Source organism: Syngnathoides biaculeatus, chromosome 2 (assembly GCF_019802595.1).
Source record: "Syngnathoides biaculeatus isolate LvHL_M chromosome 2, ASM1980259v1, whole genome shotgun sequence".
Classification (NCBI taxonomy): Eukaryota; Metazoa; Chordata; class Actinopteri; order Syngnathiformes; family Syngnathidae; genus Syngnathoides; species Syngnathoides biaculeatus.
In genome coordinates this window covers 19,302,066-19,367,147 of record NC_084641.1, presented here as the reverse complement: position 1 = coordinate 19,367,147, position 65,082 = coordinate 19,302,066, and the positions used below count along the sequence as shown (strand labels likewise).

General features: G+C 42.0%; 3 protein-coding genes and 1 long non-coding RNA gene across 10 annotated transcripts in view; 2 read left to right on the top strand and 2 right to left on the bottom strand.

The window, feature by feature from the left end:
- LOC133511095 (uncharacterized) overlaps positions 1-1,179 on the bottom strand; it is a 23,560-nt gene extending 22,381 nt beyond the window's left edge. For both annotated transcript variants that reach the window (XR_009797793.1, XR_009797791.1), the window contains exon 1: positions 1,043-1,179. This is a non-coding gene — a long non-coding RNA (uncharacterized LOC133511095). The remainder of the gene's footprint in view (positions 1-1,042) is intronic.
- LOC133511071 (transmembrane and death domain protein 1-like) lies at positions 770-7,553 on the top strand. Of its 5 annotated transcripts, none has more exons than XM_061839682.1 (6): positions 770-1,138; positions 2,206-2,283; positions 2,469-2,615; positions 4,461-4,580; positions 5,886-6,020; positions 6,964-7,551. In XM_061839682.1, the coding sequence occupies exons 1-6, from the start codon at positions 1,114-1,116 to the stop codon at positions 7,206-7,208; spliced, it is 750 nt and encodes a 249-aa protein (XP_061695666.1). In that variant the 5' UTR covers positions 770-1,113; the 3' UTR covers positions 7,209-7,551. The 5 variants fall into 5 exon arrangements, with proteins under 5 accessions (XP_061695666.1, XP_061695656.1, XP_061695650.1 ...); XM_061839672.1 differs by having other exon boundaries at positions 2,203-2,283; positions 6,964-7,316; XM_061839666.1 differs by lacking the exon at positions 770-1,138 and adding an exon at positions 1,146-1,345 and having other exon boundaries at positions 2,203-2,283; positions 6,964-7,553.
- A 10,588-nt stretch (positions 7,554-18,141) lies between these two features.
- slc48a1a (solute carrier family 48 member 1a) lies at positions 18,142-25,040 on the bottom strand. Its single transcript, XM_061839643.1, has 3 exons — positions 24,552-25,040; positions 19,783-19,950; positions 18,142-19,717 (listed from the first exon to the last, which is right to left on the bottom strand). The coding sequence occupies exons 1-3, from the start codon at positions 24,679-24,681 to the stop codon at positions 19,581-19,583; spliced, it is 435 nt and encodes a 144-aa protein (XP_061695627.1). The 5' UTR covers positions 24,682-25,040; the 3' UTR covers positions 18,142-19,580.
- Positions 25,041-32,076: 7,036 nt separating this feature from the next.
- rapgef3 (Rap guanine nucleotide exchange factor (GEF) 3) lies at positions 32,077-64,820 on the top strand. 2 transcript variants are annotated; one of them, XM_061839637.1, is made up of 28 exons: positions 32,078-32,288; positions 32,365-32,434; positions 38,271-38,315; positions 44,414-44,520; positions 48,515-48,636; positions 50,144-50,315; positions 51,476-51,560; positions 51,972-52,032; positions 52,299-52,375; positions 54,799-54,945; positions 55,022-55,110; positions 55,918-56,006; positions 56,103-56,181; positions 57,209-57,359; positions 57,613-57,695; positions 57,777-57,807; positions 58,163-58,238; positions 58,381-58,518; positions 58,614-58,711; positions 59,821-59,946; positions 61,730-61,911; positions 62,007-62,097; positions 62,203-62,253; positions 62,820-62,907; positions 62,992-63,056; positions 63,152-63,206; positions 64,344-64,415; positions 64,680-64,820. In XM_061839637.1, exons 3-28 carry the CDS (start codon positions 38,307-38,309, stop codon positions 64,796-64,798), a joined length of 2,463 nt encoding a protein of 820 aa, XP_061695621.1. In that variant the 5' UTR covers positions 32,078-32,288; positions 32,365-32,434; positions 38,271-38,306; the 3' UTR covers positions 64,799-64,820. The 2 variants fall into 2 exon arrangements, with proteins under 2 accessions (XP_061695614.1, XP_061695621.1); XM_061839630.1 differs by having other exon boundaries at positions 32,077-32,434.
- The last annotated feature ends 262 nt before the right edge of the window (positions 64,821-65,082 follow it).

The following is a 65,082-nucleotide window of genomic DNA, read 5'->3' as shown; positions in this document are numbered from 1 at the left end:
AGCAAGAGAGAAAGGAAGAGATCCCAGGCCAGTGTGGGGTTTGTGGGCAAATTCTTTAATGTCTTAAAACAAGGCATATTGCAGTTTTTGCAAAAACATGATGAGCTGAAGTCATTGCACCAATACTAGTGCACCATTCACGCCTATGGTGGGCGAAGCCGCTTGCTTCATATTTTTTTTCTTCCAATATTGAAGTGCATTGTTAATGTTCAAATCGTGCATATTGTTAATGGGACGTAAACTTTCAAATTTTAACTTTTTATGTACAGTACGTTTTACGGTGGTTTACTTGCATCTTAAAAACGTTTTTAATGTATTTGAGTGCGTAGGTTTCCAATACATTTTAATTAAAATATTAACTACCCATACAGTTAATTTCATATACATATATCCTGTTACTTTCATATTCGGTATATGAAAGTTAATTGCACTGGTAGTTAAAATGTTTTTATTAAAATCTATTACAAATCTTTATTAAATGCAAATAAACCACACCTAAATTATAGTGTTCGTAAAAAAGTAACAATTTTAGACATTTTAACCCCCACAACATTGCATCTGTGCAGCTTAAGCACAGTGGTAATGTTGAAAGCGTGCATAATACAGTGGCACTCAATAAATCTACCTATTAGGAGGAATAAAACCTCTGCCTTGTTTTTTTTATGAATTCTGAAGTCTACTACACTAAAGAATGTATTTTAACGCATTCGGAGAGCTAATGTTTTGGGGTGGCTTGTATTTGACGTAACAAACTTGAAAAATACTCCAATCCACCATTTTAAATTACAGTAGGTAATGGAGTGTTTCTCGTGCCGAGACATATTTTGTTTTACCAGGATCATATTAATTTCGTTAAACAACATATTATGCCCGATATAATACTCTGATGACTGTCATTAGTAAGGATTGCTACTGACTTATGCTGACCACCTGTAACGGTATTACGAGCGCCTCAAACACAAAACTTCGACACAAAGATAACCCAACAGATCACCCCCTTAATGACGACTCGGTGGTGATGCGGCGTAAAGGCAATGCTTACCAGTTCGACGTTGTAAACGATCTTCGTACAATTCACAACAACTCTTCGTCACAAACGGAGCTCCAAGGGACATGGCGACTATCCGCGGTTACAGCGGTAAGACGTTTCGGTCTGCGTAAAAAGTCTTGGGAATGCTTATAGCCGTGTTCGATTGTAGCTTCGTGCTAATTGTAGCGTAAGATTTCGAAAAGTACCGTGATATGAACAACCAACAATTGGCAGCAAATGAGTTTAAAGTTGCAGAGACGAGGACAACAAATACTAAGTTAAAATTCAAAGTAATGGTTGGGTTGGGATTGACGGGTAAAAGCAACGCCCTAAATTTAAATGAAATTAAATTAAGTGATACAATATTGATAATCATCGTATTGATATTCTCTTATCCAAACTAGTATTCGTAGATTAAATTTTTCCATTTAAAACAGTATTAGATTTAATTATGGAAGCACGGTGACGTGCTGGTTGGAGCATCTGGCTCACAGTTCTGAGGAACGGTGTTCAAATCCCGCCCAGCCTGTGCGGAGTTTCCATGTTTGAGTTTTCTCCGGGAACTGTAATTGGCTCGCAATCAGTTCAGGGCGTCCTCCTCTCTAAAGATCGCTGGGATATGCTCCAGCACTGCTGCGACCCTTCTAAGGATAAGTGGCTCAGATAATGGATGGATTCATCAGTGATGACCTCTGAACTATGGCCTTGCTACCCTTGGGGTCACAGTACTAAATCAAAAATTGCTACCATTCTTTTCATAGAAATGTAGTGTTCATTCAGTCTCCACGGATGATCTTGAAAAAGAGTAAAAGAACAAAAACAAACAGCTATGAAGATTTTCATATCCATTCATTCTCTTAATCACTGAGCAAAATATTGCAAAGATCCAGAATGAAATGTAACTGTTGAAAAATATGCTAATATAGCATACTGTAAAGAAAATTAGGGCCAATAACAATATTGATTTTAAATGAATTTTGACTCGTTCACTTTCTCGATGAGTAATGGAAGAATCTTAACAGCCTTCAGCCCTTTACAGAGAAGAGTTTGATTTTGCAGCCATCCACATTAGAATTCTTGAATTGGTTGAAGGTTTTTGGTGCCATTCTATTTTATGCATAAATCGCTGATACTTTTTAACAAATAACTATTACGTCTGATTGTTCTTTCAGCAGCCATGCATGTCTGCAGATTGGGTTTCCTCTTAGTTCTTTTTGCTCTAGGCTCAGCACTTGAGGAGGATGAGGACACAGGTGAGCGTATAAGAACCTGGGCCGCTCACATGCTAACAAGTGTTTGAAAATGGGAAAATGTGCACTGTGCAAAGTTGATAATTGCTCTGAGAACTGTTGTTAAAGCATCATGCCAACAAGCACACTTGAGATGGTGATAAACTGGATCTATGATTGTCAAATAAGTGCGCATCACGGCTGTTTAGTGGCCGAAGAGCTCGGCGCCCATCAACTGGAGCGATTGGTGGAGCTGCTGACGCCATCTGAGTGCGAGGACCTCCTCGATGCCCTCTCTCAGCCAGAAGAAAAAAACTTGGAGCGTATTGTCAGAAGAGCCACCTCTTCACTCGAAGGTCAGCACTCATGTGTCATATACCTCACCTCATTTGAACATTAACTACGTGGACTAATGGAGAAAATACCTCAGAATTTGAAGACAGATTTTCAATTAGTTCCAATTTGGAAACAATGTTTCCATGTTTCCCAGAGGATGGCACCACAGTCTAGTGGTCGAGTTTGAATATCAGCTCAGGCAGTCCTGTGTGGCGTTTCTGTTTTGCCTGCACTTGTGTGGGTATTTTGTGTACTGCGACTTCCCTCCACATTCCAAAATGATATGTTAGGTTTATTGAGAATATAAGTGTGAATGTATGTGTGGATGGTTTCCGGTCGATATAATGTACTTCTGTTCCAAGGTCAAAGTATTGCAAATCATTAAATTTTCATTGACTATAATTTAACATTAAAAAAAAAAAAAACAGTTAAAGCTGCTAACTGCAGTGCAAGGCTTAAAATAAGTTAGATTCCGAATCCTCTTGTATGTCAAAAACAGAAAGAGTTTGTCTCGGGTAATTGGACCCGCACTAGTATGACAGAAGCCATCTTGACAATAAATACTTTTGAAACATCCCTACCGCTTAATCCTCATGAGGGTCGCGGGTGTGCTGAAGCCCATCCCAGCTATCTCTGGGCAAAAGGCGAGGTACACCCTCAACTGAACTGATGCGCCTCACTCCATCTAATATTGTGTAAGAAGTAAGCCGCAGGTACACATTAACTATATGACAATCAACTTTATCCTGGAGAGCAACATCGGACTGTGAAGTCTTATTGCTTCATGTGGCTTACTTCAAGCAATTGCTCTGTTCATTCTCCCCCACTCCCTCTTTGTCAAGGATACTCATTGTTTTGGAATAAGGGTTGCTAAAGAAAAAGCAAAACACACAAGGTTGCAGAACGGGGGCTGTTGTTGCTAGCACACTGATGTGTTGTGTACTGTATTGTATGTACTGTATGATGGTTTTTGACCTTTTGGAATACTGTACGTGCTGCAATAAAACAGCCAGGGGAAAAAAAATGGGGCTGGTGAGACTGAACCTTTCCGACCTGTCAATCACTCGGAGAATAAAAGCCAATCAGACAGCCGCATTGTCTGAACCCATGGCTTGACACGCCCCTCTTGTCGTCATGTCCCACCATCAATGCTGGTTATCGGTCGCATGCGCTTTGAAAAGTTAATGATACGAACAAAATGGTCCTCAGATGTGCTTGGGGAACGTGCAATTCTGATGAAAGATATCCTGCTAGGTTACAAGGGCGCCGGTTGATTCATTTTCCAAAGCCTAAAACACAGTTGACGAAGCGTCTACAATGGATTAAGGCTCGCGGAAGACCGCATGTACAACTAAATGTAGACAATATCAACAAACACAAGGCTGTATGTTCAAAGGTAAGTGAGGGAGAATTATCTTCTCTGAGTTTGATTTCATTATTATCAGTGCTTTATACAGTGCAGGAGAACAACTTTCACTTTGTTAGCGCATCACTGACCTGCTGAATGAAGTGTGTCATGTTTTATGCCGCAGAGTCAGTTTAGTGATACATAAAATAGAAACATGTTCTGTTCAATCGCCATTTTGGAAGCTTGTGGGACATGGCGAAGGGGGCGGAGCTTAAGATTGCCAGTCGGAAAGGTCCATTGCTGAGATCTTGTGTGACATGTTGCATGACAGTGGTTCAGGCAGGGAGGGGGTTTTTTGAAGGCGGCGATATTAAGGTCTGCACCGCTACTAGAGGTGTATTTCTCTGAAATTTTAAACTGTCCAACTTCAAGTGTATTTGACTTTAGAGGTTCCACTGTATTGCAGTTCGTCCAGTGTACTCTGTGAATAAGCCCCAGATGTTTTGTGTTCTACCAGAAAGTGAGGCTAAGTGTCGGAAGGATCTGAGAGACCAGCTGCAGAAATACGGTGGGGAGATCTACTTCGACCGACTCACTCGGGCCTTGCACCACATCGACAGAACAGACATCGCCGTTGGTAAGATTTTACAAAGTCCAATGTAAATATATCTGAAATAATGATTTATTCCCGCGACCCTCGTGAGGATAACTGGCTCACCGGTGGTTCACCTGAATATGATCAGAATTCTGCTAGTTTCCCATCACTTCATGGTGTAGGAGCCTCAGTTTGTCATGAGGTAATCTGTTCAACTTCTATATTTGGAGACATGGCATTATCGTGGGAAATCCAGTTGGCGTTTTGCTGAGACCTTGGTTGCATTTGTTACCTGGCCTTTGTGTGCCTCATCTTATACCTTCCTCCTCACCTTTTGGCCCTGACCAGTCTGAATCTTGTCTTCCAGGAAGTTAGAAAATGAGACTCTTGCTGGCTTGGGGGAAGAGAATCACGTGTGGAGTCAAATGGGAGTTTATTGGCATTGTTTTACCACCATGACAGTTGGTTTTGAATTTAATCTTCACCCCTCAAATGGACTAGAAAACATCACTTCACAGCAGATGATTGGCTGCTTAAGGAAAGATAGAGGACCCAAGTTGTAAAATTATTGCCTTCAGGCCTGCACATTCTGTTTTTCACGAGCGGTTTGCCTCTGTAACGTTTTGATAATTTTGCCTTGGAATACTTTTATGAGGGCCTACTGATGTAATAAGCTTCAAATAAAAAGGCCTGCCTTTGTTTGTACAATGTACAATTGATAACAACCCTCACGGGGGGGAATCACAGAATGTCCCTCTGCAAAAGCAAATCGCAACAAAGCCTCATCTGGCTGCTCGGCGGTTGTATTTTTACAAGCGCTTCTTGATTCCGGTCAAGAACGCCTCCTTGAAGACGTGAAACAGTGGCATATAATTGCTTCATTACGCTGTGATCGGTTTTAATTGGAGCTTCAAAAGCGGCATATTTTTGCACGCCGCCAGTTTCTGGCATGTGTTGTTGTCCAACGTGGCCGAGACGATGGTGTTAATGATCTGACGGAGGACTCAGTGGAGTTGACACAAGCCACCGAGGAAACCATCTGCTCCTTTCATCAGCAAAAGCGAGGTGATGACAAGGCAAGGATGACGAGAGACACGAGGGAGATGGTGGCATCTTTGATGGAAAGCCCCGTGTGAAGGCAGAACGCACCAATTATGAAACATCATCGATTTCTGGCCTAAAGAGAGCCTCTCATATTGACATTTTTGTACACCGGCTAGACACCTGCTAGAATCTGCTATTATTCTGGAAAGAAAAATAACACTTAAAATTAATACTCCAAATTACATTCATTACTTTTAGGGTGCACTTTTGGTCGGCATTTCAATCCCCCTTTTTCTTCCACAGAGCTGGGAAAGAACATCAACCAGGATACAATTTTAAACCTGAAACGCTACGCCGAGGCATATCATGAGTTTTTCAAGTCCGTGAACACCCAAGAGGCAGAAGGGGAAACCAGTGAAAAGAAAAGACGGAAAAGAGGTGAGCGATCGTGCAATAAGGGTAATTGGAACGCAACGTCGCCTGTAGATGATCCTGTCGGGTGTTGCTTAACAATAATCCGCATAAAAAGAGTGCAACCTCTGAGCTTGAACGCAATCCACGTCGGAATGCTGGTTGGCCTCTCTTTTGTTCAAATGAACTGTACAGGCAATATTTTCTGTAATGTCATAACATTCCCAGAAGTTACACAAATGTAAAAAATAAAGTAATGATTCCAAATTGGGAATCCACACAAAATGTAACAGTCACATGTACAGAATTCCAAACGAAAGCAGACCCAGTCCAAATTTGAACAAATAAATAACTAATGGTGATGCAGTGCAGGGGTGCGCAGATGGCTGCGTCCATCCACCAGACTTGGGGGGGGGGCTGGAAAAACGCAGTCAGCAAAAGAAGCACACGATCATGACAAACCTCGTCCGTTTTGTGTCATGACAGTCATTTCAACTGTGTTGTGTTATGTAACACAGGAGGCATATTACATGTGCAAAAAATGTTGGTCAATTATTGAATTGTTTGAACTTTAGGGGTTGCACTGTAAACTACTCTCCATCATGCTCAAGATCTTACTCATGCAGGGACTTTGTTAGTAATCCTCCTTTCTTAAATGACAAATGGAAGAATGTTGCACTTAACTCCGAATTTTATAGTGTTTCGGTGAGATGCCGGATTAGATTTGGTGGATGTGTGTAAAAACAACTCATTACTTCACTCTTCACTACAGATGACTTACTTTCCAGGAATGAAAGAATTTAATCATCACCTATCTATTCTTTAAATTCCCCGCAAAAACAATTCAAACTCGTTTATCTAAAAATGCTCCTCCAAACGTCTCAATGCCGACGTGCTTTGCCATTGATATTGTTTGTGTGTGTGTGTGTGTGTGTGTGCGTGTGTGTGTGTGTGTGTGTGTGTGTGTTAGCGTCTGACCTGACGTGGCGCGACCTCGATCTTATTGTGGAGCGCCCCTCAGTCCCTGCGTACTCCAAGGGCCCTTTGGACGTGGCGCTCCCCATCCTGTATGGGATCCTGCTCGGCTTCGGGGGAACCTTGCTCGCGGCCGTCTCCACGCTCTACGCCGTCTTGCGCATCTCACGTCGGAGCCAGCAGAGACGTCAACCCAGGGTGACTTGGTACCCCGGTTATGAGGTGATGATTGAAAATTAGTCAAGGATATTTTTGTCGCTGGACACAAATGTAGGTGGTATGTTCAAAAACACATGACAGAACAATTAAAGGCGCTCCAACAGGAATAATTGGGTTCAGCAGTGGGTTTTTTTGTAAACTGTTGCAAGACTGCAAAGCGTTTTGGCTCGCTTGGAGGTTGGTGACTCGGGGCTGACAGATGCACTGGAGCCATGCCCTGGCGCCAAAGGTTGTTCCGGTGTTACATTGAGGAGGATGCCGACTTGTGACCGTCTGGCATGGAAGAGCAACTAATTATGTAGCTGTGCCGCTTGCTTTGTGCCAAGCCTGTCGATTGTCACACGGTCCTTTGAATTGTTAGGAAGAGGAAAGAACTTGACGCATGAGCTGTGGAAACTGGATTATAAGTGATTTATGGGGTTGTACAATTTTGTCTCTGGTGTCTTTGGACAGCTCTTTGGTCTTGGCTATATTACAAGTTCGAATCTTATTGATTGTATAGGGTGGACAGGTGTCTTTATGCAACTAAGGACCTCACACAGGTGCATGGAGTGGAGGTGGATTTTTAAAGGCGGACTAACAGGTCTTTGAGGGTCAGAATTCTAGCTGATAGACAGGTGTTCAAATACTTATTTGCGGCTGTATCACACAAATAAATTGTTAAGAAATCATACATTTGTGATTTCTCGATTTTTCTTTTTAGATTATCTCTCTCACAGAGGACATGCACCTACGATGACCATTTCAAACCCCACCATGATTTGACTAAGTACACGATTACGCTGTACATCTCGTGTTCGATCTAAAGTACATCACTTTAAATTAGCTTGTGTTAGTGGCATTGTTTTTGAGGAAAGGCAAAGCTGGATATGGTCAGGCAAGCTTAACTTTCAAAGAAAAAAATGTTTATATTCAAGGGAGGGCATGAGATGAAATGGAAAAAAAAGGAGTTTTTGGCTTCAAAGGGAGAGGTTGGGTGTTTGATGTAAAAGCACTCAAGTTCGTATGTGGAGAGTAAAGTGAGGTGACTGGTTCGCTTCTCCTTTTATTTACCGCATCTCCACAAAGCCGTCTTTTCCAAAATTGATGTCACTGACACACTTCCCAAACCCCGCCTTGGAAGGACAGCAACAAGGTTTTTCTTTCGTTTTATTTTTTTGAATAGTCTGGTTGTGGTAAGTGGATGGAGGGATGGGATGAATGGATAAAGGATAAAGTATGGACGAGTGAAGGAAGAAGAAAATAGATAGTGGTTGTGGAGGAAAGTTGCCCATTTTGGGTTTTAAACTATTCTCAGGTGTACGTTGAAGGAAGTTGAAATGTGCATCTGCATGTGTCTGTACACATCATCCCACATTTCAGTTACATGAAACAATATACAAGTAAAGCTACAAGGTACCAAAAATGTGCACAAAAACAAACATCCTTGTCACTCTTCCTCGTAAACTAACAGTCCAAATGATGAGACACAAATAGAGCATTGAAGAACAAGAACGCTATTTTAGAGGACTTTGCCTCATTCCCACTTGAAATATTGCTTAATCGCTACAGGTGATTTTCAAGCAACAGGTTCACTCTGTGTAACATGATGACAGGCGTGCAAATGAGGAAATCAAGTCTTTAAAACTGCTTTGACACACCGAGTTATGTTTCAGAATAATATTGAGGCAAAATATCTGGAGATTGCCTAGCAGCACATAATTCATTGCTTCCCTTTAGACATTTTTGCAACACACTTCTTTATTGTGTCCCGTGACCGCAAGATGTGAGTGGCTCATTGTACGAAAAGAAGCGCCGGGCTCAATAATGCCATCCACGCTCCAAGGACTCGCAGGTGTCGTGCTAGACCAGAATCCATCCATCCATCCATTATATACCCCCCCCCCGAAACCCCCACAAATGTACTTCAGTGGGCAAAAAAAAAACATTAAATCCAAAATTCTGGTTGGTGTAAATTCTGATTAGCAAGTTACAATGGGAAACCAGTAGCCACGATGGTGGTCAACTCTGTCATGAGTCTCCCAGGCTAATTAATTACAGTTTGGAAATGTATAAAATAATGCCAAATATCACCACTAGTAGCAACTAGCTGCTAGGCGAGTGTCGAGTAATGTCTCGAGACTGCCGTTGGATGACTTTTGGCAGTTAATGGGTCAAAAAGGAAACTGTACCCTTTCTGCCTCATAAAGTTGGAGCTCCGACCAATTGATTTTTAACAGACGCTGGTGCACTCAGATGTGCTGTTTTTGCAGGCTAGAGTGCTTCTGTGGGTGTGAAAGAAAAATAAAAAAATAACTAACTAAAATCCATCATACTTACCAGAGATGTTTATTATTTATAGACAAACTCAATCCTCTTATTAGCTTTGCTGGGAGTCAAAGCTAGTTACGGAGTTGCGGCTCTGGAAGTGGCCAATAAATCCATTACCGAGTTGAAAGAACCCACCCAACTTCAAACATTGTCAGACTTATCTTCACAATGTCCCTTTTTTCCCCCCTCCCTCTTTAAATTCCACTCGACTCCGTCACGTGCATCATCTTGTTTAGCCACCAACTTCACGGCAGGGGAATTCAATCAAGTAAGCCCAATCAACAGACGGAAAAATACTGACATCACTGTTAACCTACTGGGTGATTGTATTGATTGCGTTAGAACTCTTCAAAGTGCTCAAAAGAGAACCAGCCTTTTCTATTTCTATTTGCCATCCATCTGAGCTCGGGTTTCAGAAGGTAGTGGAAAGATTCAATGATGAAATCTGATTTTATTTAATGACCCCCAAATGACTGACAGCGGCACAACAAAGACCCGAAATTCAAACAAAAAAGTGTTGCAAATAATGTCCTACAATTTGACGTAAGGTGTAAATGCTGAGCATGCAATGCAGTGCTTTTGATAATATTTAAGCCAGCAAGCCTCTGAAGGCCCCCACTGCATGCCACTGCTGAGGTCCCAGCAGGAAGCTGCTCTTGAATGATAATGAAAATGAAAATATCTGACTTCAGAAACACAACAGTGGGCATTTTCGCACACAAGTGGCTGCCACGCCGTCCATTCGCATGGCTCATTAAGGGAGGCCGAGCGCCGCAAGAGGCAGAACCATTGTCATGCAAAGATGAAGCAGTTGCCGATGTCATGCATGATCAGAGAGAGAACCTGACAGCGAATTGACATTTGCACTGGCAGACGGCGTGCGTGCCTCTAAGCCCCCGTCTATTTCATGTGAAGCACTTTTTCGATTTGTGTTGTTTTTTTTTATGGGGGTGGGGGGTATTTAACAGTTGGTGCAGCAGCTGCAACTTATTAGAGTGGACTGCGGAGGCCACATCTACCCCTCGTCACCCAAGGAGTCAGGTATCTTGATTAAACTATAGAAAGGTGGAGGCGCAGAGGTTGAGCGCTCCTCGGCGAATCCTCGAGGGGTGTTTCGAAGCACCGAAGGCTTTCATTTCATCTGCATCCTGCGCCACTGAGGCGCCACAGTCTCTGCTCAGCAATCACACTTCCTTTGCGCGCGACATATGGATCACAGGAAAATAGATCACAACACTTTGAGAATGACTCTTTCTTTTCAAATAGCCTCAGGTGCAGCTTTAACTTTTGTCTTTCATGATTTCTTTGAGGGGAAATCAATGTTGTTTTTTTAAGAACTGTTAAGATGTTACAATAAAACCACAGTGACCTCCTGTGGTTATGGTTGATCACGACAATAATGGGATGTTTCAGAGGACAAAATCAATATTGTGACCTACTGAATGGATTAAACTGCTGTGTTTGTAATATTAAACATTATCAATATGAATAATGCTGGTAGTCCTCTTTCCCTTTCGGCTTGTCCCATTAGGGGTCGCCACAACGTGTGATCCTTTTTCATCTAAGCCCATCTCGTGCAACAAATAAAAACCAAATTTGATGAGCGCTAGTAGAAATGTAGGTATCCATCGATTTTCGGGGCCATTTATCCTCACAAGGGTTGCGGGAGTGCTGGAGGGAGGGTATACCGCGAACTGGTTGCCAGTCACTCAATGGAGGCGGACAACAGTCGCACTCACAATCACACCTACGGGCAATTTAGAGTTTCCAATGAATGCACGTTTTTAGGATGTGGGAGGATACCGGAGTGCCTGGAGAAAACCCATGCAGGCATGGGTAGAACATGCAAACTGGGCGAGGATTTGAACCCCGGTCCTCAGAACTAACTCTGAGGTCAACGCTAACCAGTTGCTCCACTGTGCTGCCAAATGTATGTGTAAAATCAGCCCCAAAACCACCTTCATCAACCTAGAAACTTGGTAGGCGTGTCTGTCATAACAATAGAGACATCCAAATAAATTCAAGAACCCAAACTCTGAAGCAATTTGGGTTTCTTCCATCCATCCATTTATTTTCCTGTACTGTACTTTTCGTTGTGCAGTGATCCAATCTGATCAGGTTGGATAGGATTAGAAATGAGCTCATTAGAGGGACAGCCAAAGTTGGATGTTTTGGAGACAGTTTTAGAGAGAGCAGACTTTGATGGTTTGGACATGTTCAGAGGTGAGAGAGTGAGTATATTGGTAGAAGGGTGCTGAGGATGGAGCTGCCAGGCAAAAGAGCAAGAGGAAGACCAAAGAAAAGCTTGATGGATGTTGTGAGGGAGGACATGAGGACAGTGGGTGTTAGAGAAGAAGATGCACGAGATAGGCTTAGATGGAAAAAGATGACGCGCTGTGGCGACCCCTAATGGGACAAGCCGAAAGGAAAAGAAGAGGAGGAGGAGGAGTGTTGAGTTGTGGTCCTCCATCCATTTTCTTCCTCCTATTCAGGTTCAATCCAAAGATGTTCCAGGCCAGTCTGGGAACGTAGTTTTTCCAATGTGCGCTGGGTTTTCCCAGGGGCCTCCTCTAGGTGGGTTGTGCATGGAACCCCTCACCTGGAAGAGGTCCAAAAGGCATCTTAACCAGATCCCTTATCCGGCTCCTTTAAGGCCATCCCGCAAGACCGGTCTTCTCACCCTGTCTCGAAGAGAGCACCCGGAACTGCAGTGAGGCCAGCCTGCAGTGACATAAATGAAGTAAAGTGAGGTGCCCCAATGTTTTTTTTTGTACTAGGCATTACAGGAACAGGCTGACGAACTGTGCGGGCCAACTTCAAAATAAAAGCATGACAAGCAACGCATACTGTAGACAGCAATGCTTTCAATGCAAAATTCCATCCATCCATTTTCTTTGCCGCTTATCCTCACGAGTGTCGCGGGGAGTGCGAGAGCCTATCCCAGCTGTCAACGGGCAGGAGGTGGGGTACACCCTGAACAGGTTGCCAGCCAATTGCTGGGCATCAGTGAAAAATTATGAAATAAAATGTTCTCTCCATTACATTGCAACCAGTGCACTACTGGGAGAAAGAAAACTGGAATTAGGTGCATGAAAGTTGTGTCAAATATGTAGATTTCAGGGGCCTTTTTTTTTTCTTAAATGCCACATCATATTTTTATGCAAGTGCGATGGTTTGAGTCCTTGGGTGGTCGGGCTTATGTCCCCCAGAACTGGACTGGTTCGGGAATAACTACGGGATTTTTTTAGTTATTCATTTTTTGAAATTGGGTTAATTGTCTGTCACAGATTTAAAAAGACTTTTACTTTGAAAAAAACGGTACAAAGAATGAATGGATAATTTCTTTGGAGTCCTTGAGTGGTCTGGTGTCCCCCAGAAAATGAACTGATTCTGGGATAAATAAGGGATTTTTCTTGATTATTTTTCAAAATCACGGTGAATAGCTGTCATGTACATGTCAGGAGACTTTTATTTTAAAAATGCCATAACAGATTTTTATGGAATTGTCTTGGAACTTTGGTGTCTTTTACCTACTTAAAGCAAGAAAAGTTCCAAATTTGGCATTCTTCACTAGCGTTTTCATGTCATCTTGCCATCACACTGCAGTTTCTATCCAATAAAGAGGCAGCCGCTCCATGAGTCGATGGGATAATGAAAGCCCACAGTCACACTAGAAACAGGCTGCACATTGATTATTTATGCTTTTATCAGCTCTGGGAATGACATTTTTAACGACGCCGTTACTGCCATCTTTTTTTCAGTACTGCTATTTTGTGCTGGGTCACTACGGAGGCGGTGTGCATCGCATCCGACATGAGGATGAGAGGCACGGTTTATTGACTGATCACACACCCACAAGGAATAATTTCGACTCGCGTTCCTTTCACCAAACATATATCTTTTTGTGATCATCAAATACAATTTTCTCTTAAATGACTTCCTCATCCTGTCAAGATGAGAAAATGATTTCATTTATTTTCCTGATGGCACTCTGTATTTGAATCTTGACAACAAAACGGTGAGAGATACTTCCCGGGCCCATCATCACGCAAGCCGCACTCAAACGACACGCCGCCGTGGCTCAACGGGGAGATAGCCTCTGATACCACACCATTAGTCTCACTAATAGCAACAAACCACCAGGCTTGTCAGCGACTTCGACACATAAATCTCAAGGCTGAAAAAACTAAAGGCAACCGTGTTAATTAAACCATCGCATCGATGAATGTGCAAGCGGTGGAAAATGCAAAGCAAAGAGACATTTGGATCACCGTGCGGGTTTATAGGAGAGATTTGAACATTGCGGTAGAGAGAGACTTCTGCAAAGGTTGAATTATTTGCGAGATGAATTTGGTGATGACGTCATACGACAAAGCAGCATCTGTATTCAATGCGAAATTCATGTGGAGTGGAGCGTTACACAAAATTGACAACAGTTGCTGGTTTTTGGGAATGTGCATCTTTTTGATAACATTATCAGTAACTCATCTCTTGTTTTTTCTAGTTTTTTGTGCATGATGTACTCAAGATGACTCACACAGCACAGCACATGAGCAATGTATAGGTGCATGTCAATCATGAACCAGAATGTGAAAAAACTTCACGTATTTCTATATTTCAATTCAAATATTCATTGAGGAGTCGTCCATCCATCCATTTTCTTTGCCGCTTATCCTAACAAGGGTCGCGGGCGCCTATTCCAGCTGTCAACGGGCAGGAGGCCGTTCCCAGCCAATCGCAGGGCACATAGAGACAGGCAATAATTGCACTCACAATCACACCTAAGGGCAATTTAGAGTGTCCAATTAATGTTGCATATTTTTGGGATGTGAGAGGAAACCGGACAACCCAGAGGAAACCCACGCAGGCACGAGCAGAAATAGCAAACTCCACGCAGGTTTCACCAGGTCGGGTCCTCAGAACTGTGAGGCCAACTCTTTACCAGCTGACCCACGTTACCGCCTTGGGGAGTTGTGTAAAATGTAAAAAATAAAAAAAAAATCAAACCTTTTTTAACGTACTGTATATTAATTTTAATACACTGCAGTGAGTCACTTGATGGTGTAGTGGTACAGCTTGGGTTCACTTCCTAGGTGTCTTTATATGTACCCTGTGACTGACTGGCGACCAGTTCAGGGTGTACGCTGCCTTTTGCCCGTAGTTAGCCAGGATAGGCTGTGGCTGAGGATAAGCGGCTTGGAAAATGGATGGAAGAAATGGATGGATGGATGCACAGCAGTGAAATCGTATTCAAATGGCTAAACTTTTTTTTTTTTTGACCAAATCTTCAATTATTTATTATACCTGAACTGGTTGCCAGCCAATCACAGGACAGATGGAGACAAACAACAGTCACACTCACAATCACCTACAGGCAATTTTAGAATCTGCAATTAATGCATGTGTTTAGGGTTGTGGGAGGAAACCGGAGCACCCGGAGAAAACCCACACAAAGTCGGGGAGAACATGCATACTCCACACAGGCCGGGGCTGGGAGTTGAACCCCGGTCCTCAGAACTGTGAGGTTAATGCTCTCTCTCTCTCTCTCTCTCTCTGTATATATATATATATATATATATATATATATATATATATATATATATATATAATCTTAGTGATTTTGTCTGTGCTTTCTATTACCTTTCATTCTGAATATATGTATATATATATATATATATATATATATATATATATACACAGAGAGAGAGAGAGAGAGAGGCCGTTTGGAGATTCAGTCCACAGTAAACTGTTTTATGATTTTATTGGTTCGTATTTTCAAGATTTTGTCTTCCAGTTTTAGGCAAACCCACATTAAAATGTTACATAAGAAACACTCAAAGATTTTCATTTGACAAAGGGGTTTCAGACAAACGGAAAATCCGAGTTTACAAGAGAAAACAATAGAAGCCAGGTTAAATATTAGCTTAACTGTAACTACATGGCAGTTGCAAACTCTTTTTGTCATTTTTATTGCGGTACAAGCAAGATTCGGCGCAACCATTTGCTCCAATTTCTCCTCTTCGGGTCGCTTCCTAATAATAGTCTTATCTTTCCAATATGATCCAATTCTAGTAACCACGGCTGGACCAAGCTCTAACCTAACCCTACCTCTGCATTGGAAGATTTGCAATCATAGATATTTTAACATTTCCGATTGACAGCCCAAACATTTTCCAAGCACAGCCAGGGGGGAGTGTCACTCTTAACACACCCCATGGCACAGGATAACCACTCGGGGTAATTTTTCAGAGACCTTTAATGATTATGATTGCAAGGGAGGGAAAATCCTCAATTTGGACCAATTGTCAGTATTTATGTTGCCCCTCGATTGTCAGTGTGTTTGAAGCCCAATAAAGTATCTAATGCTAACTCGTCCAATTTTTCTTCCGTATCACGCAAACAATTCACATTTTCGATAATAACATCCCCTTAAATATGATGTGCATCTCTGAATGAGTGCTCAGAGAAAAAGTAGCAGATGATGGAATTAAATGGCGGCTCTCGCGTCCATTGGAGTGATGAGCGACTCTCGCGGAGACACAAATTCAAGATGATGGTCGCAGAAGCCTTGTAATCACTTATGAAGCCAATTTGCTGCCGGGGGTAAGCGCCGCATAGCAGCAGATGTTGCCAGAATACTTTAAAATGATTTGTTAATAGTTTCATAAATCACTCCGGCGGCCCCCGCAAGCCCGCTGCCAGGCTACAAGCCGCCTATGCGCTTTCCAAATGACACAGAACTAGAAAAGCTCTTATTAAAGCGCAGATTCTCACTAGGGTTAACAGTTGACAAATTAAATAAAATAAATGCATTCGATGGTATGAACACTGTGTGCCGAATGACAGTTTGCAGCATCATGTGGTTTGACAATGAGGCAGGAAGCTTATATGTCAATGAACGGCCTTGAATGTGAAGACATTGGCAAACACTAAAAGTCGGCTGACAATTAGTGCAACATTTGTTGTTCAAATGCAACACAATTTAACAAGAGCATATCTGGTGTCAGTGTGCATGCAAAAATTGTTCAATTTTTTTTTGTCTTGCAAGACAACCATTCAACAATTCAAGTCTGGCAAAGCAAAATGGAAAAGATTTAAAAACATACTGTATAATTACTATTTTAATTTTATACTGTGACAAAGTTGTGTCAGTAAAAATTGTCAATAATGTCATTGATGTGAATAATGAAAAATGACGTTTCCTCAACCTCTTGCGGTCTTCTGCTGGTATTTCCGATATGAAGATAGCCACGCAGCGAAAGAATAAGTTCAGGCTTAACGGTATATTGGAATGGAATAAATATCAGAGTATATCACATTTAAAGATATTGTAAGGTAGTATGTCATGAACTGTAAAAAATGTTATTTTACTATATAAATATTTAGAGGTAACTAACATATTTACCGTAATCCCCGGCCTACAGAGCGCACCGGGTTATAAACCTCACCCAGTACATTTGTAAAGGAAATATCATTTGGTAAATACATATGATGCTCCTGTGTAAAAGCTGCAAGTGCCCACATTGAAACACAATTTCAATATTTACAAAGAAAGACGGTACACAGAGATTTTCACACTACCGCCACCACGCTAATGCTAAAATGCAGGGCTCAGCAATCTTTTTGAGGCTGGGGGCTACTTCGTGAGCACCGATCGTATGGAGGGCTACGTGACCTGTTTGCGGCAAATTTCAGTCTCAGTTCATTACATGTACATAAAATATTTTTGTTTTATTGTAGTAAATGACATTACAGGTATTTTAAAATTTTAATTCACGGAAGCAAGTCAGATTCAGAATTTAAAGCACAAATAGTAACAATTTGTGGCCTATGGTATTTTTAGAACAAACCTCGTGGGCGCCTTATACTGTATGTTCATCGTGAGCTTCCATTTGCCCACGGGCACCGCGTTGGTGAGCCCTGTGCTCACGCTTGCAACGGCGCTCTAACAGGACCGGTTAAAAACAAACATACTGGTAAAAATCACTGAGACATGGCAGTAACACGCTCCAGCAGCGGAAACAGGGCCGGGCCGGTAAAAGTCACTTCCTCGGCACGTATATTCGTTCTTACTCTTACCTTTTCCGCTCGAGTGTCCCCTTGCGGCCGTTAGAAAAAATGCACAAATTAGCATTTATATATAATTAAATTATAGATTCAAAAAATATATAAAACTACATTCAGTGAAACAAAGATATCAAGCCAATGGATAGGTTTCCAATGATATCACCACCGTCCCAGGATTTCCTTCGACCAAGTGGATAAATTAACGATAGGTGAAGAAGCATGAGGTCTTTTTCTATCACCTGTGTTGTCTGACATCTATGACACACAAGATGGCGTAATTGGAAACCTATCCTTTAAGTGAATCACTACATGCTTGTGCAGTGTTGAAGTAAACCACTACTATAACTTTACACTTTACAGTTGCGGATTAGTATATTATCCTCAACATCGCTACAATGCACTAAACTAAATATGTAATGATGTAATCTTAAAGCAAAAATATCTGTGAAAATGTTGTAGACGTGCACAGAAAGTGTACTTCATGTAGGATTTGATCTGAAAATGATCTGAAAACACTAGTGACACTTAAATAACAAACCGCGACAGTGAACAAAACCTCAACCATGATGAAGCGCTAAATCACTTTATTATTAGTGTGAGACCATACATGGAATTAAATAATGCATCTTTACATGCACGTATAGCCCCGGGGGGGGGGGGGGGGGCTTATACTAATTCACAAAAACACAAAGATACTTTAAAATACATCTTCCAGCTCTCATCTTTAGATTCACATGAATAGCAGACAAAAACAAATATAATGGAAGTTGCGTTTGCAAACAATGGCGTCAATGGGTTAAAGTGCATTCAGCATTCATCAGAATTTACATCGAGAAAGGTGAGGGTGGGTCTCCCCCTGGTGGGGATTAACAAGAACTTGCACAGTGCTGCTCTGGTCAAATGAAACAAGTGGGGGGGGGGGGCAAAAAGGTGCAGGAAATCTTGGCGCATTTCAACAATTGTCAAAGAAAATAAGTGTATGAAAGACAATCAGGGTCACATTTAAATGGAATAGGGAAGACAACAAATGGGCTTTGTGTTTAAGTGTCATTTTGCAAACCTAGTCTAAACTATGATGTCTGCAGGGGTGCTGAATTTATATTGGTAATCTCCAATTCTTATTTAATACATCACTGCTTTTTTGACTGTATTTCCAAGTGACAATATGGCTATGTTTACACACACACCAGAAATTGCACGTGTATTATTGACCCACAAACCTGAACAGCCAGCAGTAAACACAAAATAATAATACATAAATTGAATATTAAGCATAGGTGGCCTGGCCCAGGCCGCCGTTGGTAATTGTTTTCCTTATTTAATGATTAACACATCTCCGATGTTGCGTGTTTACAACGTATTTAATGGTCTATGCCTTCGCTTTAGTTTACCGTGGGTATTCTAAGTGGAAATCGGCGACTCACATTTTCAGGGTATTACATTTTTATACACATTTGGAAGAGGACCAATCTGGTTCCAAGCTTTGATTATATTCGCACTCCCATGTCACATCATGTCCTAATATAATGTTGGCATTTGAAACAAAAACAGGCAATTGTGTCACTTTAAACCATGCAGTGTAAATCCAGAGTCAGTCATATGACTCTGATGTACACATTAGCAGTCACGTATATGTACAGAAGTAGCATTTCTTAAAACAAAAAATGATTGTGGGGCAGCATTTTCATTTTGGCTGTGACAACGCAATAGTGACATATTGTCAGTGTTCAAATACTGTTGTTGCATAGACAAGCAGGCAAAGCAACCCCAACAATGGTTTTGTGAAAACACCACCGCACACCATCGAAGGGCACAATGTATTTATCTGATTAAAAGCCAGCTAAGATGGTAATTTAAAAAGTGGAGCTTTGAGGTTGAGACGTAACACCCGAGAAGAATACTAGAGTAACACTTTAGAATATAAATACAATGACACCTGGCGGCCACCTGCAGGAGTCCCCTTGGTTCCGACGAAAACGTCTTCAAGGCCTGGGCCTCAAAGTCTGTCCCATTCAGCTAAAAATCGCTGAGGATGCTGATGTCTGCAAACTCCTGCCGATATCGGTACGAGTACAGAACCAAGAGGGAGGACCACTTGAAGGTCATGAAGCTCCACACGCATGACAGATAAAGACTCCTCGGATCTGTCACAGCTGCGACACAAACAGAATATTATTCCCTGACGTCTTGCCATTAACATAGCGGGAGAGGCGCTTACATTGCTTCTGTGTGATGGCCAGCGTGAAGAAGGTGATGAAGGCAGTCACAGCAAGGATGCAAAAGACCACGCCAACACCCATGAAGAGCTTGAGGCCTTTGAGCCACGTGCGCCAGTAGTCCTGAAGGTACATGATGTGGGTCACCAAAGCCCACAACGCCAGGACGCCTGTCAAACACACGACATACAGTCAGTAAAAATATTGGGAAATAGGCTGCTACATCACGTTTAAAATTGCATTATTTTTCCATTTATTCACCACGAGAGTAAAACAAAAAGCACCAAAGTGCTGCAATTACATACTAAGCATACAGTACTGTCAAAGTGGTTCAAAAGTGGCTTGAAGATGATAAAGTCAAGGTCTTGGAGTGGCCATAACAAAGCCCTGATCGGAATCCCATCGAAATTTTGCGGGCAGATCTGAAAAGGAGTGTGAGAGAGCAAGGGAACCGAAAAACCCGACTCAGTTACACCAGTTCTGTCTGGAGGAATGGGCCAGGATTCCAGCTGAGTACTGTCAGAAGCTTGTGGAATGGTGAAACAAAAAATTTAACCCAAGTCATCCTGTTCAAAGGACGTCCTACTGGGTACTAAGGAAATCTATGTAATCTTTTGGCCTCAAAGAAAATTTTAAAATTCTCTAAGAAACTGTTTCCCTCATTATTATGGCATTTCAAAAAAATTGAATACATTTGGTGAGGCCGACTGGCCTGAAACAGGAACGATTTAGTCTGATTTGACTTCAGACAGTGAGACAAAAAAAATAAAATGTGCTTTCGTAAACATGTAAACTTCTGGCTTCAACTCTTTGTGTCACAGCAAAGTATCTGGATACTTATGGGTATGTGATATTTCATTTTTTCTTTTTTTTTTTAATCAATCTGCAAAAATTTTAACAGTTCCGTTTTTGTTCTGTGCTTATAGGGTGTTGTGTGTACGTTAATGATGAAAAAAATGAATTTAAATTATTTTAACATATGGCTTCAATATAACAAAGAGAAATATTTAAGGGTGTCTGAATACTTTCCAAACCTGCTGTACATCGCAATGATGATGCTCAAACAAAATATTGTGCAGCCCTAGCTTTTACACTAAATTTTTCTCATTAATAATCTAAATAAGATTTTGTCGCTGTTCTACACAAGAGGATAAAAAAAAATTGACTCTTGGGAATCCCACAGCTCCAAGAGCTAGGGATCCATTTCTGAGGTCCACCAGACTCTGTTTCAGGTGTGTAAACCATGTTATTTTCATGCCATGTTATGCCATTATTTTGAAGGGCTGATTTAACATGCTTCCAGGTACTTTACCTCAGTATTTCCCAGAGGCAGGAGTGTTGTAGAATAGTGGTGTCATCAATATATTCTTGCCAAGGAAAATACAATTATACCCAACACAATATCAGGTAGGGCAGGTTTGTTTTATTTGCAACCGTTTCCTTGTTCCTCATTCAGGTCGCTTCTTGATTGGCTACATTTCACTCTAAGTCACGATTCACATTATCATGACTCTGGCATTGACAGCTTTTCCCAGATCCATGATGTTTGGCTAGAAATATTGAATATGTTCAACATTTAATATTGTCGGCCCCAACCCCGTTTGAGACCCTATTAACGGGACAAATTCATTCTTAACACACCTCTGACCAAAGCATAACCTTCTAAAATGAGATTTTTTGCATCCTTTGGTTGGGAAGGAGTACACACTCACGGTGTCGCATTGAAACTAAAATTCTCACTCAGCACATCCCCAGTGCCGCAAACCAAATGTAAATATAATTGAGCTACGGGGCCTCCATAATTTAAAGTGCATGTTTTGTGTCAATTATTTCATCAGTCATTCTTTTATTTATTTTATTATTTGCTCGTTGTGCTACTGGCTTTGGTGTGATGATTTTAGTTTTGATGTGACACAGTGAGTGTGTATAAAAGTGTCAGTAATGACTTGCCTACACTGTTAGTGTCTGGACTAGACCAATGTCAACTTCTTCTGCTTATAATTGTGAAATGCAATTGTTCCTCACTGCTTCGTGAGCGCTATCACGTTGCAGCTTACGTACTTACATGTAAGCAAGTACATTTAGGCGGACAGTGTAAGCAGTGTGAATTATTCCATTATTCGTGGGGGTGTAAGTAACGTAACCCTCACGAATAACGGGGGAACTCTGTACTGTACTGCCGTTCCTGTCAAGATGCACTAGGACCAATCACGTAGGATAAAAACTGGACTGCGCACAGACCCCTTTCAGGTGGTAATTGACCCCTCCGTAGAAATTGCGTCATCCGCGTCGCTGACGAAATCAGAGGCCAGAGATCTGCATAAACCACGCCTCTTTTTTTGCACCCGCCGTTCCCTCGGACAACGTTGCATGGTCCAGTATAGCTTTTGTTAGCGTTTTATCGCGTATTTGGGTTCTTTAACAATAGATATGGTTAAGAGGTGTAATCACGGACTTTGTAATAGTGATGACAGGTATCCTGAAAGGCTAGTTGGTGGAGTTCAATTCGAACCCTTTCCAAAACCGAAGACCGAGTACGAAAAATGTCTTCGATGGATTAAACTTTGTGGGAGACGGCATGATCAACTGAATCCATCAACCGGAACAGATATGTTTGCACGAAGGTAAGCCCTATATCTGATTTTCAATACATGTGTCATATAAATGAATTAGCAGTTCTTCGCTTGCATAACATAGCTACATGTGAATGATTGACACACTTGATCTGTGTTGAGCGATATTTTGCGATGATCTGACTGCACAAACGTGTCGCTTTGTTGGCGGTGAGCTAAGCTAAACCGGACTAGCAGTCCTAAAAGCCTTCGATGTGCACCGAGACACCAAGACTGAACAAAGGATGTTTGAGGACACTATAAAGTAGTGATTGTCGTACTCGGTCGGGACTTTCGTAGGTTCGGCACTAATTCAAGAATAATTATTGAGGGGAGCGCGTGACGTTACACAAAGAAAAGGAGAGAAACAACTCGTAAATCAAGCCTCGCCCTCTTCTTTTCCTTCATACGGCGGTTCACAAACAGCTATACAGATACACATACAGATTCTGCACACAAGTGTGATAGGTAACACGAAAATAGGAAACTGTCAATGACGAATTCGTCTTTGGGTTATAATATATTATATTATGTGGCTTCTCGGTCTTCCTCTGACTCCAGAAAGATCTCGCGCTAATATCAATGGTTTCTCCGTCGATATGCATGTAAATACCATTGAAATACCCCTCGCTGAAATACTTGAAGCCCTGCTGTCTGCTTTTCAATGATATTTCACTATTCACTAAGAATGCGAGTGAGAAATCAGCTGGTAAATAGCACAATTTTGCTCTAGCCTTTTCTTCCTGCACCGGCATTTTTGATAATTGTTTGTCTGAGGTTAGCACACGTGGGGTGACATAACTTCAGGAGGCGTGGTTAAGTCCCCAGTACGGAGGGGTCAATTCAGCTTCAACTTCCGGTCAGGGCAAAACATTGCTTTGGGTACTATTTCTCGTGAAAGTTAACATCCTTTGATATCCTTACCATTGTACATTGTGAAACGTAATATTGGAATATGTTAGGTTTAGCTTTTTTGGTGTCAAGATGGTTAAATCTTGTTGCGCCGTTAGCTGTCAAAACCGTACAGAGGGTCGCAAAGAAGTAACTTTTCACAGGTAAGTGTGTTTCAGTTTAACCTTTGTAGTTAATTATTATAATTATGAATGTGGAAAATATATCATTACAATATAATGAAGGTCTGTACCTCCTATTACATATGTATGTGTCAATGTATCTTTTAAACCTTCCTGGCCATGCTGCAAATGTTTTACAGTATTCATGTCTCTAGTGATCCAAAACATCCCAAGTATATAGATTTATCGCATCGTTTTCCATAACAATCTGTATTGTTTACCATGCTTTTAGCCCTGACCGGAAGTCAGAGCCTGTTGACCATGGGGGAACCAATGTTGGATGCAGAGTGCGCAGTCTAGTTTTTATTCCACGTCATTGAGTAAGACTGTCTTACTTAGATGCAGCAGCCAATCATGTAGGAATGGGCATGTCCTGCCTCGAAGTCAGTGGGACTCATAGTATTGTATCTTGAAGACATGTTGACAATTATTTTCCTTTCTTCACCAGATTTTCTATCGCCGATAACACAAAAATACAACTTTTTTTTAATGTAAATTTCTACGGACCCCAGCAACTGATTTAAAAATTCTCACGTCATACTTAGGTTCAAGGTGCCCTTCCAGACCAGACCCAGCATTTTGACACTGTCATTTTAGGGAAAGCTTATCACGTTGGTAATTTTTGAAACACAATACATATGGATGCTCCCGAAACACAAATAATGGGACTATTTTGAAACTTGACATTAGTTTTCACATAAACTTTAAAAAGAACTTCCAGACATTTAGTAGGAGAATTTGTTAGATAGATGGCACTGTTTTCAATTGTTACAGATATTCATAAACCCTGTAATTACTGGTCGTAAAGTACAGTATAACCAAAGTTCACATGTCATGCTGTGGCAAATAAGATTGGGGGAAAATGAACATATGGTGGCTTTAAAATGCTGTACTTTTTCTCAAAGACGTGCTCAGAGGTAATTCTTTGTTATTCTCACTACCATGTACTTCCGTGAAGTCACACATTTTAGGAAGTAGGGTTTTAGTTTTGGCACTGATTAATTGTTTGGCATAAACAGACCAATCCAAAATTAAAACATCAGCCTACTACAATTACGTATGTCAAGGAAATACACGTTTACGTACCTGAGAGTCCTCCCATGGCCGCCGTCCATGGCTGAGGATAAACGATGTTCCACACCAAAAAAGCCGAAAGTCCAACCAAGGCACCAACGCTAGCATAGCCAATGCTAATATATATCCTTCTGATCGCCATGTCGAAGTCGAACGAACACCTCGGACCCGTGCGTTTTCAAAGAATGCAGTGTGTAATTTTCAAAAGGGAACTCTGCTAAGTCAGCGACGTCGCAAGCTTATCAACACATTATGTAAGTCGATAGCATTGATGCTAACGTCAGGAATCGATGATTAACATTAACACGGCCAGCGGAGAACAACTGGACAAAGCCGAGGTTTGTTATCGTCAGATAAGATAACGATTAAAAAAAAAAAAGAAAATGTAGCCCATATAACGTCTTGTTATTTTGTGCAACTGTAGAAATACAGCAACGACACAGCTAGATAACTGTTTCTATGTTGTTGTTTTTTTTTGCCCACCCGGTTGTCAGCACAAAGATGAAACACTTACACCAAGAGCGAAATGCTCCCAGCAGTCCTTCAACCAGTAAAGGTAACAGACTACAGTACTTTAAAATGTTGCAAATTCACATCAATGTCATAACAAACACATAAGACCGCATGTTCCATTTTTTTCATTTGACAATTTCTACAATGATAACTTTTTGGGCGTAGCAACAAATAACTACAGAACTACAGAAAATATTTTACTCTTTTATTAACTTCAATCATGCGAGCAATTGGGGGGGGTGACGAGAGATCATTTGCTCATGCTTTTAGCTTTTTATTTCGATTATGTGGGTTGAATAATCTAAAAAAGCTAAATTAGCTAATTGCAACTCCACCCTACCTTTTTTGTTTGTTTGTTTGTTTGTTTGTAACAGCATCAAATAATTCCCTATAATAAGATCAATAAATAATAAGATCATCCATCCATCTATTATCATCTACCACTTTTCAGCAAGAATACCCAGACTTCCCTTTCCCCAGCCAATTCTTCCAGCTCTTCTGGAGGGATCCCAAGGCGTTCCCAAACTAGCCGAGAGACATAGTCTCTACAGCGTGTCCTGGGTCGTCCTCGGGGTCTCTTTGCGGTGGGGCATGTTCGGAACACCTCACCAGGGAGGCGTCCGGGAGGCATCCGAATCAGATAACCCAGCCACCTCATCTGGCTCCTCTCAATGGGGAGGAGTAGCGGATCGTAACTGAGCCCCTCCCAGATGACCGAGCTTCTCACCATATCTCTAAGGGAGAGCCCGGACACCCTGCAGAGGAAACTAATTTCGGCCGCTTGTATCCGGGATCTTGTTCTTTCGGTCAAGGACCCACAACTCGTGCCCATTGGTGAAGGTAGGAACGTAGATCGACTGATAAATTGAGAGCTCCCTCTTTACCACAACGGACTGATGCAAAGTCCGCAACACTGCAAATGCACTCCATTCGGGAAGGATCTTATCCCCGACCCAGAGAGGGCATGGCACCCTTTTCCGACTAAGGACCAGAGTCTCGGATTTGGAGGTGCTGATTCACATCCCAGCCGCTTCACACTCAGCTGCGAATCGCTTCAGTGAGAGCTGGAGATCACGGCTGGATGAAGCCAACAGAACCACATCATCCACAAAGAGCAGAGATGCGATGCTGAGGCCACAAAACCGGACACCCTGTCCCCAGAAATTGTGTCCATAAAAGTTATAAACAAAATCGGTGACAAAAGGCAGCCTTGGCGGAGTCCAACTCTCACCGGAAACGAGTCCGACTTAGTGTCGGCAATGTGGACCAAACTCTGACAGCGGTCATAGAGGGACCGAACAGCTCGTATCAGGGGGTTCGGTACAACATACTCCCGAAGAGCCCCCCCACAGTCCATCATCCCGGCAGACACCGTGAACTTTGAAGAGCTTGACTCTGGCTTTGTCGTCAACACGTGTTAATCTATCAACCACCAGTTCACTGCTTGCCCATTCCGCTCCAACATGCTAGCATCATTTGGATTGAACTGTAGAGCATTAACTATGTAACATCTACCTTGCTCACCCCCAATTGATATATTTCAATTCACAATTTTCAAATCATTTTTGTTTTCGAATTGAATGAAGAAATGTTTGATTTTTATTTAATATTCTGACGCCTTCTTATTCAAGAGAATGTAGTGAGTGGTGAGCGAGGTGACAGCACCCTTGCAGCCTCTATTGGTCACCAGCCAGTGTTAATCCCCCTTTGAAACTACTCATTCTTTCTGTCTTCTTCTTTTTCTTTCGGCTCATTGGGGGTCGCCACAGCGTGTCATCTTTTTCCAACTAAGCCTATCTCACGCATCTTTCCTCTCTAGCACTCACTGTCCTCATGTCCTCCCTCACAACGTCCATCCACCTTTTCTTTGGTCTTCGTCTCGATCTTTTGCCTGGCAGCTCCATCCTCAGCACCCTTCAACCAATATACTCACTCGCCTCTGAACATGTCCAAACCATCTAAGTCTGCTCTCTCTAACCTCGGTCTCCAAAACATCCAACTTTGGCTGTCCCTCTAATGAGCTCATTTCTAATCTATCCAACCTGTTCACTCCAAGCGAGCACTTCAGCATTTTCATTTCTTCTACCTCCAGTTCTGCTTCCGGTTGTTTCTTCAGAGCCACCGTCTCTAATCCGTACATCATGGCCGACCTCACCACTGTTTTATAAACTTTGCCCTTCATCCTAGCGGAGACTCTTCTGTCACATAGAACACCAGACACCTTCCACCAACTGTTCCATCCCGCTTGGACCCGTTTCCTCACTTCCTTACCACACTCTCCATTGCTAAGTATTGTTGACCCCAACTATTTGAAGTCGTCTTTCTGTGTATGCCACAAAAAAGGAAAAGCACATTTTTGCAACTTTTTTGCATTTTTCTCTAGACATGTAGTTCAAATTCCAAATTGTACATGGGTGTACAATTGTAGAGGTATTTATTTTTGTACAAATGTTTTCTACAAAAACTTTACCCATTAAAGTTCCTCTTCTGTGTAATGCTTGTATTTTCATCTTCGCTTTAAAATCAAGTTGCATAACAAGCCTACACGTTGCCACCATGTGAAAGAAAGTTATTTGTGCCCTCGAGGCGAACTCTTCGGGACCAATCAGAGGAAGGTCGTCTGCAGCAGCCCTGCTCGCAAATCACACTGGCTTGATTGTCTGGGAAATGATCTTTCCGCCTTATGGTATAGGAGAGCCAGACAACTTGTAAAGAAGAATAGACCTGCAAAAAAAATAAAAAGAAAAACAAAGCAGGAACTTTGGAAACCGATGGACAAGAGTCTCACGAGGTCTCTCATGGTGAGTCATTGACTGTCTTCTACTTTGATTGGCAGATGGTTCGATGAGTGACGTTAGCTACAAGTTAATCTGTAACTTTAGATCATATGTCACATGAAACTATTTGAAAACAATATTTATATAGCTTTTATATCTAGTATTTAAACAGTACTTAGTTGAAGTCAATTGTTGGAAAAAGTTTTTTAATTGTCCTGTTCCGGTGAATAATTTATTAATTGAACTGTATTGCTAAAAATTGCTGGAATTGTTAGCCGTGAGGTTAAACACTCAGACATGCACAACAGAACACACACACACACATACACAAAGACACAATACGTCTGGATTGTCAGGTCACAAGAGAGGAAGGAAAAAGTGTGTGTGTGTGTGTGTGTGTGTGTGTGTGTGTGTGTGTGTGTGTGTGTGTGTGTGTGTGTGTGTGTGTGTGTGTGTGGTCAGTTGAAAGGAAATTTTATTAAGACTATTTTAGGGGGTCACGTTCAGTTTAGGTCAATGATTAGTAGAAGTTTAGAGAAATATGATCTGGATGACTTGATGGCATTAACGAATCAAAAGTCTCCACTGAGACAGCTTGCGCGTGTGTTTATGTGTCACAAGACAGACAGACTGAAGACAGTTGGCAAAGTACACATTGCATGGGCGGCAATCTGTCGCAGGAAATCCCACTCCCTTCCCCGAAGGATACAAATAGAAGCACAAAGCGGATGGAATAAATAAATAGACGGACAAAAAAGACAGACACACAAAAATACACTAAATGACAAACTGACCTTAAATATCTCGAGCCACTCTCGTTTGATGCAATTATCAAAATAATTTCAACATGAACATTTGTTATGTTGGGAGAACGGCAAAAATATTTAATAGTCTAAAAAGATAAAAGTGGAAGAGCTGATTCAACTCTTGTACTTAAGTAAAATAAAAAAAAAGTAAAAGCACTAAAATTCACAAATACATTATTACGAGTGTAAAAAAAAAAAGTCAGAATAAATTTTCACATAACATTTTTATTACACACCAGAGAAAAAAAAACCTCAGCACACTAAGTAGTTTTGCAGTACAGAGCACTTGGACTAAGAAGAATACAATCCTGATCTCCAATTTAAAATTTTAATTTAAGAAAATTGTATAGAGGGCGGCACAGTGGATCAGCTGGAAAGCGTTCAATCCCAGCCCTGCCTGTGTGGAGTTTGCATATTCTCCCCTTGCCTGTGTGGTTTTTTTCTGGGCCCTCCGGTTTCCTCCCACATTCCAAAAACATGCAACTTTAATTGGAGACCCTAAATTGCCCCTTGGTGTGATTGTGATTGCGGCTGTCGTCTGTTTCCATGTGCCCTGCGATTGGCTGGCGACCAGTTCAGGGTGTACCATGCCTCCTGCCTGTTGACAGCTGGGATAGTCTCCGGCACTCCCGCGACCCTTATGAGGATAAGCGGCTCAGAAAATGGATAGGTGGAAGAAAACTAAGAACAGTATCTAATGAAATTTTAACACTTTACCATAAGTATAGACTGTCTGAACGCATATTACGAATTTCTGAAAATATTTTGGATTTGTGAAGAGTGAACACTTACCAATAAATCTCCCCTTGTGTTGTACCGTAATTTTACCAGTAGGTGGTGGTATTGCTGTCTGCTTTTGTAAGCGTTTGTACACACTGAGAAGATGCTGGCTGCTAGATTAGTTCACATCCAGCCTGTGTATTACAAACGGAAACACGCAAATTATGCATTTTAAATAATTAAATCATGGACATTATTGGATTCAGAATGAAAGGTAATAGAAAGCACAGACCAAATCACTAAGATTATATATATATATATATATATATATATATATATATGACAGTCATGAGGCAGCACCACTAACATTTTATAACTAAACATAATATTAATAAGGGAAATTCCACCTCATGCCACTTGTTGACGGATGGTGATATTTGAACAATTAATGATTTACACATCCAGATCCATTTGAGGGAACGTCGGCCTGGACTATAAGAGTACAATAGCTGGGATACTCGACCAACATGCTCACTATATACGAATGCAGAACACATGTAAATTGCTTTTCATTTAGCTCTGATCGATGTAAAACCTTGCTAGCCTAGAGACAGTGTGTACCCTCACTCGGCTCTGTGCAAAGACCACTGTACATTTTAGGAAGCACACTGAATGCTTGTGGTGACCAACAGACAGCTTTATGAATCTATAAAAGTGAAGTATCAGTTTAATGACAGTGCAAAGTACAGACAACAGTGAGCGAAAGTGGACAAACCTCCTGAGGTGAGATGTTTAGACACTGTATTATTTTTTTTTCCGATAGCTCTGCCACCACCACCCCCATACAAAGTGTTTATCTGACCCAAAGCTGTGACAACATGATAAGCATGCAGAGTTAGGCTGGTCAACATCTGACATCCGTTACATCAAGCAACATTCAGAATTAATAGGGTGCTTCTTTTTTAAAGGGGAAATCCAGTGGTTTGCATGAACAATGTATCCAATAGGTCATGTAATATGTACCCTATTCTGACAATGTGATGTTAAATCCTCTCTCATTTAATAGTATTTTGTCTAGTGTTTTGAGAAGATTTTGTATCGACAATTATGAATTTTCAGGGGCGCTGGGATTTTCGCGAGTCACATGACCTACGTGCAAGGATGTGACATGTTACGTGCTGTTCCAAACGCTTGATTACATGGGACACCATGATGCCCAGCGCTGATTTCTCCGCGTCATTCCACCCGAAGAACCATCCAGATATTCAACATTAATTACAGCCACAGGTTCAAATCTGTATGGAAATATTCCCCGGTCTTCCCGATCAGCCGATATTGCTATTTCTTCATCAGATGAGGATAAATCCAAGAAATCAGCACTGGGCATAAATGGTGTCCCATGTAATCGAGCGTTTGGAACAGCACGTAACATGTCACATCGGTCCACCTTGGTCATGTGACTCGCGAAAATGGCAGCGCCCGTGAAAATTCGTAATTTTTCTCCAAACACTATTAAATGGTGAGGATTTAACATCACATTGTAAAAATAGAGTACATATTACATGGGCTATTGGATACATTGTTCGTGCAAACCTTTTTAAAGGTACAATTCCCCTCATTTGTCCAGACAGGTGTTAAGTCATCTTCCTCAGTTCTGATGTTGGGGGTTGAAATCTAGGCTCTGGCCTTCCTGTGTGAAGTCTGCATGCTCTGCTTGATCCTGTGTGTGTGTGTTTTTTTTTTTTTTCCCTGGGTTCTCTCGCTTCCACCTTCATTCCCCTAAAAATATGCTTTGGTCAACTGCGGGCTCTAAATCAGGTATACTTAAATAAATCTTAAAGCTGACAAATAATTTTTTTCAATGAGTTAAAGTTGGATTTCTTGACAGTGGTCAGGTCAGATGTAACAATCCTGTAATATTCAAAACAAAAGAAAAAACACCACCTAAAATAAAATGTAATACTATTTTTCACACCGATGAAAAGAAATCCTTGAAATTAAATTAAAGGTGAAGGTCTGCAGTAAAGAACATCTTGCTACCACTGACTCGGTCACAGCCTCTGCTCCTTTCCTTTCCTGCCCATGCACAAGCCACGTAAAATGGAGCACTCGCATAACAAAATACCAATTAACACCTAAATTATAGTGGAGAACATATTTTCAAAGAAAATAAATAACATTGAGGGCTTTTCTAAATGCTACTTGTGACTCGTTGGCATGGAGACAAGTCAGTATAAGAAGTGCTGACCCATACAAAACTCATCGGGAATGAACAACAGAGCAGGGGTCATGGGTGGCTGGAGGGCCCGATTACTAGTGTACATTATCTTATTTCTCGTAACGGTAATTTTGTTCTCATGGTAATACGAGTTTATTCTCTGATCGTTTCCACTGTTTTTTTTTTGTAGTATTCCAGTTTCCTGCATCTCAATCATATTTACAGAATTACATTTCTTGTCATGCCATTTTGCGTTTTATTTGGGGGAGGGTGGGGTTACTGTTCCAAATACAAATTTATTTCCATGGCATTCCATCTTATTTTTTTGCAACTTTTTTTCCCCCATAAAGTTTTACTTTGTTTTTCGTGTGTGGGTTCAAAATGAAACAGTGCATTTTGCGCGTTACCGTTCGTAACGTACGATAATCGCAAAGCGAGGACCACCTTGTAATTGTGACCTCCCACTTTTGCAGCGCTCAGCACTTGACTGTACCAAGCTGATTTTGGACTTAAAAGGACCAGTTACGTTATGACGTCAGTGGTGAGGTATTAACCGAGCACGGGAGGTCACGTGCGTCCCAAAGCTTGCATTCCGGGCGCGCGCACGCATGCATACCATTCCTGTGCACTACTGACTGAAAGTGACGCAGATTCTAGCCCGACTTCGGGATGCAGGAGCGTACCAGGGATCCGTTTGTGTGCGCCCCGTGAGCAGGTTTGCGTGCCGGGGGACTTTCCCCGATTCTCTTCTCGCCGACTGTGCGCATGTGAAACGAGATGCATCTGTTCAGGAGTTACAATTATCAAGTGTTCCCGGACCGAGGGTCAGTGGACACGCCGACCATACGTGGCATCAGCTGGGTACGTACACGTCTAACTGCACCCTTGAATGGGCGCATTGTTCTGTCGTGCATGCAAATTAAATAGGAGCTTTGATGTCCACTCAATATCACCATACCTGATATAATAATAAATAAGTTTGCCCCTTTGTTTGAATTTAAATATATCAAATGCATTGAGAAAAAAAAATTCCATTTAATGATTTTTAATATATATATATTTTGCAAACAACTTCAGACCTCTTGAAAATGTTGCTTCAGTTTGTCATCTTCAATGAGTGCATAATAGTGATTGCATTTTGAGGCAGAAAACATCAAGTCACAGGCAGTTGGGAATGAAAAACACACTATTGAACTTTAAAAAATCGAATCTACACATGAAGACTTGGGAATCATTGCAATTCAATTTATTTTAAAGCAGCATAATCATTCTCAAAATTGTCCTTATTGTCTACCACAACAATATCTCGTGTTTTTCCACTTTCAATTTGTACCCCCAGTGAACTTCTTTTGGCCTGCAGGCCGTGTTTGACTCGACCGATCTGCATACAAGGACAACATAGATAATGTATCAAGTTAAATCAAAACTATGATAACTTTAGTAGTATCTTGGTTAAATAATGTTAACCCAGCCCTCGTGTCCTTACAATACAGTTGCGATAACATCAAGTATAACTTTGCTTGTATGCAATTATTAGGATATAATTAAATAATATAATATAATGGGATATTAGGACCTATAAAGACCTGAATTTTTTTTTGTTTTATTGCTAAGTACGCTATTCCAAACACCACATACTGTATCTGAGATTTTATGACTTTTAAAACCTTGATCCTGAGAGCAAATACTGTATATTCTATGTTCTTCTAGAAGCAACAGTGCAGGTATTTTTTATTTGATGAGAAATTGCACGATTCGAAATGTGTACATTTTAGGAGTATGGAATGGATGCAAAAGATTTTTGTAAGCGTGACAAACATTTCACTTAAATGTGATCATTCTAGTCTGAAAGCATTCCCAGACATTTCAGAAAGCAGGTTTGCGCAGCCCTTTGTGCCGGCGTCGGGTGGTTCCAGGAAAGCAACCAAAGCAAAGTATTTTTATTGAATTCCTGTTATAAATAGTGCATTGTTTATTGTTCACCTCCACCGCACCCCGATTTCTCGGAAGAGCTTCTAGCAGGGTGTACACAAGGAAGATTGTCGTTTCTTGGTCACATGAAGACACAGCACGGGCATTATAGCCTTCAGAAGCCCAACGTGTTGTACTTTTACCCAACTAATAGCAAATGTCAATATTGGACTTCTTGCCAAGCAATCTGTTGTCCCCATCAACAAGAACTTTTATTCAACGCAATTTGTAACAAGCAGTGCCAATCTGCGCCTTCAGATCGGCGCTGCTTGTAACAAATAGCTCTCTTCAAGTTATCTTACATAATAAATGACAGCAGAGCACTTGGCAGCATGGAGGATGTTCACTCTCTGCCCACTGTTAGAAACGGGGCAAAAGTCCAACCTGAGAAAGCAACGTGAGAAGTAACGGAAATAAAAAGCTGTGAGAAAAACACAAGTCGCAGAAGTCTAATTGAACAATCCAAGTGCAGAATGAGCTCGTAAAGCTGCTTTAAATTGCTTAACGACTCTGCTTCATTTGCAGAGTTGTCATTATATTAGTATCATCGCACTGGTCGTACACTTTCATTGCTCTATGACTCTCCACCTAAATGTGTACATGTGTTTCTTCACAGCGCCCATTTGTCGTTATCCGAGAGTGGCTCCAAGTACCAGAAACAAATTTCTTGTGTGTCTTGACCTTACTTGGCCAGGGCTGGGCTGTGGCTCTAAAAGTTCTGGGGCAGAGACTTAAATCAGTTGGCCACAGATCCTGTCAGGAAGTGGAATGATGGATGAGGTCTGGCATTGTGGGGCGAGGTCTTTTTTTTTTTTTTTAAGCTTTGTAGGCCAGGAGGAGCAGCTTGTACAGTATTTCATATGGAATTTGACTAGAACCCGTTTTAGGTATTTCAGGCTGGATTTGGTGTCCTACCAAGGTAGAACCATGGCGGCTGAGTGCTCCACATATTGCACTTATTCCAGAATAGGAGTCCATTACAATAGTGCAGGCCCGGAGTGATGCATGTGTGCAAGTCAGACAGTGAAATCAGAAGTTGCGAAATGTGTTTTCGATGGAACAAGCCAAATGTGAAGGCTGATTCATATGAGAAGTGGAGTACAGGATGACCCCATAAGTTGCAAACCTCGAGGGATGAATGAACTTGAAGGATAAAATCGCCCACCTTCTGACGCAGGGCTTTGGGATCCAATCGGAAGTTTTGTTTTCTTAGTAGACAGTTGATCATGGCATGATGTGTGAAGTGCCCAGATACATTTGTGTAGCGTCACCAGAGATGGGTAGGAAGGCGTTACATTTACCCAAGTAATATTTTGGATACGTTGAAACTTGTCAGAGTAGTTTTAATGAAGCTTACGTTTTACTTTTACGCAAGTGTTGATTTGAAGAAAAAAACTGTACTTTTATTCCATTACAATAATATGCATGATGTATGCTACTTTCATTCATCAATTGCCTGAGCTATCAATTTTTTAACTTTTGTTTTCGCATCGGGTGCATCAGGCGCTGTTGCTCCAATCCACCGTGATTACCACAGTGATGTTTACTCAAGTTCACCAATTAAATGACATAAGAAAGTCACGTCGGCACACAAAGTCTTGTACTGGCCTTTAAAGTGAGTCACATGCCAGTTACACCATAAGAGGGACGGCGTCCTTGTGCAACCAGAGCCTTAACTTTATTTACCAGCTCAAAACCAATGAAAAATAAAATTTTTTTTGCTACGGTGAACTGGCCACGATGGGTAGCAAGTTAAACGTCAAGTCAAAGTCAAGCACATTGAAGTTTATCCATCCATCCATCCATCCATCCATCATCCATTTTCTTAGCCGCTTATCCTCACGAGGGTCACAGGAGTGCTGGAGCCTATCCCAGTTGTCAACGGGCAGGAGGCGGGGTACACCCTGAACTGGTTGCCAGCCAATTGCAGGGCACATAGAGACAAACAGCCACACTCACAAGCACATCTGGGGGCAGTTTAGCGTGTCCAATTAATGTTGGATGTTTTGGGGATATGGGAGTAAACCGGAGTGCGCAGAGGAAACCCACGCAGGCACGGGGAGAACATGCAAACTCAACACAGGCAGGTTCGGGATCAAACCCGGGACCTCAGAACTGTGAGGTAGACGCTTTCCAGCTGAGCCACCGTGCCGCACATTGAAGTTTGGTTCAGTTTATTCTATTTTCACCTCCCCTCTTAAAAGGATACATAAATAAATCGAGTTGTACAAATTCTTGGTCACATAAATGGTGGGAAAGGATTGAAAATAATATATCTTGTTCAAAATTGTGATACAACTCCAAAATGTGCAATTTGAAAAGGGCTCTGTGTACTTTCATGTTTACAATACCTTTTTCCTCCCTTGTGAACCGACAAGACTGTGCCGTTTAACAAGTTGAAACAATATATAATAGAAGACCATTTCTTGGAGCTGAATTTTCCTTAATGTTATTTTCCACAGATTTTATTCAGCAAAAATGTTCTCTATTCCGCCTGTGAATATTCTCTTTGATCCCGTTCATTTCATTCTCAGTGCATAGAATCGATTCCAAGTGGACTGTTCAGTCTGTGTCAGAAGATGTTTCCCGCCTCATCTAAGCAGCCTTCATGAGTTTGTGCAACAAGGATTTTCTTTATGTTTTAGATAAAGTGCTATTGTTCAGCAACAACTGAATTTGCGCATTTAGAATTTACGTAGTTGTTTTTATTTTATTTGATGTTCTTGCTCTGATTTAAAAAAAAAATTGAAGTTACAAGTTTTTTTGACTGGTTACATTCTTACTCAAGTAAATTTGTAGGACTCATGTTTACGTTTACTTAAGTCATATTATTCTTAAAAGTAACTGAACTCTGACTTTAGTATGTCTGGATACTCAACCCACCTTTGATCGTCAGTCACAAATTCGATCTTTTCGATGTCAAACCCAATATTTTTAAATATTTTTTTGTTTCAATGCTTTTGTCGTAGACTGTATGCGGTATTTGTTAGATGAGCTCATCATTCTTACTTCCTTAGTTTATTTCCTGGACTCACACAGAGTGTACAGTATATACAGGACAAAATACTTCACATTTCCCGGTCTCCTGATCACGACTCTGTTGCCAGAGGGTCAAACGGGTTTTTCCACATTTCCTCCATAGGCCGTTTGCATCATTTGACCCAGGTCATGACTAAAGAAGACAATGTCTTGTATGTCTACCTCTTTACAGTCCCCTTAAACGAAAGCGTGCATTACTTTTCACCACCTTGTCAGACTAAGCATCTAACAAGCCGACATGTTTTCCAAGCGCAAACAATATGGACCATTAGTCGGCTGTCCACACTGCAATGTGACTTTGGAACGACCGATGAGGGAATACACAATGTGTGTGTATCCAGGAGGTAACATTTAACAGATGCATATCAGATATCACATGAAGGGTGATATCAATCAACCTGCTGTTGATGTGTGCATAACGTGAAAGATGTCGTCAGTTAAGTGCACTCGAAGGAAAGGCCTTGAACTCTCTAGATTTTTTTTACCTTCTAACGAAAATGTGATTTCTGATCTTAATGGATTTATTTCCCCTTCCTTTCATGTAAAAGCCAATGACGATGGGATGATGTAAAGTTTACCTCTTTGTTTTTCTTTTTTTTCCCCATATGGCATTTGTGACTAACAGTGTGATAATCTGGGATAAGGTCAATTGTGCAAAGGGTGCAGTATGGTGAGACTGCCACAGCAAGTGCACGATTAATATATAACATGTAATACCAACTGGCACGGGAGAAATGTGACGGCAAATTCAAGACAAGAAATTGGCAGTTGAATTGTAAGTCAGCTGTTTAAGAAGTTAATTGCAAGAGGGAAGAAGGTGTTGTTATTTCTGCTAGTTTTTGTTTGCATTGTTCAGTAGTGGGCGGCAGACTTCTGAGGTCCAGGGTTGAAATCTCAGCCCCGCCTTTGTGGAGTTTGCATGTTCTTCCCGTGCCTATGTGGGATTTCTCCGGGTACTCCGTTTTCCTCCCACATCTCAAAAACATGCATGGTAAGTTAATTGAAGACTATAAATTGCCCGTAGGTGTGAATATGAGTGTGAACTGTTGTTTGTGTCTGTGTGCCATGTGATTGGCTGGCAAGCAGTTTAGGGTGTGCCCTGCCTCCTGGCTGAAGATAGTTGGGATTGGCTCCACCACTCCCATGTGGTGGCTTGGAAAATGGATGGACGTTCGGTAGCGCCTACCTCAGGGAAGGAGCTGCAAGAGATCGTGACCAGGATGTGGCGGGTCCAAAAGGATTTTGCCAGCTCTTGTCTTAGTTCTTGATGTTGGGTATGGGGTACCGACGATCCTTTCAGCAGTTTTGATTGACCTTTGGCCACAGGTAGCAAACATGGCAGCCCACTTGCCGTCCCCCTCTCCCATTATGATAAAGAAACACTCACGAGCCCTGGACAGATGTATTTGGACATCACTAGGATCTTTTTGGTTTAGAACGGGATCTTCTTACTTCGCTGTAACTTCCCGTTTATTGTCCGTTGTTTACCAAATTTACCAAACTGAATGCCATTTAAGTTTTACTGCATCAATTTAAAAAAAAAAAAAAAAAGATCATAAAGACATAGTAAAGTTGATATAGGTTTGTTAATCCTGAAATTGCACTGGTTAATCCTGGTTGCTCTGTGTTTTTAATATGCAATCATATCTCACTGAGAACTAAATTCCTCTCTTTCTCATTCTTATAGACTCCACTTCCAGAGGCGCCGGATTCAAAGGACACAATGAAGCAGGTCTGTATGTCAAACGTCACCTCAAAAGTTCCCGTCAGGAGTTTCTCTCTCTCTCTCTCTCTCGCTCTCTCTCTCTCTCTCTCTCTGTTTTACCTGAATGAGTTCAATGAGTGGAAGTTTATGAACTAGCTTGTGTGAACCTGAACTGAACTTAGTTCATTTCTGCCTGATGTATGTTATTGAGAAGGTGCTCATTCTTGCATCAAAGACCGGTTTTAAAAATGAAAATTCCTTTTCATACGAGTGCCAGTTGTTGTTCGGGACTTCCAGGACAAACACATCTGAGCACACTATAGATCGGTGGTTTTCTAACTTGTTTGGCCGTGCCCCCATTTGTGGGGATTGATTTTTTCCGCACCGGTGTGGGGGCGTGGGGGGGGGCAAGCTAGCACTGAAAATTGTAAAAAGAGTGTGGTGGGAGAGGGGACGCGAGAAGCAGGGGTGGGTGATAGCGCTGAAAACTGTAAACCAGAGGGAATTGAAAATGCTATTATTATTATTATTATTACTGCTATTATGATCCTTCATATGTCAGCAGAAAAACTTTGGGAACTAAGTCAGTTTGGCCACAGCCGCCATTCATGGCAGACACGGTACAGCTGCGTGAGAATACGAGGTGCATTCAAGGGACGTTGCATATATCGATGTGTTCTTCACTGATTCTTTTGGAATGCAGTACATAATTGTAAAAAAGGATTACTAGGATAGTTATTATTTCTATCAGAATGTTTGAGGTGAAATTCATGTCAGCCATGTACCCAAGTCATGTAACCATGTCACGATATGTCATTTATTTGGTTGTATAATATAAGAATAGAGTGGCACGGTGGAGCAGCTGGTAAAGCATCGGCCTCACAGTTCTAAGGTCCCAGGTTCAATCCCGGACCCGCCTTTATGGAGTTTGTGAGTTCTCCCAGTGCCTGCGTGGAGTTTTCTCCGAGCACTCCAGTTTCCTCCCACATCCCAAAAACATGCAACATTAATTGGACACTCGAAATTGCCCCTAGGTATGATTGTGAGTGCAGCTGTTTGTCTCCAAGTCCCCTCCGACTGGCTGGCAACCAGTTCAGGGTGTACCCCGCCTCCTTCGGCTCCCCATGACCCTCGTGAGGATAAGCAGCAAAGAAAATGGATGAAATATAAGAGTAGATCAAATTCAATATGTCTAATATAGTATAATCAGCCAGAGCTCCGAGGAAAGCAAAATGAAAGCAAAATGTCATTTCACCTTCTTTCCTAGTATACTTTGTTACGTGTTTTTGTTTGCACATTAAAGACAAATGTTCTGTTTTTTGTTTTAATCTCTCATTTAAAAAAAAAAAAAAGACCGTTTAAGCAACAATTTTTTCCTTCCGTTTTTGTGATTGGAGAGTGAAAGCTGTAGCTGGCTACTAGTGTGGACTGAATAGGTGGCAACAATGAGGAAATTATATGCTGGTATTTTGAGGGGAATAACCAGCCAGCATCATATTGAGGGAAAACTAAAACCTACAAACAAATTTATTTTTGTAGTGGTGACTTAGTTGAAAATATTACATTATGAACCATGAAGTGAACTACTTTATTTTCAGAACAGTGAACTGAACTTTGGAGAACTTTCCCAGCAGTGGTGCTGAACTTGGTCTTCCGTCATGTATAATAAACATCCTGTGCCACCGATCATGCACGTCTTAAAAAGCACATTCCTGCTGAGACAGACAGTCACAAGGAGTCTAAAGGGCACTTGAGTATTCACAGCTAATTGACCCTGTTCCTCAACTTGGGTGGGGCCTCTCACTCCACTTTTTTTAATCTCAGCTGGCCACAACAAACTGGGAAGAAGAGAAGAACTAGTGATAGTGTTTAAGAATATCATTTGGAGTGAAGACAATGATCTTGAAAGAGAGCAGAATTCAAGTCTAATTGTTGTGAGATGGGAATGGTACCAAAATGGGCTGTTCATCTTTACATATTTACAATTTACTCACAAATACACCAATTTGGGGATTCATTTCTTTGGAACATCCTCTGTTATTGACTGAAAAAGATGCCTACTTGCTGTTTTATTCAAAGAAAATCATGCTTTGGGGCCATTTATGGCATCTAGTTCTCAAGGTTAAGGTCAGGGGAGGCAGCAACAGGTTAATGTGCTGTGTAAGACCTTTATGGAAAAGGAAACCAGCACATAAAGTTTCTCACAGTTGCGGTAACTCAATAATGCGTTAAGAAAATGATTTGTCGTAGTTAGTGTTCCCCTAATTCGAATCTTAACCAGACCTGTCAGTGTCAATGAAATTGGAGTGAATGAAATTGCCCATAGTTGAATGTACTCATCTGGATAATGTAATAAAAGTAACCGATTTATTACGGCATGTAATGGGCTAATTTGAAGCAGAATCAAAGTGGCTCCTCATCTGCTTTCACTGGAAATTAATTGGTAGTTTAGGGACACTCTGGTCAGCTATTATGAAGAATGCCTGAAGAGAATCATGTTTTTTTGGCAGTAGGGACACTAGCAAGCGTGACATGGACTGATATATTTCACCAGGCACTCGCACGGTATCCAGTCCAAAAATAAATCCTAAACTGAAAACGACTGGGTCCCAGGATGACTATTTGTCAAAGAAAAGCAGAAGATGAAAATGTTTTTCTTTGAGCCGAATGCATGTACTACATTATTATGACATGTAATATGTAATAACAATATGTAATGAAATAATTCTAAAAATGTTGACATATGATGGCACGAGATGAAGACCACACAGTGGGATCAACCCTCCTGTCGATGCAATCATATTTGATATCCAGCAATATTCTGAAACGTCTTTTCACCATTCCATCCCACCACGTTGGAAGCAGGAACCCGGAAAAGTCTGCCAGTCCTGTTTGCAAAGGTTAATGTGGCTTCATATCGCCCTGCAAAATCACACAGTGTTGACATGGTGGGCGGAGTCATTCCTCCCTACGATACTAACGACCCAAGCAATGCACAAAGGAAATACGATGGTGTCGAAATCTGACTCCGAGTTGCTTTCAAGCATGTGTCATAATAAACATCTCCTTGAGATGCCCAGGACCTGGTGGTTTCTGCGGTGTCGTGTATACATACTGAAATAAATCATTTTGTTACTGTCACTTACAATTCAGTTTGGCTGTCAATGTGAGCCAGCCTGGCTTATGGAAAAAAATACATGACTTTGGTAATGGAAAGTTTGCCTAATGGAAAAAAAAAATAACATACGTCTGAGAATGCCCCAGTGTGGGTCAAAAAGGGGAAATGGGCCCCTGGGAAACATGAATATACCTTGCGCTCATGACAGTCTGGCAGAAGAGGCCTCAGGGTGGATTTATTTGGGGGAAGGCAGGTCTGGGAACAGGCTGGTTGAAATACGTGGACACCACGACCCCTGGTCCAATCACAGAGCCAAGGCTTCATGTTGTTTTTGTGTCAATCAAGGTTGCCTGCAGTTTTCTTGATGCCCCTTCTCAGGCTCACAATCTTGGAATAGAATGTTAAACATGAAAACAGCAAGTACTAAATTGTCTTTCAGTCTTATGGAAATGATAGAGATTACAGCGACAAAGGACTCGAAAGAATTCTTGCCGTTAACAAAAACCCGTACATCTGGTTGATTGAAGATTTTAGATTGTCTTCGGGTTTTGAAAACAAAACCTCAAGGCGATGGAAGACTCGATAAAGTTGTTTGTGTGAACAAAAACCTGTACATCAGGTCTATTGAAGACAAAATAATGTGTTTACAAAAACAAACTGCATAATAGTTTCACTAAAATGTATTCCTCTTTTGGGAAACACGTAAACCTGATTCATTGAAAAGTCTTGCGTGTTTACACAAACACGTACTTCATCTCGAGGTCCAGTCCTAAGAGAAAGTGGAGCGGATTGTTTTGATAGAGGATTATTTACAAAATCTCTAACATTATTCAATGATGACCCTCATGATGACTAGCAAGTACACTGGTTGAAGTGATAATATTTAGAAGATTTCGCTCTAAGGTGGCACAGTTAGAATATTTGTCAAGGGAGTGTAAAAAAAAAAAAAAAATGGAATAAGGCCAGTTATTGGGTATCTGCCAATGAAAGTGCAGTGGAAGAGCCTCTGTTCTTTTCACTATTTTCACTCAGAATAATTTGTGGGTAGTTTCAGTGAAATAATTTCAGTTGAGATTTAATTATATAATATTGTGTATTCACAAATTATTATATGTATGATGTGGATGATGAATATATTACATTCTGTGATATATTAAAATGAGGATTTGAGGTTTACTACATCGTCGATATGTTGTGATGACGTAATAAACCAGATGAAGAACGAAGGTCAGTCTCTCAAGACGGACAGTGGAAATATGGACGGTTGGGCGAAATATTTTTTTTCTTTCATCATTAACATCATCATCAACATCCATCATCATCTGCATTCTTCATCATTTTCTTTGTATTTTTGTTCATTTACCTGGATATGCTGTGCCCATTCGATGTGGAAACATTTTTATTTACTTTATTTTTGCTGTGGCGGCACGGTGGGTCAGCTGGTAAAGCGTTGGCCTCACAGATCTGAGGACCTGGGTTCAAATCCCGGGCCTGCCGGTGTAAGTTTGCCTGCGTGGGGTTTCTCTGGGCACCCCGGTTTCATCCCACATCCCAAGCACATGCAACATTAATTGTACACTCTAAATTGCCCGTAGGTGTGATTGTGAGTGCGGTTGTTTGTGTCTATGTTCATCTGCGATTGGCTGGCAACCAGTTCAGGGTGTACCCTGCCTCCTGCCCGTTGACAGCTGCGATAGGCCCCAGCACTCTCTGCGAGCCTTGTGAGGATAAGCGGTAAAGAAGATGGATGGATTTTTGCTGTTGGAATTCAACTAAACTGTTTTCTTCAGACAAACCACCTGCATCATGGATTACTTTTGTTTTCCCTTTTTTTGTGCAAGTAAAGGAGCAACGATGCGTCAAGATCAGCCCGATTAGGAAACTACATGTAGTGTTAAATTAGATATGTGTCAGTCCCAGTTTGATGTATTTGAAATTCAGTAATTGGTGTTGAATGCACACTCAAACAACAAAAGTAAACATTAAAAAAAAAGGAATGTTAAGATAACCTATAGTAAGAGTTTAATCAATTAAATACAGTATGGTCCAAATGTGCTCCATTTGGCGTGACAGTGAAATTGTGGTTAGCATGTCGACCTTTGGAAGTTCTCCCCATGCTTGCGTAGCTTTTCTCTGGGTACTCCGTTTTCCTCTCACTTTCCAAAAATGTTCATGTTTAAGGCTACATTTAAAATGATCCCTAGGTGTGAGAATGTGAGCTGGGGTTTGTTGATATGCCCTCCGATTGGCTGACGGCCAGTCAAGGATGTAACCCACTATCACCCAGGGTCAGCTGGTTGGTACAGGGTCGATTTCACTTGCGACCCTCATGGGGGTAAACACTATAAAAATCGATGGCTAAACTACAATAGAGGTTTGCTACTAATAAATAAGGAAATAATTGTCAACAGAAAATACTGTAAGCACTTGCTTTGAGCAAGTATTTTCTTGATACTGTTAGCACTTTGGGCAAACAACAGCGCTCGATGTGAAAATCTTCAACCCTCTGAGGCACTTTTAGAGTCACAGGCTTGATTACCATTTCTTTTTGTTGGTGTGTGAACAAGTGCAAAGCATGAAAAACAGGGCAGCCACGTTGACGCACATTCTTGTTACATAAGGTTTGTTTCTGCACCAGTGGCTAACAGGGTTTCAACCATCCAAGGGCTTTTCAGGTCTTGAACCGGCTGGGGTTGCGTGCATGCGCCAGGGGGGTGAGGAGGAATTAAATGGCGAGTTGAATGGGAACTGATGGCTCAATGTGACAGGCTTATGAGGCCACCTTCAACGCAATCACACCTCCATATGACAAAGATCTTCACACGTGCTCTTCTCTTGTTGACTGACTGCCTCGAACATACGTAAGCGCTGACATTGTGTACACTAAACCATGGGTGTCCCAGCTTTTTCCTCACACCATAAAACACAACTCAATGTCATATTTATGCCCCTGATATAAATATAGTTGTGTATTTAATGACTCAATGGTCTGCTCTGTGTGTTTAAGTTCCTCTCAGATCGCGTGGTGAAGGCCGCGAGGTCGGTGTACAGCGTCATGGTCCTGAGAAATCCTGGGTTGATCCGTGACCGAAAATATCACCTCAAAACTTACAGGTAACGTGTAGATTTCTTCCATTTCACTCTGCATAATAGATACCAACTCGAGATGAGAATTTGAAATTCCTATGATTGTTGTCCTTTTTGACATGTTTTAATGTTATATTTAGATCACATTGGTATCATTTGTCTCGCCATTCACATACACACATATTGCAAATAGTACATCTATCCATTCACCCCTCCAAGTCCTTAACCTCGTTCCATTCCCCAGGCTGTCGTGTAACGATGTACAAATACTGTATTGCAGTATGCCTGTGAAGATTCTCAATCATCCAGGTCATGTTAATCTGAAAATTGAATCAAGGCAACTGGATTGCTCTTGTTTCTGAAGGCGGGTCATCTCTAATCCAAAGCGCTTCTTCAGTTCTAAATCCAAAACGTTTGGAGTCCCTCCAATTACGTATCAGTGGGTGTGTCCCCCCTGAAGGGGTGTTCAACAATATGGTGTTATTGTTGTTGCCTGGCTGGTGAAACAGCCCTCCTGCATACCACTCAATCTTTTACTGTCACGACCAGAACACGGGGTTGGACCCAAATGCACGACTCGAGAGACGTAGAGGTAGTTCGGGAAACGTATTTATTCAGTCCAGTGTCGGGGATCAGGCAGGCAGTCAACGGGAGCAGCAGTAACAAGGCCGTCAGGTGGAGGAGGGCCGTCAGTGGGCAAGCAGGGGTTGTTACACAGGAGATCAGGAACGGGATTAAGTGAGTGCGGGAACAAGGCGTGAAGCAATGATCTGGCAAAGGCCAGACCGTACGTGTGGTTCTATATAACTGGGACGTGATTACTAGAGATGAGGCGCAGCTGTGCGCCTCTGCTGATTGCGGCAGGGCCATGACATTTACTTGTCTTGTGGCAAAACAGCTTGTTGAGGCTATTCTTCCTGTTGAATAAGATGATCTTTGGATGGAGAGATGTCACAATATTGTCATTGGCAGACGATGTCTCAAAGCTCCTCCTCTGTCGAAAGACGGCTTTTCTAGTTTGTATAGAGATGGCTCCTTTTATACTGTATGTCTTTCACACCAACAGTCCTCCCTATCCAGAATTTGGACATTGTACTCCTCAAGAGAATATCCCTTCTTCTTGAGATGCCCAGGACCTGGTGATTCTGGACAAGATTAAGTCACCCACTGATTCTGAGCCTTGCGCCTGTCCAACGGCTTCTCATTCTCCCCATCATAGAGGTCATTACACCACACTGTAATGTGTAAACGTTGCTGAGTTTGCGTTTCTGGATTTCGTCCTGGTGGTGAATCACCTTCAGCATCAGGATGTTATTGGATTTAAAATACTAAATAAATAGAAAATCCTTCTGAGTTTTCTCTGACAAACTAGCCACGTAGGCGACCACAACATTCCGCCTCCTGTTTCATTAGAGTCAAGTGTTGTGACTTTCGTCTTGGTGCATTTGACAAAAGCCAAGTTTGGATACCTGGTTAGTTAGAGCCTTCCTGGTGTGGGTCTGCTCCTTCTGTCTTCTGTTTTCTGTTGTCAGTGTTGGAAATTTTCTCTGTTCCGTGTTTATGATAACCCTTACTTTTTGTTTCAGTGAGTTATGGGAGTCAAAGTGAAAGTACCGGTCCATGTGTGTGGAGTTTCTGAGACCTCAATAGTGAAGTTTCCGTCCCTCCCTGTCCCCCACCTTGGAATCCAAAATAGGAATGTGTCCTCTTTGTTTTCATGCAGCGTTACGTGGGTGTCTGTCCACAGTTGATGTATTCAGCAAACAAATGTGGGCTGCTTTTTGGCCTATTGGTTAGCATCAGAGGTGGTCCTGAACCAAATGGGGTTCTGTCCAACTACGCACTCCTGCCAAATCATCGAGGGCGCAAGTGCCCCCTCAGAAACTGCCCATAGTTAGTACATCTGCCTCACAATTCGAAGGTTTGGTATTTGAGCCACTTGTCTTCTTTTGTGGAGTATGCGCGATCTCCCCCATGCTGTAGTTTGTCTTCCTTCTACGTTTCCCCCCAAAAAGTCTTCATTTAAAGGTCCTGTATTTTACCAAACCAAATTTTTCTTGTGTTTGGGATGTCATATTGTCTCAATGGTGCCTTGGGAAACTCTGGAATTATGAAGTGTTGTGCTCTAGAGCAAACTATCCAAGACCAAGACTTGCTCGTGACTATTCTATACCAATTAAAATACTTTATACTAGCTCCATGTTAGAGAGTCACTCTAAGGAGGGCTAAATAACCACAATAGGGCACCTTTAAGACTAAATTGTCCACAGGTCTGAATGTAATTGTGAATATTTGCTACGAGCAAGTCTCTGTGATTGGCTGCCGACGATTCCAGGATATACCCCACCACTGTTTCAAAATCAGCTGGGATAGGCTCCAGCTCACCTTTGACCCTTGTGGGAGCAAGCGATAAAGCAAATGGATGCTCCTCCCCCAAACTTTGCCATCTTTCTATTTCACTTTCCACTGCAGCTGTCCAGGCAACCGACTAATTGGGCATGAAATTACTGAGCCCTGTTTGCTGCTACCTAACCAGCTCAGTTTTGCCTCCATTACTTAAAGTTGGACTGACAACCCTATAAACATTCTAAAATAGATATTGTAATGAAAAATACATATAACAGTATTCACTTCAATGTCAATCGGAAAAAAAAAAAATTGAGCGGAGAGCGCGTCATCAATGCACAAATTTGCGCAATTGATTGTCCCACGACATCCAAGTGGTCGCCATATTAGTCGCGTCCTCTGTCCTTGATGTCATCGTCACTTCCGCTGTTGAAAACGCACAGTGCCTGCTACTATGGAAGCTGAACAACAGAGATATTCGCATTTTTCCGACGCCGCTCTTTTCGAAATGGACAACACCACACAACCTAGTGAAGTTACCGGGGCACTATTGTTTCGAGCCCTCAGGGCAATATTACACTATTGTTTCGAGCCATATTCAGATGATATCCGATCACGACCAAACCGCATCCCGTCTGATCCACTCCCGCGGCGGAGATGAGCCATCGCAGCTCATCACAGCCGGCCGGTGTGGCTTATGACAGAGCCGAGCGGTGCGGCTTTAGGGGGGTGCTCACAGTCCAGCCAGGGCACTTTATGCGAGCACGCGACTTAGTAATGCATTCTCGGCTGGGTTCTTCAGAGCCGCCCCCGTCACAAAGCCCAACGCGCAGCCTTCGCAGAAGCTGTGACCGCCAAACGTGGCACCTCAGCCAATGTGGCTGAGTTTCGGTGCCGTGGTGGCATATAAGGAGGAGGTGCACCCGAGCTATGTTGCTTTTAGGGGTATGTTCAAAGTCGCCACAGTACGCGATGAACACTATCAACACGAGGCTGAGTGAGACATTGTTGGCTGGGCTACACGCACATCGACACATTTCATACGCGGATCTTTTGTTACGTTATGAGAGAGACCGATTACGTGGTCCGCCCCAAACTATTATTTTTTTTTTAGTAGCTATATGCGCACCTACCTGTTATTTGGAACCCACGAAGCTCTCGTCCCCTGCACCCGTGCAATCCATTTTTCACAACCAACAAGGTCTCTTTCAAACTTATGAAACGTAATTCCATTCTCCCGAGTGTTCAAGCAATGTCCAGCAATGCAATGAGTCGGCATTTTGGCTAACACGAAGGAACAACAAGCTACCTTCCCGGAGGTAAAACTAATGGAAACGAACAAGTCCACTCGGGGGCGCCTCTGTCCTGTACGTCACTTCCTGCTTCTTCTCGAAAACAAATCCCTCGAGAGGATTTTTATGGCGGGAGTTACAAAAAGCTGTACACGTTAAAATCATGTTTTGTGGTGAAAAAACACATATTGGCTCTGGGTTTTTCATTAATAATATACCAAAAATCATCCAACACTTGACCTTTAAAGATATTATTACCGTTAAATTGTTTACAATACACTAATTAATTGACATTTAGGCAATTCTTTATTAAAAATCAATATGTCAATTTCTGAAATAATACCACCAAGTGACACCCTCTGTGACTTACATGCCAATTGCAGACAATGTTGTTCTGGTAAGGAACTCGTCGACTGGCTGATGGGACAAAATGAAGGCCTGCAGTCGAGAAGCCAGGCGGTTGGAATGTGGCAAGTCCTGGTGGATGAAGGAATATTGGTTCACGGTAGGACATCGAGGCATCTGAAATATCTGTTGAAAATGAATAGAACCACCAGGAAAGAAGGGGCTTCTCCCTAAGTACCCCAAATGACTGACCAAAAAAGTACAACATCTGGCATTCTTGTATCGAGACATAAAATTGTCAATAAAAAATGACCGTGAGAGGTGATTAGGAACATCCACTTAAAGAAAGAAAAATCAATAAATTACTGACAAAAAAATCTCTCGACTTGCCATCAAGTTGCTATCTCGACAGTCATCTTATTGACTAGTATTTATTTGAAGATATTCAACTAATGATATCTCAGACAGTACTCAGACATGCTTGAAGAGCTTGTGATGTGCTGATTGATGGTGCTCACACACAATTCACCCAGTCAAGTATACAGCAAACGGCGCATTATCTGCCAGGAAAACAAAGGTCCAATCAAGCGAGAAACACTCCATCATCCATTGAAGTGGGTCACTCGGAATAGATGAGCATTTATTTTATTTTATTTTATTTTTGCCATCTAGGGTTAGGCATTCTATAATGTTTTCAAGGCATGTTGTTGCCAGTACTCATCCTGAAAAAGTTCATGGAAAGCACAAGTAAAGAGCATTTGTCATTTGCCTTCCAAAAGACTTCTGAAATAAACAAATATCCATCCATGAAATAAACAAACATCCACCCATCCATTTTCTTAGCCGCTTATCCTCACAAGGGTTACAGGAGTGCTGGAGCCTATCACAGCTGTCAACGGGCAGGAGGCAGGAGGCAGGATATACCCTGAACTGGTTGCCAGCCAATCGCAGGGCACATGGAGAGAGACAACAGATGGACTCACAATCACACCTAGGGACAATTTAGAGTGTCCAGTTAAATTTTGCATGTTTTTGGATGTGGGAGGAAACCGGAGTGCCCGGAGAAAACCCACGCAGGCACGGGGAGAACATGCAAACTCCACACAGGCGGGGCCAGGATTTGAACCTCGGTCCTCAGAACTGTGAGGCCAAGGCTCTAACCAGTTGCTCCATTGTCACGAAACAAACATACCGATAAATAAATAATTTTCAGATTTTTGAGCAATCATTGTGACGTTCTAAACCTCTTAAGTGGACAATTTGGTGCCATTATGGCGACACCATACCTGCCATTAGTATGAGTTTTATCATTTTCTATAAATATTGGACTGTACAAGCACTGACACAATGCTGAACAAATAGCGCAAACATTAGTGTTGAAACAACTGAAAGGTGTAACTTTATTTTAGACCATTAACATAATGCCATGATACATTTACTTGTATTGAGGAGAATAATACTGTCGAACCTTGTTAGTTACCATGGCAACTGTAATCCAACCATTACATATTGAATCTTGAGAATTTTCACAGTGGTCAACAAGTTCATGGTCAAGGTCATATTTTTTTCATGAAACCCTTGTGAATATTTGAACGTCCTTTCAACCAAATTAGCCACATTTTTTTTTTTTTATTAACTTGTGTTTTCTTTGTTTTTGCTCTGCCAAGTGAAACACGAGTTGAACTTTCACGACAAGGACACTCAGTTCTACCGCTTCCTGGGCTCTGACGTCGGACTCAACCACCTAACAAAGGACTCGGAAGAGGAGCTGCAGGAAAGCCTGTCGCTGCTGTCTCAGCTGGGCCCCGACGCCCTGCTCACGATGATCCTACGCAAATGGTCAGCGCCGTGGCTTTTGGACAGTCCACAACACCAGCCAATCACAACATTCCCATCACAAATTATTGCTGCCAACAGCTGGCACGTGTGACCTATGAACAGGTTGCGAGATGTTACAGTAGTGCTCAACATAACAGCAGTCCAATGTGACTGACCAGATGAATCCACGTTTTCAGTATTTTTTTTTTATTGCTATACGTCATACAAGTTACCCGTAGGTGCAGTAGATTCTCAGAAAACCAACAAGACCCAGCACCGTTCATGATATACACACTCTTAAGGCTGTGCAATTGGGCAATTTCTTGAAAGGGGTTTGTGAAGAAAAAAAAAATAGCAATCTGCCATTGACTTTACAAACTCAAAACTGTTTTGTATAAACTTTCTTGTTTCTTGGATTTACCAATCCTTTAAATCACTAAACTAATATTTAGTTGTATGATCACAGTTTTTGAAATGACTGCTTCACATCTGTGTGGCATGGAGTCAACCAACTGGTTGGCACCTTGCAGCTGTTATTCCGTTCCAAGATTTCTTAACAACATTCCACAATTCATTTACATTTCTTGATTTTGCTTCAGAAACACCATTTTTGACGTCACCCCAGAAAATCTCAATAGGATTAAGGTCGGGGATTGGGCTGGGCACTCCATGACATTAATTTTGTTGGTTTGGAACCAAGACTTTGCATGCTTACTTGTGTGTTTGGGGTCATTGTCTTGTTGAAACACATATTTCAAGGGCATGTCCTCTTCAGCATTAGGCAACAATCTTGACATATGCAAACAGATTTATGATCCCTGGCCCAACACCGCAGAAGGAGAAACATGCCCACATCATGATGCTCGCACCACCGTGCTTCATGTCTTCACTGTGTACTGTGGCTTGAATTCAGAGTTTAGGGGTCATCTCACAGAAATTGGCTGAACAACAGCTTGTATCTAAAAAAAAAAAAAAAAAAAAAACTCTCAAGTTGGTTGCCTCATATCTCCAGACACAAGTGATATGTAAACATACTGCAAATACTTGCAAGTATTTGTCCATCCATTCAAATAAACCCACGCATCTCAAATGTGCTTGGCGACGTAGCTGGACAATTCCAATTCAGTCTCTATGAATCCGTTTGCAAAATGTCCTATGCTTTCCTATGTGTGTCTGAAAAGTCCAAATCAGAGGAGTGCTGAGGACCTCGAGGTCATCTATGAGGAGCTTCTCCATGTCAAGGCCGCCGCTCATCTTTCCAACTCGGTCAGTCACTGTTGTAACTCCTTGATCCATGACTGCAGTAAATTCTGATGGTATTCAAATTCCGCATATACACCGGACTACCAGAGAATTCCATTAATCATTTCAAACCAAGACTGTAGAATACAATACCTTTCGTTTCTTATTGTGGCATTTTCCAAATATTTGCAATAATAATAATACCAAATACTAAATGATCAATAATCCTGTCCAAAAATGATGTTGTTCACCTTTTGCTGTAAAGTGGTACCATCTAGTCAGCACCTTCAACATGACACTCAGCCTATTCTAATGTGGATTTATTTGATTTTCTATTAGAAGGACACAGATTCAGGTTTCATGGTTTAAAGTTTCCTATCTTGAAAAAAATACAGACTACAGCAGATTTCTGACATATTTCTGTTGTGCCTGTAGGTGCGGAAGGAGCTGGCAGCTGTGCTGGTCTTTGAATCCCATGCTAAGGCAGGAACTGTCTGTAAGTTGTCCAGCTTTTGTACAAAAACACACGTCTTAGTGTAAAGACACCCAGCCCCTCCCCTTTTAAGCACGACACCATGTTTTCATTTAGCATGTGTCCAGTCAGGGAAATCCACAAGCCCTTGTGCCATGATAATGAAAGATTAGGTCAGGGTCAGGTCACCAAGCGGAGATATAAAGTAACAGATCAAGCTTTTTTTTTGTACGTGTGATCTGAACGCACACATGAAATATATTCACTCAGACGCTGTGTTGTTTGTCAAGTGTTCAGCCAGGGAGACAAAGGCACTTCCTGGTATATCATCTGGAAAGGCTCCGTCAATGTGATTACCCACGGGAAGGTAAGTCCCGAAGCTGAGTGATAAAAGTGACCAAAAATGTTTTCTTTCCTGTAGAACAATGTACGTACGCAAGCAACAGATGCTCCACATTTGCCACCCCTCTCAATCCGCCGTGCTAATCAAATACGTGTTGCCATGACTACGTAACCTTTAACATATCTGCCTGAGAGGCGGTGTACATTTTACGCACCTGAAGTCCACTTAAAGACAAACAACTACACACTCCCATTCACACTTATGGACAATTTCAAGTTTTTGATGAGAATTTATCCTAACATGGAGAAGGTTTTAAGGAAAACATATATACGTATACAAAGAAGATAAAAACACACGACTACGGGGAAAACATACTAACTCCACACAGAAAAGCCAGGGCTGAGATTAGAACCACAAACTTCAGAACAGTAAGGTACTGACAAGTATGTCACAGTACTCGCGAGTCTCAAACAGAGTACGAAATAATCCATTCCGGGAGGCTCCTCAACTCCACAGAAACTACTTGAAGCTTACCTTTTGCGTTACAATCTGTATTCATGTGTGTTTTGCATTATTGTTGCTAACCTAACCATGTAGAACTGTGCTGCTTGGATAAATATGCGTGTACTGTATATGACAGCCAAGTGTGTTCTGTTAACCCATCTATGGCATTTCCCATATGTTAGCTTTAATCACACCACCTTATACCATGTTAAGGATAATCACATCTTACAATACGGCTGCACTGTTGCCTTTTCAATGGCCGGGTAGTTTCCTTTCATCTTGTTTGTATTACGCCTTCATTTTCAGCAAAGCAAAGTACATCTAAATGCCATTACAATACCTATCCACATGCTTCAACGCATGAAAATTCATCTTTCATCTTGGCTCGTTAGGGGACACCACAAGGTGTCATTTTTTTCCATGTAAGCCTACTTCCTGCATCTTCTTCTCTAACACCCACTGCCCTCATGTCTTCCCTCACAACATCCATCAACCTTCTCTTTGGACTTCCTCTCGCTCTCTTGCGTGGCAGCTCCATCCTCAGCACCCTTCTACCAATATACTCACTCTCTCGTCTCTGGACATGTCCAAACCATCGAAGTCTGCTCTCTTGAACCTTGTCTCCAAAACATCTAACTTTGGCTGTCCCTCTAATGAGCTCATTTCTAATCCTATCTAAACTGCTCACTCCGAGCCAGAACCTCAACATCTTCATTTCTGCTCCCTCCAGTTCTGCTTCCTGTTGTTTCTTCAGTTGCCGCCATCTCTAATCCGTACGTCATGGCTGGTCTCACCACTGTTTTATCAACTTTCTTTCCTTCAACCTAGCAGAGACTCTTCTGTCACATAACACACCAGAGACCTTCCGCCAGCTGTTCCAACGTGCTTGAATCCATTTCTTCACTTCCTTACCACACTCACCATTGCTCTGTATTGTTGACCCCAAGTATTTGAAGTCGTCCACCCTTGCTATCCGTCTCTCTGGAGCCTCACTCTTCCCTCTCCACCCTTCTCATCCACGCACATACACCGTAATTTCCGGACTTCAGAGCGCACCAGTTTATAAGCCTCACCCAGTACATTTGGAAAGGAAATACCATTTGGTACATACATAAGCTGCACCTGTGTAAAAGCCACAATTGGCCACATTGAAACCCACATTGAAACACGAGATATCTACAAAGAAAGACGGTACACAGAAAGAGTTGTCAAAGTTTTAATCCCTCATCTTATCTTAACATAGCAACAACATGGTCGCACGAACAAGGCTGGTAAAAAAATGAAAAAAAAACATACCTGTAAAAAAAAAAAAACAGCCGCAGCAGCTACACATTAGCAACACGGTAGCACAGCACGAACAGGGCCAGTTAAAAAAAGACAAAAACATACCAATAAAAATCACTGAGACACGGCAGTAACACAGCAGCAACACGCTAGCACAGTGCTCAGGGTAGCGCAGCGCTTACAGGGCTGGTTAAAAAAAAAACATCCCAGTAAAAGTCATTTCCTCGGCACATATATTCCACCAACATCACTCTTACCTTTTCCGCTCGAGTGCCCCCTTGGCCCGTTAGAAAAAATGCACAAATTAGCCGCATCACAGCATAAGCCACAGGGTTGAAAGCGTGTGAAAAAAGCCACGGTTTATAGTCGGAAATTACGGTATTCTTTTTTATCGATGCATGAAAATACAAGTAAGAAAAAAAAACATTGCAGAAAAAGTAAAGTAAACGAGTAACTGAGGAATTCAATTAATGAACCGTAAAGACAAACTCGAAGCACCTAGGATCATGTAAAGCCTTATGAATATAAATTCCGGCTGCAGTGGTTAAAGTTGAGGCATATAATCCAATTTTTCCAGTCCATTAACACTAAGCGGTTAATGCAGCACTGTTTAAACCCTTGGAAAAACAAGATTGACAATGCGAGCTGTCTGCATTCAGGGTTTGGTGACCACATTGCACGAGGGCGAAGATTTCGGCCAGCTGGCCTTGCTGAATGATGCGCCGCGCGCCGCCACAATCATCCTGCGAGAAGATAACTGCCACTTCTTGCGTGTGGACAAGCACGACTTCATACGGATTCTCAAGGTTGGCCGATTGCTTGCCCCGATGCGATCACGTTATGCGTCGGTGCGATTGTATCCGAGTATTTCTTTAATTTTAGGATGTCGAGGCTAACACGGTGCGACTGGAGGAGCATGGGAAAACCGTTCTGGTGCTGGAGAAATGTGAGCAGGGAGGAGCCGGAAACAAGTAAGGGACCCCTTAAATATTGTTGGATTGGCATCGTTACAAAATAGTAGTACTGTCAATCCAATCAAATCATGTATATATATACATCCATATAGACAACTTGGAGTTGCTTTCCAAATTATCTATAATTTAAATTATCAAATTATTAAAAATTATATTTATTTGCCAAGTACAGTTGAGTAATTTGCCAGTGGATCAACAAAACAAGACGAGTTGAAACAAAAATTATATTATGAATTTGAGAACTTCATGCTTCTGCCATTCCAAGGTTGTTGTATTAAATACAGTACATGAAAATAACAAATATTGAAGCCACAATTTATTCATGATTGTAGAGTAATAATTGGGTTGTGAGATTGAACAGTATGCAGATTTTTTTTTTGTCCGATTTCACAATGTGCTGCAATACCTGTCCCGTGATAGTCTTCTTTACATAAAGTAGTATTAAACACAGGGAAAATCAGAAAAATTGTTCTGAAAGGAAATTTCGAAAAATTGACAGCTGTACAATTATACCTACAAATGCAGTTTTACTAAAAAAATGGCATAATTTTACAATTAAACAATGGTCGGATCTGATTTATTTTTCAGTTTTAATTAGTTTAAAACACTTTGTGTTGCATTTTTTTAAATTAAAAGTGCTTGCAAATTAAGTTTGATTGATAATACCTTCGCTTTTTCGGTGGCCTTGGGTTTCTCTTTTTCAGTTTTGGTCAAGAATTTTCAAATTGGTGCATCACTACTTGCATACGTAGTATTGTGCAAATGTCAATATGCAGTATTTTGTTTTTTTCTTGTTGTGTGCAGGTACACTGTGATGTCAGGAACACCGGAGAAGATCCTGGAACACCTCCTGGAAACAGTCAAGTTAGACTCCAATGGGAATGACGTAATCGGTGAGAGGTTGTCTCATCTTTATAATTTTTTGGTTGAAAAATTGTCCTTCCCATGAGCGTTGATACACAGTTGTTGTTATTTCTTCTCCTCGCTAGACACGTGTGTGAGCGACTTTCTGCTTACGCATCGAGTCTTCATGCCCTCCAGTCAACTGTGTCCTGCACTGCAGCATCAATATCCTTCAGTCGACGGTATTCAAACGTCATCCAAATCTTTCAATTCCAATTATGGAATACGATTCCCATCACATTCCTCCGCAGATTTGCCGTACAGCTTTAACCCCTGCGGCTTAACCATAAAAAGTATGTGAGGTGAATTTTCATGTTCCAAGGATCATCATATTATAATCTATTCTTAGCTTCGCTTGAACTCACTGTTAGGTTTTCATTTGTTTTTTTCTCAACGACGTTAATGTTGAAGTGTTAACTGTTCAGATATTTTTAGATTAAATCTGCACATATCTGGATTGGTATTCGTATCTTCTCTGGTCAAGTGTAAGCACACCCTCATCATGCCAAAAACACGATGTAGTATGTTTGTCGTAGCATTAGAGTAATTTCGCTTTGCTGTTGCTTCTTGGTGTTTCCAGGTGTTTTGTTACATACAGGCATATTTATAGGTTATGTATTCTGCCCTTCCTGAATGTGCATGTTTAGTTCTCCAAATGAAAAGCAATTCTTGCCTCAGCCTGTATACTTTTTACACAAGGTACTTTCAACGTACAGCAGCATCACTTTCATTATCATGAGCCCAACATAAGTCACCTAGTTTATTGCTATCATACAATGGGAAATGCCATAGATGGGATAATTGGAATGAGCATTTCTATTTCACTCATTTTAAACAGTTAAACAACAACTACTTCAGCATAAGCGCATCTGTAACAGAAAAAAATCTAACATGTAACGATACTTTTGGGTATCTACCAGTATTCTTTCTGTTCTTAGGATACAGACCTGCTAGATTTTTAGCTTCAGCCTTAATCTACCTCTTTTTGACAGTCAATCAACTCTACCAGTGTCACACTACAGGGTAACGCATAGATAGGTGGTGGTTTATAAGCCAGTCTAGTCTATGTGTAAAAAACAAATTGTGGGTTTATGGCTAATAAACCAGTCTGTTCAATAGACTGAATTTTACGTTCTTGGCTTTGTCAACCATGTTTAACCTGGAAGTTGATGTTCCTTAACTGCCGATGCACCTACCAGGCGGAGCTCTGTGACGGTTCGGAGCAGGAGAAGGCTGCCTACGTTCTCAATACCAAGCAGAAGGTGGTGAAGCTGATTGGCCAGTGGGTAGCCCTGTATGGTCTTCTACTAAGGGAAGACCCCATTGTCTCGAGCTTTCTCGAGGTGAGGCATGGGCCAGGGATGTGCTTTGTTTTTCTAACGCAGTGTGTCTAGGTGTGGCAATGACAACCTGCACTTTCGGTTGATGTCTTCTTCCCATTCTGGAAGTTACCCATCTTTGTTTACCAGTCAACGCACTGCATTGTGTCCACCTCCTTCCCTCCCAATGAGACTACATGCAAGATGGAACAGAAAAATGTGTTGTTTTGTTCTCAAAGTATGTGGCTGTACTGTACATTTCTGTGCTCTCAAACAGAAACTGAAGGAGGACATTGCAGCTAATATCCGTTTGTATGGCGTGCTGAAAGATCAATTCCGGGACAGAAGGAGAACAAAAGTGTAATGACGTTACCCTAAAACATCGGATAACTCCTCAAGACTTGAAATGCAGCTAACGCAGTGTTTTGTCGTGTTCACCAGGTTGGAGAATGGATACCACTCATTGGGCAGGGTAAGCGTCATCATTCAGGGTCTGTCTGTCTGTCTTTCTAACTAGCTGCCTATCAGTGGTGGCTGGTGGAGTTTCCTCTTCAATCCAAAATAGACATAAAGTGTACCAAAAAGCAAGCAAACATGTATAAAGGTACATCACCAGTGTCCATATCCATTTTCCAAGCTGCTAATCCTCACAAGAGTCGCAGGAGAGTTGTGTGTTGAAAGGAGAAATTACACTGAATATATTTTCAAATCAGAGGTTTTCCAGAATCCTGAACTAGATGTTTGACCTTAGATGCTCCACTAGAATGCTGCGTTCGAGTCTGTATTGGTTGTCTGGTTTTGTTATGTTTCTCTGATGTCCTCAACAGAAGTCCTCCTTTGACTGGTTCCCTCATTGTGAGGAGCCCGTGGGACGGATACAGCCAATCAGAGCACAGGATAAAGGTGAGCCTCCAAAACATTCCCATCTCATCAGACAGATTCCGGATTTCCAAAGCTGAGCTGGGCTTGTTTTGGCCTCCGGTGTGGAAAAGTCGCCTCGGCCACTTGAAGTACCAGTTGAGTAATGTTATGTTTTGCGACGCAGTGTTGTACGAGATTTACACCCCAGACCACCAAGCTCTCACGCTGATGCTGCCGGTCAACACGTCCGTCCAGGAAGTGATGCTGTCACTGGTCAAACCCGGCGGAGATCATGTGCTGCTCAAGATGAACTCGGCAGGAGGTGCCAGTCTCAAATTGTTCCTGAGATGCATTTTAAAAAAAAAACAAATTTTCAACGCTATATAAAAACTTGACCAACATTTGAAACCCTTCCAGAAATTGCCGAGCTGAAATTGGATGCCACTGCCGTGTTCACCGGGCTCGGACTCAATGAGAGACTCTTCCTCTGCACCAGTGACCAAGTGGAAAAACTGGTGAGGATACTTTGGAAGTGGTTCCAATGCTAAGTTGATTTGAATTAAGTGAGACTCAATAACAAGCTACTGGTCAACGTCAACCATGTCTGATCTGATATGAGTGGGTATCGTTGATAACAATGTATGCATGTAACTATATTTGGAGAAGTACGTTTCGCCTCATACTTGAGGGTCTCAAATCTCATAGCGTTTGAATGTTCTCCTTGTGCTTGCCCTTGCAAGTACTCTGCAATGAATTAGCACAATTATCAGCAGCATTCATGTGTGATCATAGATGAGGCTGTACTCTTGATTATAAAATTTGCAGGCTGATCTGTGAGCAAAAGCCATAAAAACTGCAGTCTGATCCGTGTTCTCAGGCGCTTTTTGTGGTTAGATGAAATATAACGTGAAAAGATAAATGTACGGTATGAGGAGGGAGTGTTCTTTTCATTTGCCGAATGACAAAATGTGAGAAAATGAGACTACCGCTTCCATCGTCATCCATCCATCCATTTTCTTTGCCGGTTATCATCACGAGGGTCGTGGGGAGTGCTGCCGCCTATCCCAGCTGTCAACGGGCAGGACATGGGATACACCCTGAACTGTTTGTCAGCCAGTCGCACTCACAATCACACCTAAGAGCAATTTGGAGTTTCCAATGAATGCATGAAGTCTGCCTTTTGCCCGAATTTAGCTGGGATTTGCACCAGCGCTCCTGCAACCTTTGTGAGGATAAGCGGTTTGTAGAATGGAATGGAATGACAAATTCTTCTTCTTGTGCTTTGGAAAACAAAATGAATGCCTCAAACCTTTGGGGAAAGAGGAGAAGAGCTTGGTGGGGTGAGTAAGGAAGTCTGGCACGACAGTGTTCTTCTGGGCCAGGAACTGTCAGATGTTCCGCCTCAGGGCATTGTGAGCAGGTGCGCCGCCACGGTGAGGCAGCCAAAAGTTGTCCTGCTGCAGCGCTCGGTTCTTCTCGGTCACTGAACGCAGCAAATGGCGGGGGATCTTTTTACCTGTTTGGGTCTGAAATACGTCCGTTGTGACGCCAGTCCCACAACTTGACTGACACTTTGTGCGTTTTTAACACATCATTCACCTTTGCTTTGTCCCTCTTCACTCAGACGCCCCTGAAAGTGCAGCAGGGTCCTGAGCAAGGAAGCGCCAACACACTTGAGCACATGTGCTCCAAGGACATCGCCAGTGAACTCACCAACTACGACTGGGAACTGTTCACCGCCATGCATGAAGTCAGTGAACAGCTTGCGTTAGTTGCAAAACAAATGTACAGTATGTGTCATCTCCACTTGAAGCCCATAAAAGAGACGTTGAGGTCATTATCGAGATTATTCATGCAAAGGTCTTCGGGTGTGAAGGGTATTTTTTTTAAATGAGCCACAGTGGGGAAGAATGCTAAGTGATACGGATAAATAATTATATTGCCCCCCCCCACCAATGTTCCCTCTAAGCTGCGCAACTGCGCATTTGCGCACCTGTCACGCACTCTCTCAGCACAGAGGAAAACAGATCCAGCGCAGTGAACTCCAGCCTGACGTCTTTTTTCTTTTTTTTTTAAATATGGCAGCACACTGCCTCTCACAAAGAGCTGCTGCTGGGCCACACCGGGCAACAGATGTTACTTCCTAGTTTACCTGACACCCCCCCCCCCCTCCATTTTAAAGCGGTGCACTCATAATTACAAACACTGGGGGTCTGTGAATAATAGAAGAAAAAGTGGTGAAACTGGATGAGATTTTCTCTTTTTTTGAGTGAGAAAGGTCTGGTCTAAAGCCAAAGTAGAAAGTACAAGATGAGATGGTGTATAATGTTAAAATTCCACCTTGGCACAGACTGATTGAGGATGAAAGCACAGATGATACAATGCCCAAAAAACTAATTCTGTATTTGAAATATAGGAGGCAACATAACATTAACCCTAAAACTGTTTGGGAGCATCATTCAGCTTTCAACATGCATTGCTAAAGATATTCTGCAAAAAAATAATTCAGTTTTACACCAAGAAAAACAGACGGGGATATCATTTTGGGTAAAAAAAAAACATGACATTTCAAATTTATAGTTAATAGATGGCTTGGTATGTATTTGTATTGTAATGTATTTTTTGTTAACATTTTCAGTGTAAGTTTGCAAAAACACAAAATTGTTCTTGAAAATGTTCTGATGGGAATGTAATCTGAACCTTTTAATGAGTTGTGTAACTTCAGTGGATGACACTGATCTGACCGCAGTGCTTCCGTCTGATGTTGCTCTCGGTGGTCAAAAGGAGCACTCACGGCCTTAGTGTGTTTGCAGTGTTTAAGATCATCAAACAAATATAAATACCAGACGCCTATAACCCAAATGGACTTAAAATGTTGCTTTTAGATGATATCATTTGGTACGATTTGTACAATTCTCTACCGATCTTTGGCGGGCCAGATTGAGATGGTCAACGGGCCAGAAATACTAAATATAATACTTTTTTCACACATGGAAAGATAACTTTGAATAGTTTTGTTTTCCTTCATGAATTAAGTCAAGTTATAGAAGGAGTCACCGATGGTATAGTGGTACACACGCCTCCCTTCGGTGCAGGCAGTGTGGGATCAATTCCCGCTCAGTGATGGTGTCGATGACTGACTAGCGACGGGTTCAGAGTGTAGTCCGCCGTTTGCCCGAAGCTAGCTGGGATAGGCTCCAGCTTTCCCGCAACCCTTCTGAGGATAAGCGGCTTGGGTAATGACATGACATGACGTGACCTGATAAAAGCTGCATTTGAAGTTCACTTGGGTTATGTTCGTCTCATATTTACCATACATTTTTTTTTTCTCCTGATCTGAAGCATTAAGTTGGGGACGATGCATGTATTTCAGAAACTTGCCAATACTTTTTTAGGGCACTGTGAATTCTGCAGTGTTGCCTTGCTTGTCACTTCTGGCTCCTTAAAAGAATCTGAACACACATGTTGTCACCATGTTGTGTCATCACACTAATGATAATATTGATAATGTCCTCCTGTTTGTCATCCTCCAGACCGAGCTTGTCTATTACATATTCGGGCGTCAAAAGTTCCCGGGCGCCGTGACGGCCAACCTGGAGCGCTTTGTGCGTCGCTTCAATGAGGTTCAGTTCTGGGTGGTGAGCGAGCTTTGCCTCTGTGAAGACCTCGTCAAACGGGCCATTCTGCTGAAAAAGTTCATCAAGATCGCTGCAGTGTAAGAATCTTGTCGCTCAAAACCAGACTTCACAGGATCGAAAGTTGATGTCCTCATGTTTGCGTTGAGCGCCGAAAGATTTTGTGGCTTTTCAGTTTGAAGGAGCAGAAGAATCTTAATTCCTTCTTTGCCGTGATGTTCGGTTTGAGCAACAGCGCGGTGCATCGGCTTTACAAGACCTGGGAGGTGACTCATTGCTTGATGATGTGTGTCTAAGAGTATGCAAAATTATCACAATTATTCCTCATTATTCGCCATCCTTTCTTTCTTTCTTTTTTTTCCTTTTTGCAGAGAATATCCGGTAAAACGAAAAGAATTTATTGTGCCTACGAGAGGCTGATGGTAAGTCTGACTAAAAATATCTTGAGCCTGTGCAGTCGCATTTTTATATGGGAAGTAACACATTGTTATTTATATTTATACACAATTTACACTTCCCATGGATCTTAATAGGCGGCATGGTGGCGGAGCTGTAGAGTGTTGGCCTCACAGTTCTGAGGGCCGGGGTTCAAATCCCGACATGTTTAGGGAATGTGGAAGGAAGCCGGGGTGCCCGGAGAAAAGCCACGCAGGCACGGGGAGAACGTGCAAACTCCACACAGGCGGGGCCAGGATTTGAACCTCGGTCCTCAGAACTGTGAGCCAGGCGGCCTAACCAGTCACACACTGTGCTGCCTCCTTTGCAAAATCAGATTTCCCAAGATCTTTGTCATGTTCTGAGACAAGTTGAATTATAAGATGAAAATGTATTTGGAGAAAAGCAGATCACAGATATGTCATGAGAGCATGACTTTTAGGTTTTTGGAAAATTTGTCACCGTCTGCTTTGAATGTACAACTGGAGAAAAAGTGCGCCATCCGCTGTCCGCTGCCCTGAATGCAAATATGCTGTCTGCCTTCTTGTGCCAGGATCCATCTCGGAACCATCGCGCTTACAGGCTGGCTGTGGCCAAGCTCAGCCCCCCTTACATCCCCTTCATGCCTCTCATACTCAAAGGTAAACGCAGGTCACCAGCAGTTTGCATCAGTGCAGAGCGTGGCACCACCTTACTGGAGAAGATGACTGGACGTTGTCTTTCAGACATGACGTTCATTCACGAGGGAAACCCCAACCTAGTGGACCGTCTGGTCAATTTTGAGAAGATGGTAAGCCAGACTCATGCTTACTGAGTTTCTGAACGAACGCTGGACGTTGAGCTCTGTGCCACTCGTTTCTAACCTAACTGTTCTCCGGCCTCAAGCGTATGATTGCCAAGACTGTGAAAACGGTGCGAGTTTGCCGGAGGCAGCCTTACGGTGAGTGGGCAAACCGCGAAAGGGCGACCTTTCTCAAATGCGGAAAAGTATGGGTTGTTTTCACCGACGTCACATTTTTTGCTGTATGAGCCACACACCACTGCGCGCCGCCATTTAACCTCCCTACCTAACGCCTACCAGTGTAGTCGCCTGTGGAATGCTCTCGGTTACTGTTTGTGTTTTTGTGTTTCACGGGCGTTTCGGGACTCAAGTACACAAGAGAGGACTTGCTAACTATCAGAGCGCCTTCTTGACTTTTCTTCTGACTTTTCTTCGACAACTCTCGCCAATTTGATGAAGCTTTTTCCAGAGTTGCTCTTCGGCGCGCTCTTCAAACCTCGCGATCCGGTACACAAGTCCGGCTGCGTAAGCGGGGACTAAGACTTTTGACGTTCTGTGGCTCCGTGCTTCACGGAGACTTGGCTTTGTGGACGATTGCCCGACGCTGCTATCACGCTGCCCGGTCTCAACCTCCATCGTGGTGATATGTCGCCGAGCTAAGCTTACAAGCTTAATCGATACTCTTTTCAGAAGGCCAACATGACAGTTAAGATCGTTTCTTTGTTAGTCACTTGAAAGATTTGAGAATTTGGTGAAATACTTGATTTGATTATTCTTTTGTCTTTCTGCCATTGTCATCAAATTTTAAACGAATAATGAACATTTCACTTTGCTTGTGGTGAACTAATATACAGGTTTTACTTTTTGAAAAAAATTGAATAAATGGAGTTTGCCTCGGTATTAAAAGAAAATAATATTCCACCGCCTTTCGTTTTCTGTGTTAGCATACAGGTAAGTGCTCCTCCTTCGTGATTTCTGTCTTATAGAGTAAAAGATCAAGGTCACAATACTGCGCCTTTGTGACGCAGTCCCGAGTCCGATGATATGCGTATGCCAGGTAGCCTAATAGTCAGTCTGGGCTTGATGTGCTGTCGATCGCGTCTTCAATAAATGCAGTTAGAAACATGTCGTCCACCTCGCGCGTGTATGAATAACGGAGCTCAAGGATAAAAAATGGCCGCCGTTCGAGGCAGCACAACGGTTGACGTCAGGTGAAAACAACCCATTGGGACACACTACCGAACGGTCCAAACATCCTCAGTGAAATCGACTAACACGTTTCCACTCCCTGTTCAGTGCCTTCGTCGCCCCAGCGAGGGTTGGCCGATCGAATGTTTCTGGAAGGCCCCGCTACTCGCATATCTACATGTAAGTTTGTGTGGCAACGGAACTCTTTTTTTTTTTTTTTTTTTTTTTAAAGCTTCTTTCTTATTGTCCCAAGTTCGAATCTCAACCCTCCTGTGTGGGGGTCTGTATGTTTTTCCCCACACTTGCGTGGGTTTCTCCGGGTACTCTGGATTCCTCTCACATTCCAAAAACATGAATGCTAACTTCATTGAAGAAGCGTTCATCAAAGCTCAGAGCTTTTATTATAAAACGATTTTCATGTTTCATCGCTGTCTATCCTTCCAGACTCGGACCACGCCCTCCCTCTGCGGAGTCCCAGCAACATCAGACAGTACATTCAGAACCTGAACGTGATCGACAGCCAACGCAAGTTAACGCAGCTATCGAGGACAATAGAATGTTAGCACTCATTGCTACACACGAAAAAAAAACAAAAAAACTGGTGGACTCTGCGAACAAATACTCAGCTCTTGTTGAAGTAAACGTGACCTGCTGGACTGGTTGCCATGGAGACTTGTTCAAGGAAGAGAAGATTACTAATTGCTGTATTGCAATGAAACGGACAAGACCTTCAAAGACACTGTGGCGTGTTTCTGTTCTTTACTCTTTACAGCTTCACTTCCACTGCAGTCACAATTTCACAAAATGCCGAAGGAACAGGTTGAGCCTTTTAGTCGGTCAGTTGCTT

What these genes read in the sequence shown, in the direction of transcription:
- LOC133511071 (XM_061839666.1), top strand. Translation starts at nt 1,243, where the DNA reads ATGAACAACCAACAATTGGCAGCAAATGAGTTTAAAGTTGCAGAGACG. An exon ending in AGCCACCTCTTCACTCGAAG is followed by an intron (nt 2,616 to 4,460) that starts GTCAGCACTCAT and finishes GTGTTCTACCAG; the next exon opens with AAAGTGAGGCTAAGTGTCGG. An exon ending in AAAGAAAAGACGGAAAAGAG is followed by an intron (nt 6,021 to 6,963) that starts GTGAGCGATCGT and finishes TGTGTGTGTTAG; the next exon opens with CGTCTGACCTGACGTGGCGC.
- slc48a1a (XM_061839643.1), bottom strand. Translation starts at nt 24,681, where the DNA reads ATGGCGATCAGAAGGATATATATTAGCATTGGCTATGCTAGCGTTGGT. An exon ending in GGCCATGGGAGGACTCTCAG is followed by an intron (nt 19,951 to 24,551) that starts GTACGTAAACGT and finishes TGTGTTTGACAG; the next exon opens with GCGTCCTGGCGTTGTGGGCT. An exon ending in GGCCATCACACAGAAGCAAT is followed by an intron (nt 19,718 to 19,782) that starts GTAAGCGCCTCT and finishes TTTGTGTCGCAG; the next exon opens with CTGTGACAGATCCGAGGAGT.
- rapgef3 (XM_061839630.1), top strand. Translation starts at nt 32,351, where the DNA reads ATGCATCTGTTCAGGAGTTACAATTATCAAGTGTTCCCGGACCGAGGG. An exon ending in CAAAGGACACAATGAAGCAG is followed by an intron (nt 38,316 to 44,413) that starts GTCTGTATGTCA and finishes TGTGTGTTTAAG; the next exon opens with TTCCTCTCAGATCGCGTGGT. An exon ending in GACAGAAGGAGAACAAAAGT is followed by an intron (nt 57,696 to 57,776) that starts GTAATGACGTTA and finishes CGTGTTCACCAG; the next exon opens with GTTGGAGAATGGATACCACT.